Raw genomic sequence first — 71,373 nt, forward strand, 5'->3', positions numbered from 1 at the left:
CAACATGGCATGACATCTTTACCATCGTTCTCTTGTTGTGTTCCTTCAACCGAGTCTCCTTTGCTTCCAATAACGAAACTGATAGGCTTGCGTTGCTGGTGTTCAAGTCAGGAATAACTGAAGATCCTTTTGGGGTGTTCAGCTCATGGAACGACAGCATCGACTTCTGCCGGTGGTCTGGTGTTACATGTGGTCACCGGCACCGCAACCGAGTAACGGTATTGGACCTAAATTCACAGAAGCTCTCGGTGTAACAGCCCGAATTTCGACGTAAATTCCGGGATCAATAAAATTGACATTATTTCGCATTTCATTTTGGTAAGTCTCGCCCAGAGCTGATCACTCTAGGGATACTAACCAGTGGGGTATGGCTAACTGGGAAAACGGTACGTGGACCAGGGACCCGATCGTGAATCGAGCACCGATCACGAGAAATGATGAGGGAATATTTTGGGCCAACGTGGGCCGATCTCAGGAAAAGTGACAGATTTGGTTTGGCCAAGGCCAACGATGTACAATCGGATCGCAGGTGATTCTGCACGATCGAAAGTGCACGTGGCCAACCAGTCCTGAACTGGAACCGAACGATCGCGATCTCTGGGACTAGTGATAATTTCTCATTCTCTCGATGATCGGGGCCGTCATGACTCGGATAACCCTAGGTTGATACGCGTAACCCCTAAACAGCCGCCCGTTAGTGAGAGACCCTGAAATTAGAAATTTAGCGAGTTTTGGTCACGAGATTGGACCCAGATTTCTGTACCGATTTTCGAGGACTTGTACAGCTATTTTCACGATTCGGACATCATATTATACTGGCCACACACGTTTGGAGTTAGTCCGGTCGAAAAATGGAATTTCGACCCGGAAGTAAAAAATGACGATTTTGCCCCTCGGGACACCTACGTTGATTCTGAGGCCGTCTGAGGTTATTTTTCGCGGCCGATGTCATTTTAGGGTGGCCACGCGCATTTAGAGTTGTTTCGGTCAAAAATTGGAATTTTGGCTCGGAAGTGAAAAATAATATTATTTTATTCCTTAGGACTTTGCAGTCGATTTTCGAGGGCTTAAGAGGCTATTTTCGCGATTCCGACGCCATATTATGTTGGCCACACCCATTTGGGGTTGGTATAGCCAAAAATTGGAATTTCGCCCCGAGACCGGAAAAATGACCATTTTGCCCCTAGCCTATTTTTTGGTCCGAATTTTTGGGAAAATATTTGGGATAATTAAAGTTAATTATCAGCTGAATTATTGGCCCTATTTACCACTTTGCCCCTCAATTATTTGGATAAGATCAACCGAAACCGTTGGATTAAGGGCATTTTGGTCAAATCTCCCGGATCGGCGACACGTGGCGCCCTTGGCCCACCATATTTGACCAGCTTGGACCAGATTCTCTCTCCTCCTCTCTCATTCGGCCAGCTTCCTCCACCGATCAGCCCTCCTCCTCCGTTCTCTCTCTCCCTTGGTCGTTCACGTCGGAGCTTGCCGGACCGCCGCCGTGTCGCCGCCGTTCGCCAGAGCTGCTGGTCGCCGGCGCCGTCCACGTGTCCCCGACCCCACCAGCACCCCCATCCCGTCCGTTTTCTCTCTCTCTCTCTCTTCCTTGTTTTCTCTCTCTCGGCCATTGGAACGCCGGAGCTTCGCCGGACCGCCGTCCCGTCGCCGTCCAGCCGAGCTGCTGCCGCCGTGACCCTTCAGCCGTCCGTACGTCGCCGTACTTACGCGTCCGTACGGCCGTCCGTACGCCGCCGTCCGTACGTCGCTGCTGGAACGCCGCCACCGGTTCCACCGTTCACCGGTGATCGGCCGCCGTTCCTCGTCGTCGTGGTCTAGGATTAAGTGAGTGTACCTCCTAAACCGGATTAGGACTGATAGTGCGTTTTCTAGACTGGTTTGGGTATTATTAGTGAATGCTGAGAGAAATTAAGGAACCGGATGATGAAATTTGTGACTGGAATAATATCAATGATTTAATGTGTTAGTGCGAGCTGGTTGAGAATTAGGTGACTGGACTGCCAGGTATGCCCGGGTTGGCTGAATTATGATTATTGTGCCCAATTTTGGGAAATTGAATAATGACATGTCGTGTGCTCGGGTGGCCGACTCATGTGGAGTGTGACTGGCCAATTGACGGCTTGATCAAATTATTGAACTGTACATTGTGCATTGGGCCGCACGGTATTAATTGGCCAAGTGAGCACATTGTTGTGGCATAAATTTGACTGGTTGTCTACAGTATGTTTGATGCTCATGGTGCATTGTGTTGCATTTCATGGCCACGCATTGTGTATGCCGAGAATGAGGCATGTGAGGAAATTGTGCGAGAATGCGTGCCTGTCATGAGCATGCGATCACCTAAAATACCCTGAAGCGTATTACGCGGGGTTCAGATAAAATTGGCAGTGTGCCGTGTGATCACATATTGGCCTCGGGTCATGCCGTCCTCATGCACTTTGTAGCAGGACGATGCCCGGTATATCCGGAAGAAGACCATCCTCATGCACTTTGTAGCAGGCTCTAGTTCGTAAGGAGATCGGTGTTGCGCCTCATGCACTTTGTAGCAGGCTAGAGACACTGGGCCGATGGCGTTTTTACGTTGGCCATGGAGTGTTGTGAGCCTTCGGGCCGTGGTTTTTGGATCAGTTATTAATTAAAAATGGGCTGTATGCCAGGGTGTAGTGTGAGCCATAATGAACAGGGCATAATGATGACATTTACATGCATAAGAGTGCATGGGCTAATGTGCGAGTGTGCGAGACTCGGTGTTTGGCATGCGAATCAAATATTAATGAGCATGAACATGCGTGTGGCGTACGTGTGACCAGTGTGTTCGCGTATGTGCCGTGAGCATTTTTATGAACTGCCTAACCTGCAGGGTCAATTGTATGATCGATCTGGGCTCGAGGGCCTAGGTCATTGTTTGTATTTTGCATTGTTTTGCTGGTCAGGAGAATGCATGTTAGCCTAGTCTAGGTTTATGGGTTATACTCGCTGAGATTCGTCTCACGGTTGTTATAACCCAACATTTCAGACCCCCAGCCCTGAGTATGCCGAGACAGCCACCTCTTTTTGGGATCCCCACTCAGATCCATTCGACTACGAGAGTATACCCAGCTGGGAATGGGGAATCGTATGTAAGATATCATTCCGTAGTATTCGTGAATGTGGGTGAGTATTTTTATCAGACGCAAGAATATGTAACCTGGTGCCTGAAGGACGCAGACGGAAACATCAGGCGACCCCTCCGTACATTTGACGTTCCGGTAGACATAGGCAGGGTGATGATACCCCAGATGGCTGATGGCAAGGTTGTGGATCCCCCACCCGCAGACGAACCTGTGGCCATGGACCAGGAGCCAGGGGTATGGTACGAGGATCCCGAGCCAATGGCCGAGGAGGTTGAACAGGAGCCGGAGCCCATGGATCAAGACCCGGATGAGGACGGAGAGGTTGCTGAGCTAGGATCTGATGAGGAGGTAGTGTCCGAGGAGGAGTTAGATCTGTATTTGGACCTGGAGCTTGAGATAGACTCAGAGGATGAGTGGGCTGCAGCGCAGGAGATGGAGTCCGAGGAGTCTGAGCCCCCTGAGAGTTCTTCAGGGGAGTCGTCGGGTGATTCTTCGGAGTCCTCAGACCCTGATTGGGAGCCTTAGAGCAGGCCAGAGTTAGTAGGGAGGACTGTCCCTTTTTGACTGTAGTTCTCCTTATAGGTTTAGTCAGACTCACCCTAGCCACCTACCTTTTTGACCTAGTGGCTGTTGACTGTTGGTGCTGCTCGCTTTTGTTGTATAAATGGATATTGTATAAAAGTTCTCTATAGTAATATAAAATGTACATATTATCAGAATCGATGGATTGTAGTCGGGCTATCCGTTGTCTCTTATAGCTATTGTCAGGGTTGTTTATTTAATTGCTTCCGCTTGTGCTTGTTCTCTGTTGGGCGTGGGTCGGCGACGCTTCCTGGGACGTCGCACCATAATCGACCAAGGTAGGGATGTTAGCGCTTCGTAGGGTACGGGGCGTGACACTCGGGATCAATCTCCCCTCACATTGGGAACCTCAGCTTCTTGAGGGAGTCATGGCTTCAAAAAAATAGTTTTGACCATGAAATCCCTCCGCAAATTGGACGGCTGCACTGCTTACGTTTCTTAGAATCGTCCAATAACTATCTGGCAGGGGATATACCCAAGAACATAACAGGTTGCACAAACCTTATTGGCATTGGGTTGCAGAGTAACCGACTGACTGGACAAGTTCCTAGAGAGCGCGGTAGGCTGTTGAAGCTTCAGCGTCTCGTTTTAATGGTGAACAATTTGTCAGGAAGCATACCTCCAAGCATTGGCAACTTATCATCACTCGAGGATCTTTATCTCACTTATAACTACTTAAGTGGGAGCATTCCTGGGGCTCTTGGCCAACTAGCCAAACCAGACACTTACTTTGGGATTCAACATGCTTTCCGGTACACTTCTTGCTTCCCTCTTCAACTTGTCTTCATTGACTCAATTTGACGTATCCTGTAACCAAATACATGGAAGTTTTCTTGCAACCATAGGCCTCACTCTCTCATCTCTCGAATATTTTAACGTCGTCTCGAACCAATTTGATGGATCAATCCCATTCTCGATCTCTAATGCAACAAACCTACGCATACTTCCCCTGGAGGACAACAATCTTTCCGGGAACATACCTTCTCTTGAAAATCTACATAATCTTGAATGGTTTTCCATTCGCTCCAATCATCTCGGAAGTGGGGGTTCCCACGACTTGAGCTTCCTTTGCTCCTTAACAAATGCCACTAGCTTAAAAGAGTTGAATGTCATGGAAAACTGACTGGGTGGATCACTGCCTCAGTGCACTGGCAATTTCTCCATTACTCTCGCAGCATTGGGAGTGAGCGAGAATGCTATAACCGGTGAGATCCCCAGAGAAATTGGGAATCTTGTGAACTTAGAAAAGTTGTAAGTGGATGGCAACAGTCTTTCAGGTACAATCCCATTTGACCTGAAAAATCTTCGAAATCTTACGTATTTGAATCTCTCGGACAACAAGTTGTCCGGGGTAATTCCATCCTTTTTGCACAATCTAAGCAAATTGATTTATCTGTATCTTGCTGGGAATAACTTTCAAGGGCGCATTCCTTCGCATCTAGATAAGCGTCAAAGATTGATGTCGCTTGATCTTTCTAGTAACAATCTCAGCGGTTCCGTAATCCCGGTGGTCACAAGTCTCTTCTTTTTGAACTTACCCCACAACCTTCTGACTGGGGCCCTTCCCAAGGAAATAGGAGAAATGAAGAACTTAAATTATATGGACTTGTCAGGTAACATGTTAGATGGTGAGATACCAAGCAGTCTGGGAAATTGCGATGTACTCGTACTATTAAGATTGCAGGACAACCTCTTCGAAGGGTCCATTCCTCAATCCATTAGTTCATTAAGAGGCATCAAAGTACTTGATCTTTCATGCAATAATTTATCTGGTGGGATTCCAAGGTTCTTCGAGGCATTTGATTTGGAATATGCAAATTTTTCTTTTAACAATTTTGAGGGCTCTCTACCCACTGAAGGAGTCTTTCAGAATGCTAGTGCCGCATTTGTCATAGGAAACGAGATGCTCTGTGGAGGAATTCCTGAATTTCATCTCCCTGAGTGCATCTCCGGAAACTCCAAGAGCAAGCGGCTAGTCCATATACTGATACTTTCCATCTCTATCCCTTTTGGGCTTCTGGGAATAGCTCTTCTTCTTGCTTTTTTGTACTCATGTTGGTTGAAGGAGAAAAAAAAAGAGCCTATTTCGAGCCCCGTAGGTGGTACATGGCAGAATCTATCTTATGGAATTCTCCTTAAAGCAACAAATGGATTTTCTTCAACTAATTTGATTGGTATCGGTAGTTTTGGGTCTGTTTACAAGGGTACACTCGAGAATGGAACGGTTGTCGCTGTGAAAGTGCTGAATTTAACGCGCCGTGATGCATTGAAGAGTTTCATGGCTGAATGCAAGGCTCTAAAGCACATTAGACACCGGAATCTTTTGAAAATATTATCAGTATGCTCAAGCATTGATTATTACGGTAATGAGTTTAAGCTTTAGTCTACAAGTTCATGGTTAATGGCAGCCTTGAAGAGTGGTTGCACTGCCATCAAGAACCAACTGAAGCAGATGGGCCTTCAAAAACTTTGAGCCTCCTCCGTAGGATAAAGATTGCCTTCGACATTGCTTCTGCACTGGATTATCTTCACAATCACTGTCACAGCCAAATTATTCATTGTGATCTAAAGCCAAGCAATGTTCTCTTGGATGATGAGATGGATGGACATGTCGGTGACTTTGGATTGGCGAAGATCGTCCTTGAAAATACACCTGACACCAACTCAAAGATAAGCTCAGCTGGTCTAAGAGGAATGGTTGGTTATGCTGCTCCAGGTAAAGCCCCCTTGTCCTTCCCCCCTCGCAAAGAATCTTACACTTCATAATGATACAGTGGACACTATTTTCTGTTACGACTAATTTGAAATTTGGACGAAGTGTAGAATATGGGATGGGAAGTGTGGTTTCTAGAGAAGGCGATGTCTATAGTTATGGCGTGCTCTTGCTAGAGATGTTCACCGGAATCAGTCCCACGGATGAGATCTTCAAAGAAAATTTGAACCTTCGCAATTTTGTTGAGGAAGCTGTTGGTTTTTTAGTTGAGAGAGGAAAGACAACAGACTTGAGAAAAACGTATGGAAGGAAAGACAACTTTTATAACTTCAGCAAACATTACAATTTAAAGGAAGGAAAAATAACCAACCACTAACAACATGGCCCTACAAATAAGCCACTATCAACAGCACTAATAAAAATAGCTTAACCGCTTCCTAAAGACTAGGACAACCATTTAACAAACTGAAATAACAAAAACATATGCTGTACGTGGACATGTTTCAGTCCTGAAGCATATTCCTAACACTCCTCCTTGCTTTAGGAGCTGCAAACACCAATTTTCTGCTTCAGAAACTCGAACTTGCTGATTGGAAGAGGCTTTGTAAATAGATCTGCCAGCTGATCTTCAGACTTGCAATAAACCAAAGTCACAGATTCTTCTTTTTTGCACTTCTCTCAGAAAGAATAGCTTGATGTTGAAATGCTTAGTTTTCCCATGAAACACAGGATTGTGGGAAATAGCAATGGTAGCTTGGTTGTCAACAAATATCTTAGTACTTTCTTTCTGCTCAAGATTGAGATCCATTAGAATTTTCCTCAGCCACAAGGCTTGATTAACAGAAGCTGTTGCAGCAACAAACTCTGCTTCAGCAGTGGATTGAGCCACGGTTTCTTGCTTCTTTGAGCTCCAAGAGAAAACACCAGATCCAAGAACAAAACAGTAGCCTGAAGTGCTTCTCATATCATCAATGGAACCTCCCCAATCACTATCAGAAAAACCAACCAGCTTGAACTCATTGCTTTTCGTGAATTTGACACCAAAATCACTTGTCCCTTTAACATATCGAATCACTCTCTTGGCAGCCTTGAGATGCAATTCACTTGCGCAATGCATAAATCTGGACAAAATACTTACAACATTCAAAATGTCGGCCTTGTTCTTTTGAGATACATTAAGCAACCTATCAAACTCCCGAAATATCCCTCATCAACTTTATCCGCACCATCTTCTTTGCATAGCTTCTCCTTTTGATTCATAGGAGTGCTTACTTCCTTGCATTCTTCAAGCTTAAACTTCTTTAAGATCTCCTTCGCATACTTCTTCTGGCAGATGAAAACCTCATGCTCAGCTTGCTTAATTTCCATTCCAAGAAAGAATGACATTAAGCCGAGATCTGTCATCTCAAAGACCTTCATCATTTCATGTTTAAACTCCTCAACCAGCTTTGCATCATTTCCTATCAGCAAAAGATCATCAACATAAAGAGAAACTATGAGGATATCATTGCTTAGACGTTTGACATAAAGAGTGGCCTCGACATGCTTTTTCAAAGCCTAAGCTCAGCAAATGGTCATCAATTTTGCTGTACCAAGCTCTTGGAGCTTGCTTCAAACCGTAAAGAGCTTTCTTGAGAAGAAACACCTTGTCCTCCTCTCCTTTCTTCTCAAATCCTTCAGGCTGTTCAACATAAATTTCTTCCCGCAAAACACCATTTAGAAATGCTGATTTTACATCAAGTTGATATACTCTCCAATTCATTTGAGCAGCTACAAAGAAGCAGAATTCTTATGGTGTCCAATCGAGCAACCGGTGCAAAGGTATCCGAGTAGTCCACGCCAAAAACTTGAGCATAGCCCTTTACCACAAGTCTTGCCTTGTGTTTGTTGATAGAGCCATCAGCATTGAGCTTGGTTCTGAACACCCACTTGACTCCAATTACTTTTCTATCTTGAGGCCTTTTCACTGGAATCCATGTATTGTTCTTCTCTATCATGGACAGCTCCTCCTTCATTGCAGCTATCCACCTTTGATCATTTCTTGCTTCTTCATAATCTGCGGTTCACACACAGCAATGTTGCATCTTTGATAAATGTCGGAGAGCAACCTAGTTCCTCTCACGGGGACATTATCTACTATTTCATTTTGTCTTTCTTCATCTTCTTCAGTGCTTGAACCAAAGAGCTTGAATTTTGGCTCTACCACGATCTGACTTTTCTTCTTTGCATCATCCCAGTTCCACTCTTCATCCTCCACGAAGTAGACATCCCTGTTAACTATAATATTTCCAGTTTGTGGCTGGAAAATTTTATAGGCCTTGCTGACTGTACTATAGCCTATAAAAATACCCAGTAAAGCTTTTCTATCTAGCTTGTCACGCTTACTCTGTGGAATATGAGTAAAGCACAAGCAACCAAAAACTTTAAGATATTTCAGAGTTGGTTTGTAACCATACCATGCCTCATATGGTGTCTGATCTTTCATTGCCTTTGTGGGAAGTCTGTTTTGAAGAAACACAGCCGTACTTGCTGCCTCTGCCCAAAACTTCTTTGGCAAATTCTTCTCATGTAGCATGCATCTTGACATTTCCATGATGTACCTATTTCTCCTCTCACTAACTCCATTTTGGAGGAGTGTAAGGGGTCAAGCGATGCTCAATGCCCGCATCTTCACAAAACTTGTTGAATTGTACCGAAGTGTACTCCTTCCCATTATCGATCTAACAATCTGAATTTTGCAGCCACTCTCATTCTCTACTCTTGCCTTGAACTTCCAAAAACTTGAGCCACTTCGATTTGAACTTCAAAAGAAAATCCAACACATTCGTGAAATCATCAATAAAGGCAATATAATAGAGACTACCCTTTAGAGAAGGTGTTCTTTGAGGGCCCGAGACATCTCGTGTGGATCGCCTGCAGCTTCCTTGAAGCTCGCCGCTTGACTTTGAGAATGGTTTTCTATTGAGCTTGCCGAATTGACATGCCTTGCAGCTTGAAATCTGATTTTCAAATTCGGAAGACCTTCTACCATTGTATTGGATTTCATTTGCAGATCCCGTGGTGGTGGTAATGCCCGAGTCTCTTGTGCCAAATCTCGGTGACATTCTCCTTAATTGAGAAGGCTGCCGCTCCTCCTCCAATGGATTTAGAGCAAAACTTTTGCCTTTCATTCTTACTTTAAAGATTTCTTGGTTGGTTGCATCTCTAATTAGGCAAAAATTGTCTTCGAAAGCAACTTTAAACCCTTTTCCAATTAATCGACCAACACTCAACAAGTTTTGTTGAATTTTAGGAACAAAAAGAACATCAGGAATGAACTTTGTACCGAACAAGAAGTTATTGCAACGTTCCCTTGCCTTTAATCGAAATATAGTCGCCATTCCCAATTCTCACTTTGGTGATAGTGGTAGGCCTCAAATCTCTCGAAAAGCTTCTTATCATTGGTCATATGATTGGTGCAGCATCGTCAATCAGCCAGCTCTCACTTGCTTCACTCTCGCAAAACACGTGGCTACAAAAAGTTGATCCTCCTCCTCTTGATCAACAAGTTTAGCCTCTTCTCCTTTGTGGATTTTTGTTTTTGCATATGATGGCTTCATGTCCAGTTTGATTGCATTTTCTGCATTTTGCATCAGTCTTCTCCAACATTTGAAAGGTGGATGACCTTTTTCCCGCAATGTTGACAGGAGGATAGTTCCCTTTCACTCCAGCTTTCTTATCTCGGCCTTGTTTTTGCTGCCCGATGTTGAACCTTCGCCGTTGCTTGAGTCTTCTTGCTTTTTCGCCATCTAAATTTGCCATCATTTTGATGCTTGGCTAATAAGGCTCCTTCAACAACTCCCTCTTGCCTCATTACACGCCTTTGCTCTTGTGCTTGCGGTGGCACTTAAGAGTTCCCGGTGTGATCGCGGACAAGTCCTTCGTGTTTTCGAAGGTGGTTATTGTAGCCTCAAACCTTTCGGCAAGTGTCACAAGAATTTTTCGACAATTCTTGAGTCCGTCAATGAAGAACCCAGAATCGAACTCGATTGGCTATCCCGAGAAGTCCTGTTAGCATACTCCTTTATGGTCTCGTTTCCTTCATTTTCTCGCATCTCAAAATCACGGATTAGATTCAACACCTCAATTCCACGAATTTTCTCATCTCCTTCATACTGACTTGAGAAAATCCCATATCTCCTTTGCCGTCTTGAGAGACATAATTCGAGAAAAATGGTGGCTGAAATCGCGGCAAACAAGCAAGCTTTGGCCTTTGACTTCTTTGTCTTCTTCTCCTTATGAGCTTTGATATGAGCCATGGTTGGATTGGCAGGAAGTGCAGGGATTTCATAATCTTCTTCCACTGCTTCCCAAAGATCCAAAGCATCCAGGTATGTCTCCATGCGTACTGCCCATATCTGGTAGTTATCTCCATCGAATACTGGTGGAGCAATTGAAGAGAGACCAGCTTCGGCGTCCATGGCTTGTCAAACTCACACAGGTCCCTTAAGAAGAGAGCTTTGATACCAATTGTTGGTTTTTAGTTGAGAGAGGAAAGACAACAGACTTGAGAAAACGTATGGAAGGAAAGACAACTTTTATAACTTCAGCAAACATTACAATTTAAAGGAAGGAAAAATAACCAACCACTAACAACATGGCCCTACAAATAAGCCACTATCAACAGCACTAATAAAAATAGCTTAACCGCTTCCTAAAGACTAGGACAACCATTTAACAAACTGAAATAACAAAAACATATGCTGTACGTGGACATGTTTCAGTCCTGAAGCATATTCCTAACAGAAGCTTTGCCCGCACGAGTTCTAGAAATTACCGATCCCATTCTACTTCAGGGAAGAGAGAACTATGCAGGCCATAGCAGAGACAACACAGTTCAAGAGTGTCTGGTAATGTTGTATGGAATTGGAATTGGCTGCTCGGTTGGAGTACCCAGAGAGAGAATGAGCATCAAAGAAGCTGGAACTCAACTATGCTTGATTAGGGACAAACTTCATGCAGCTGGTTTACAAGGATAGGTAATATACAAAAGCAATAACATTTCTAAAAATTATCACCTTGGCAGACTGAAACGAAAAGCATACAGAGGTGTGCCTGCACACTCAAGCATAGGGACTGAGTAACATTCCTTTCTAGTCTATACTAGGAAAGATCAATACATATTCTCAGGTATACGTGGAGGACTAAATTCAATTTTCTGGTGGTGCGAAGATAGAGGTAAAGGCTTCACCATTCAGAACCAAATGCACTGGAGACCACATGAAGAAATTCTCACCATCACAAGGCATTGAAACAGCTGACTAGGAACCACATATGTTACATTTTACGTGTACCTCTGCACTTGCACTAGAACAGTCATGCTTATAGGGCTGCGTGGTTCACTAAAAGAATTGGCTTCTGACCAGATTCCCTGAATTTGTAGTTAAATTTTACATTTTTTTTTCCAGGTTTTAAGAATCAATGGTTTTTGCATTTTCCATAGGGTCATTCCACTCTGCTGGACGCCAGAGGAGTGGATTGGTGGAAGTATGCGGCGGTGGTGCTACGTGCAAAGCAAAAGCTTTTGAGAGTGGAGGTCCAACAGATCCAAAGCTTATCAGCAAATTATAGTTGTAATCCATATGGAAGGAAAGACTGCTCCTCTTTCAGCCGTAATTAAACTCCTCTATGTTTTGTTTCTCGAATGAGAATGAATTCATGCTTGTTTATTTCCAATTGCCATGATTTGGTTTCCAGTACAACTTAGCAAACAGTATGAGATATGAAGATGAATAGGCTGCTCAAAATGAATTAGCATATGTGCTCTTGATACATATGACTATCAAATAAAGGTCTTTTTAATATGCAAGTCATCAGCTTTCATTCTCCATCAGAATAGGAGACCAAACTGCCTGAACTACTCTTGTAGATCTGTTTAGCACAAATCCAGCTACGTAGTGTCATTACACATATTAGGCAGACCACGGACAGCACTTGATACCGACGAACAAATGCACATGAACCATCGACCAAATCAAAAGACATTAGGCCATAAGAGAAATTAGAGTTACACGAACACCACCTCACAAATCACTAAAAACAACCATTCCCAATGTACAAGCACCAGATTAACGCAAGTATACCGAAATTGATCTCGCTTGCACAAAGCTCACTGCCTGTTGTGGTCACAATCGACCGACGATCAGGCGATAGAAGTAACAGTTTCCAGGCACGAGCATCTGACTGAAACAGGAGAGTTCGAAGGCGTACTGCTTGTTGAGGATGTCCTCGGCCCCGTTCACAGTGAGGCAGGAGGCCACCAGGATGATGCCCTCGGACGGAAGGCGCAGGTGACGATGGCGGAGTCCTTGAACTGGAAGAAGAGCTTGCCTTGCTTGAGGGACGAACCAGTACCGGCACCACGTCTTGGTGTACTCGCCTTCACTTTCTACTTTAAATAGATACATCAACGGCATATCACCCATTAAAAGACGGTGGTGTCCTTACCGTTTCCATTTGGAGTGAAAAGCCATGAATTTTAAGTTGAACAAAATCGAAACATGAAATTATAGAATAATCAAATTGAGGCAAGACACTTCCAGAAAGTTATCATTAACCTAGTTATTTCTCCGCTGAATACTACCTCTAGGATACATGCATGCCTCATAAGAATACGATCATGCACTTCGAAGCACTCTTCAACCATGAATTTGAATCCATGAAATCATACATAAAAATGGTATAATCTTGGAGGAGAAGAAGAAGAGGAAGAGGGACACAAGGAGCAATAACAATCATCCTGACTTTTTTCCGATCCTTGGATCTATCTATAGATCCAGCAGAATGAATGAAAGAGTCCATTTGTGAAGAATACTTTGGGGTACCTCTCTTGCCCCCCCTCCTTTTTCTTTACGAGCAATATTATTAGGCATACTAAATAGTATATCAAGATTGAGACACTCACAATTATAATATGTCGTGCGATGTGAATGGATGTTTCGATGACTGGGCTTGGAAAATGAGAGAGTGGATTTGTTTGTCATCCGATATGATGATATTATCATCTAATAAATCAATCTTTGTACACTTTCTCGGTATACATAGTACATCTTTTATGGCCTAAAATGCAACTAATCCTTTCAAAAATTTCAAAATCGACAAATAGTTGGGATTCAGTCAAGAGCCATGATATCTAGTAGACACAAGTAATCTTGACTGACTTGGGTGTGATCAGAGGGCCAGAACAATGGAGACACAGAAGAGTGAAAAACAAAAAGGGAGCCTTTTTAACACTTCTTTTCCTTCCTCTCCAGAAAATACTTGTATAACTATAAACATAAAAAAAAATAGAGAGAAGAAATTTTATTATATGTATTTATTTATATAGAATCGTTAACTGAATGTCTTTTCTTAAGTTAGTAGAGATCTGTTATGGCAGTGTCGAAGATTTTGGAGCTCTATTGTGACCTTTTCAGTGATCACAGACTAGAGAAATTGTTTTGTTTTAAAAGATATGTGACAAGTGCAAAATGAAGTTACTTCATCTTAGAATCTGGAATTTGGGGAAAAAAAATCAGATCTGGGACAATTAATTATGTAAACTTCTCATTCGTATCTTGTATACTTTTATCAATTGCAGATTTGAACCTTGCTCCCTCCATACTGAATATCACACATTACGAGTGTGGTACATCCATTCTCTTATAATTTAGCCTTCACATACCATAAGATATGTTTCTTAGGTTGTCCGCTAATTGTCACTTAACTAGATGAATTGTGGGTAAAGAATTGTATTTGGATTTGCATATTTGGTCAACTGTTCATCTCTTTAGTTGGCAAATTCGACCTGCAAGTACCAATTTAATATCTAGACAACCAGCTTCCTCTCCTGGGTCTAACACTTCGGGGGCAGGAATTCGCGTGCCCTCACCATCAGGGGGTCCAGGATCAAGACCGGCAACGCCTATTAGGCCTACACTAACAACATCCTCTAGAGCCTCGAGACCTTCGACACCAACCTCTCAACCGACCTTGTCTTCAACTAAATCAACAGTGCCAGTCAAGCCCTCTGTTGTCGCTACTAAGCCTGCTGCAGGTACTTCGACCAAGCCTGCAGTTTCAACTGCAAAGCAACAAGTTCCTGCCATATCTCCGACTCCATCATGGTCAACAGCGAGATCTTCAACGCCAACTGCCTGTCCCATTGTTAACCCACCAAAACTGGCATCAAGGGCAGCAACACCAACTCGCCGACCATTTACAACGTCAACTGGTCCCACTGTATCTGGCCCTCCCACCAAAGCAGCGTCCTCTACTATTGCAAAATCTGCTTCAACAACGTCAAGAAATACAGTGTCATCACGTCGAACTTCCCTACCAGTGAAATCAATACTATGGGGTAAGTTTTGGTGTTAATGTGCTAGTGTGTATGGTGTGGGGCAAGACGACTCGGCAAAGGATAACAAAGGAACAAGGTACGGGAATTTTTATTAAATAGTTTGTATTTACGAAGGGAAAAAAGGGGAGGGAGGAGGAGCCCTGTTTTTGGTTGTTCTGCTATGTTCATGAAGGAGCACCATCCAAAGAGAGGGTGCAGGGCTAATGAGAGAGAGAAGATTATATTTTGTGCAAAAATTCCATCTTGGCGAGTTGGCCCCACGGCTCCATGTGGCTCCACGTGGCGCTTCATGAGTAGTCCGGGATCATGCTGACGTGGAGGTCCCGGACCACCTAATGTTTTCTTTCGCAACGGTTGAGAAAGCGCCCTGCCAATGGTGTCTTTTATACAAGTGGAATCTCTGTTCCTGCATTGAGTCGTGGGCATCCTAAAATGAATGACAATATGAGGCCTGTTTTGATTGGCACTAAAATGTTGGATAGGGTAATAAACATGAGGAAATTAGTGCAACCCAAGCAAGACAATAAACATTCTCCTCACAGTAACATGTTCGGAAAGTCGGCTTCTTCCCGACAGCTCAGGCTTTGGGCAAACACTATCCAATAGATCCTTGGATATGGCTGTAGGGCATATCGTATGGTCCTTTTTCTTCTTTCGCATAACGCTGTATTAGTTTATTATTTATACTGCTTGACATGGCAACTGTATCAGGATTGAAGATTCTCTCTCTCTCTCTCTCTCTCTCTCTCTCTCTATGTCTAATGTTGTTTGCCTACTTAGAGCAATGTTTAGATTGATATTATCTTATGATGTGATTTTACTTCAACTAAATCCTGGACATAAGGCGAAGCATTCCTGGGAATTTGCGACCATCGATGACGTATATCCCTGCTTCACTGTCACGCCCCGAACCCCACGGTACGCAACATCCCTACCTTGGTCGATTATGGTGCGACGTCCCAGGAAGCGTCGCCGACCCAACACCCAAACAGAGAACAAGCACAAGCGGAAGCAAATAAATAGATAACACCCTGACAATAAAGTTATGAGCCAAGGATAGCCAGACCACAACCATCACAGCTTAAAATATATACACTTTATATATTACTAACGAAAGTTGTTTTTATAATATTTACATATACAAACCAGACTTATAAAGATCAAACCAAGAACAGTTACTGCTTAACAAAAAGAGGGCTAGATGGCTGGGGTAAGTCTACTGAACCTACAGGGAGGACTACTATAAAAAAGGAACAGCCTCCACTACTAACACTCCACCCTGCACTACGGCTCCCAGACCGGATCTGAGGACTCTGTGGGATCATCTGACGACTCCTCGGAAGCATCCTCACTAGACCCTGACTCCTCTGACTCCATGACCTGGGCTGCTGCTCGCTCGTCCTCCGAATCCATCTCTAGCTCATGATCTAAATACCATCCTAACTCCTCCTCTGAACCTATCTCCACGTCCGATCCTAGTTCAGCTACTTCTCCATCCTGCTCCGGGTCTAACTCCATGGCCTCCGGTTCGACTTCGTCCTGCTGGTCTAGGGGCTCTGGATCGGCATATATTACCTCGGGCTCTGCGTCCTCCTTGTCCATAGCGACATGTCCGTCTACGGTCTCGTCCTGGAAGCTCCAATCGGGTGTAGGTGGAGGGTCTAGAATCTCACCATCCGCCATCTGCGGGATCATCACATCGATCTCATCCAAAGGAACATCAAAAGTCCTGAGAGGGAGTCCAGTCACTCCATCGGCTCCCCTATAGCACCAGGCTACGTACTCCTCGGTATGATAGTATGACTCTCCCACATTCACAAACAGTACTGAGTAATATCTCACATAGGCTGCTCCATCCCCGCAGGGGTGTACACTCGAAGACCGCTGAATCAAGTGCGGTATCCCAAAAAGAGGTGACGGTCTCGGCATCCTTACAGCTGAGGGTCTGAAAAGAGTGGGTTTATACAACAATGAGACGAATCTCAGCGAGTATAACCCCTAAACCTAGGCTAGGCTAACATGCATTCTCCTGACAGACAAACAGGCAAAACAACACATAACAGATGCAAATCAATTAACTTAGGCTCTCAGGCCCAGATCGAATGTACCACTGACTCTGCAGGTTAGGCATTTCATTATAATATTCACGGCACATACGCGAGCACACCAGTCACACGTACGTCATACGCATGATCATACTCATTAATGTTTGATTCGCATGCCAATCACCGAGTCTTGCACACTCGCGCACTAGCCCATGCACTCTTATGCATGTAAATGTCATCATCATGCCATGTTTCATACAGCTCATTTTTAGTTTGAAACCGACCCGAAGGCCACGGCCCGAAGGCTTACAACACTCCATGGCCAGCGTAAAAACGCTCCAGGCCCAGTGTCTTTAGCCTGCTACAAAGTGCATGAGGCGCAACACCGATCTCCTTACGAACCAAAGCCTGCTACAAAGTGCATGAGGATGGTCGTCTTCCGGACGTACCGGGCATCGTCCTGCTACAAAGTGCATGAGGACGGCACGACCCGAAGGCCAATAGGTGATCACACGGCACACTGCCAATTATTATCTGGACCCCGCGTAAAACGCAGCAGGGTATAATTAGGTGCTCACATGCTCATGGCAGACACGCATTCTCGCACAATTCCATCACACGCCCCATTCTCGGCATACACAATGTGTGGCCATGCAATGCCGTAAATGCAACATGAGCATCACAGATCTCACTCAAGTACTCAATCAATCAATGTCACCATAACGTACTCAACTTAGGTCATCAAATAACCAATCACACTCCGCACAATTTAGCCACACGAACACGCGACATGGTATTTCCCAATTTACTATAATTGAGCACAACATTCGATAAATCAATCAACCCGGGCATACCAGGCAATTCAGCCAATCAATTCTCAATTAAGCCATGCCAGTCCAATAATCCACTAATGGACAGTCACTATCACAGCCACTCCGAGGCCAATAATCATCCTCAATTAAATCACATTAATCCACCAATATTATTCCAGTACAAATCCCCACCACTCGGTTCACTGATTTCTCTCAATAATCACTAACCATATCCAAACCAGTCCAGAAAACGCACTTTCAGTCCTAATCCGGATTTAGGAGGTACACTCACTTAATCCAACTTCACGACGACGAGGAACGACGGCCGATCACCGGTGAACGGTGGAACCGGCGGCGGCGTTCCCACGGCGGCGACGGCGGCGGCGGCTCACGGCGGTACGGACGGGGTCCTTTGGCCGAACCGTACGGCGGCGATCCAAGACGGCTCGGGCGAAGGGGATGGTGAGTCGGCGGAGGGAAAGTAGTTTGGTGAGGGTGACGGTGGCGGTCGGTCGGCGGCAACGACACCGGCGGCGCATGGCGCGGTTTCCCGGCGAGCTCGGCAGACGGCGGTTCGGCGGTGATCCTCACGTCGAACGTGGATGGGAGAGAGAGAAAAAGGTGGGACGGGATGGTGGTGAGGCTAGGCGGCGCCAGCTACCAGCAGCTTCGGCGAACGTCGGCTCCGGTGACGGCGGCTTGCTCCGGCGTCCTTGGCCAAGAAAGAGAGAGAGTCGGCGGGAGGAGGGGGGAAACGATCGTGGAGGAGGAGGAAGTGGCCGGTGGACATGAAGAGAGAGAGTTAAAGGGTCAAAGTTGGTCAAAGGTTGGGGCTAGTGGGATCCACTTGTCTAAAATCCACCTAATGTGACCAAAATGCCCCTCATCCAAGGGCTCTCATTCAATCTCATCCAATAATGCATGGGCAAGATGGTCAATTGGTGCAATAATTGATGTTTATCCAAATTTAATTAATACCTTAATTTAATCCCCAAAATTCGGAACCAAAAATGGCCTAGGGGCAAAACGGTCATTTTTCCGGTCCCGGGTCGAAATTCCATTTTTTGCCCGTACCAACCCCAAATGAGCGTGGCCAACATAATATGGCATCGGAATCGCGAAAATAGTCGCACAAGCCCTCGAAAATCGACACCGAAGTCCGGGTCCAATTTCGTGACCAAAACTCGCTAAATTTTCAATTTCAGGGTCTCTCACTAACGGGCAGCTGTTTAGGGGTTACGCGTATCGACCTAGGGTTATCCGAGTCATGACGGTCCCGATCATTGAGAAAATGAGAAATTATCACTAGTCCCAGAGGTCGCGATCGTTCGGTTCCAGTTCAGGACTGGTTGGCCAGGTGCACTTTCGGTCGTGCAGAATCACCTGCGATCCGATTGTACATCGTTGGCCTTGGCCAAACCAAATCCGTCACTTTTCCTAATATCGGCTCACGTCGGCCCAAAATATTCCCTCATCATTTCTCGTGATCGGTGTTTGATTCACGATTTAGGTCCCTGGTTCACGTACCGTTTTCCCAATTAGCCATACCCCATTGGTTAGTATCCCTAGAGTGATCAGCTCTGGGCGAGACTTACTAAAATGAAATGCGAAATAATGTCAATTTTATTAATTCCGGAATTACATCGAAATTCAGGCTGTTACATTCACCCTTGTACAGCGTGAGATCCGAGCCTACAAGAAGTAGGACACTTAGCGAATCAGACTTTCCACTTGCGACAAGCAGCAGCGCCAGCTCTGAAGTGAGATGGGATCAACATCGGTCTCCTATGCATGGAAGGAAATGGACTGGATGATGATATCACCAGTGAGGGGGATGGTCATTCGCCTATTTGTGGCTGCTGATTGTAAGTAGATACAGTGATGAAGTTGTAGTCATCCATTGTTTTGAATTGAAACTGCAGGATCAAGTACTCTGTTTTTCTTCCTTTCCTTTTTATAACCAGTATTTGTTAGACTATTTATACATTAACGCACATATTTCGTCCATCAATTTAAACTTTCAAAACAATTGACAATGGTCCCATAAAATTTTTACATGTTATCAAAGCGGGAGGTGCTGTAAAAAACCAACATTAACATTCGCATTGATTTGTTCTATTTGGTCAAAGCCTTAAATTTATAGACATGTGTCGAGAAGGGCAATGCGAAATTTTACGATCGTGCGAATATTATTTTTCTCCATCGGAAGAATTTATGATGACTAAGGTGCACCAACAGCAGTTGATTTCCTTTGTGAACTTCCTAATATGGAAAATTCAATGCATGATATTCCGATATGTGTATGTAACTATGAATTGCTGATACAATCTTGTCCCCAAGGTCGATTATCAGGATTTTAGTTAAAAGAGGCCATGTCATTTTCTTGCAAGGAAGAGTGAGATCATCGAATTGGCCAAGGGCCAAGGTAGCATTAATAACCTTGTCCAATGGAAGAAAAAGGTCAAGCTTTCACATAGACCTTGATCACTTGCCTTCTAATTTTTCCATATGTGCTTCCCTTTCGTTTCCGAGTGTTTGAGAAATTTGATATCGACTATATGACCCCGTCTCTAAAACATGCAACTTCCTTAATGCTAACAAATGAAGCTGAGTTCCAAAGTTCTTTCAATGTTAGACGAAGGGTGTGTTTGTTTAAGTGAAAGAATTTTTCGCCAATTAGTTTTCCGGACTTTCACATGTTTGGGTTGCTGAAAATTGTCGGTCAACAAAAAACCATTTACGGTCAAAGAAAACATACATGCTTAAAGTTAGGAAAATGAATTCTCTAACCTGAAAATGGGAAATTAAATAGTTTCTTGAAAAACGATTTCTCGAAAAGCATTTTTCTTTATCACGAATTTTTCCCTAAAACAAATACACCCTAATTAATTTGACACCGTGCTCTCATAATTTCTAAGACAAGTGATCGTGCAGGGGACGGCAAGAGAACTAGTCAGTGTTCCATTAATGGTCTTGCCTATATTCCTACGTATGGTCGGGGGTAAAAAGATGAATCATCATGCAATACGAAGACTAAGAATGTTTAATTTCCTGAACCACGATCTTTCGACCATCATGACACCAGGTGGCCGATGTCCCTATGAAGGAAAGTATAGCCTTTCTTCCCTTAGAAATATTTCTAGCCGGATTGTCTTTTTTCTACATTCTTTTCCTCCTTTTTCTTAATGGCCCTTTACTTTTATGATGACCCAACAGAAGTCTAGCAAAGCGAATAAAATAATCAACCAAACAGAAAGAGAGCACTCCATTTTTCCCGATTGTATGTTGAAACAGCACTCGCAGGATAAGGAATCCACGCAGAAAAGAATGTGGTGGTGTTTTTCATCTCTCTAATCATTCAAAAGAAAATTGGTTCAAGCGAGGGTTCAGTGGTGGACTTGAATGTGGTGATATGATTAAAAGATAAGAAGAATGTTATGTCGTGTGTTATGTGGTATTGAAGATATGTTTGAATATTAAGTCGACGAAGAAGATAATTGTTGTGTACTTTAGAGTAGTGATAGGACTCTTTGTTTAATTTAAGAAAAGTTATCGATTTTCCATTTTCAATTTCCAAAATCGATTTGTTAGGTAAGAATTCTCATAACTTGTTTTCATTGAATCCACTAGAAAGTGTTTTATCATTTTTAGCTTGACTTTCTGAAAACTTTGGAAACAATTCTTTAGTTGTTTTCAAACCAAAACACGGGGTAGTAGTGGTGGACTCGAGTCAATCTGCCACTAATCTTTCTACTTTATGCAAACTATAGCACGCTCCTTCCGTAATAATTTTCATTTTTCTTGGTGTGGAACATCAATTTCAGTCGATGTCTGTTTCATTAGCTTTTTATTTTAATTCTGCCGTAGAGAGAAGCCTAAGACGAATGCTACATCTTTCTTGTTTTTCAGTTTCTTCAATGCGCTACCTATCTTGCAGAATAACCAACCATAGAGGTAATCAATCAGTCTGAGTACTTAGCACCCAACTTGTCCACTCACTTATGCCAAGTGGATGCAGATAAATGACTTTTGAATCCAAAACAAGAGTCTCTCTCCAAAATCCTCACCCTCTATAAATCTCTTGTAAATGAGGTGGCTCAACCACACCTGAATTACTCATCCCATCTCTCATCCGTTCTTATTCTCCCTGCTTTGAGTCATGGAACTCGTAGGCTTTAGTTTTGCAAAGTTACCATTTCATCGCTTCGTTATTTCAATTGCGATTGCATTGTGCTTTGTTCAAGTCTCCTCGGCATCAAATGAAACTGACATATCCGCATTGCTTGCATTCAAAGCTGGGATAACTGAGGACCCTCTCGGGGTGCTTAGCTCCTGGAACAACACAGTCAACCTTTGCCAATGGTACGGTGTTACATGCAGTCGCCGGCACCATAACAGAGTCACCGTGTTGGACCTCAATTCCCAAAAAATCTCTGGGTCCATCTCCCCTCACATTGGCAATCTCAGCTTTTTAAAGGAATTGTCTCTCTATAATAATAGCTTTTGCCACGAAATCCCTCCTCAAATCGGGCAGCTGCACCGTCTTCGTCTCTTACAGCTACACAATAATTCATTGGCTGGTGAAATTCTCAAGAATATATCAGGTTGCTTTAACCTCCGTCGTGTCAGATTGTCTGGAAACCAATTAAGTGGAAAAGTTCCTCCAGAGATACGTTCTTTGGTGAAGCTGCAGAGTCTTCGTTTAACACGAAACTATCTAACGGGAAGCATCCCTTCTTCCATTGGGAACTTATCATCGTTGGAGGATCTTCATCTTCGAGAAAATTACTTAGGCGGGAGTCTTCCTCAGGCTCTAGGCCAACTGACCAAACTAACAACACTTGCTTCGGGAGGAAACCGGTTGTCAGGTACTGTTCCGCCTTGCCTCTACAACTTATCTTCATTGGTAACAATTGACCTAGGAACTAACCAAATCCACGGAAGTCTTCCCTCTACAATGGGCTTCGGTCTCCCCAACTTGGAATTTTTCAGCATCTACGGTAACCAGTTTGTTGGATCAATCCCTCTATCGACACCTAGTAATGCCACAAACCTAAACACACTTCAATTGGGACACAACAAACTCTCGGGGAACGTACCTTCTTTAGAAAGTTTGCGAAACCTTCAACGGGTGAGCACTGACGCTAACCACCTTGGAAGTGGGGGATCTGGTGACTTGAGCTTCCTTTGCTCATTGACCAATGCCACTAGCTTAACCTACTTGAGTATTGTAGATAACATATTCGGTGGGCGGTTGCCGGAATGCATTGGTAATTTCTCCATTACTATCACAGTATTGGCATTGGGCATAAATCCTATTATTGGTGAGATTCCTAGAGCAATCAGCAATCTTGTGAACTTGGAAGTCTTATGGATGAGTCACAATATTCTTTCAGGTGTTATCCCGTTTGAGGTGGGAAATCTTCAGAATCTAACATATCTGAGTCTCTCTAATAACAATCTATCAGGTGTAATTCCATCCTCTTTGCAAAACAAGAAATTGATCAGATTATATCTTGAAGGGAATCGCCTACACGGGCACATTCCTTCACAAATAGATAAGTGTCAAAGTCTGATGGAGCTGGATCTTTCTAACAATAATCTCATTGGTTCCATATTCCCAGTAGTTAAAACTCTCATCTATTTGAACTTGTCTCATAACCATTTGAATGGGGCCATCCCAGTGGAAGTAGGACAAATGGACCATTTAAATACTTTGGACATTTCATGCAATATGTTCGGTGGTGAAATTCCGAGCACTCTAGTCAATTGCGATGGACTGGGAGCACTAGTAATGAAGGATAACCACTTCCAAGGATCCATTCCTCAATCAATTAGCTCATTAAGAAGCATTGAGTGATTGGATCTTTCCAATAACAATATGTCAGGTGAGATTCCGAAGTTCTTAGAGGCATTTCACTTCCTGGAAATTCTGAATTTATCCTATAACAATTTTGAAGGCATGTTACCAACCGAAGGAGTCTTCAAGAATGCGAGTGCCACTTTTATTGCTGGAAACAACAAGATATGTGGAGGAATTCCGGAATTTCGGCTCCCTAAATGCATCTCTAGAAGCTCCAAGGGCAAAGGGGAAGCTCGTAAATTGAAACTCTTGCTCTCTATTATTTTTGGGCTTCTAGGGGCGGTGCTTGTTCTGGTTTTTGTGTATGTATGTTGGTTGAAGAAAAAGAAAGCACAAGAACCAACTTCAAGTTTCATAGCTGATAGCTGGCAAAACTTATCTTATAGAACTCTCCTTGGAGCAACAGATGGGTTCTCTTCAACTAATTTGATCGGTGTTGGCAGTTTTGGATCTGTTTACAGGGGAATGCTCCAGGAGAATGGGACTAATGTTGCTGTGAAAGTGCTTAATTTAACGCGTCATGGTGCTTTGAAGAGCTTCAAAGCCGAATGCGAGGCTTTAAAGCGTATCAAACACCGTAATCTTTTGAAAGTACTATCAGTATGCTCAGGTACTGATTACAACGGAAATGACTTTAAGGCTTTGGTCTATGAGTTCATGGTCAATGGTAGCCTCGAAGAGTGGTTGCACTCTTCTCCAATACCAGCTGATGCAGATGAGCCTTCAAAAAATTTGAGTCTCATCCAAAGGATAAAGATTTCCATCGACATTGCTTTTGCATTGGACTATCTACATAACCAATGCCACAGCACCATAGTTCATTGTGATCTAAAGCCAAGCAATGTCCTTTTAGATGCTGAGATGGTTGGACATGTTGGTGACTTTGGATTGGCAAAGATCGTCCTTGAATCCACATCTTACATGAACACAAATATAAGTTCAATTGGTTTGAGAGGAACAGTTGGTTATGCTGCTCCAGGTATGGCCCCTTACATCCCCAACCCCCTCAAATGAAGAATTTGTTTATCCCAAAACTGTTGATGCATCTTTTCATAACAACACTCAAAACTTCATAATGAGATTGTGCACCAACTATTTTCTCATAGCTCAACCATTTGTGGTTATTTATAAGTGCAGAATATGGAATGGGAAGTGTGTTTTCTATTGAAGGCGATGTCTATAGTTTTGGCATCCTCTTACTAGAGATGTTCACAGGATTCAGTCCTACCGCTGAGATATTTAAAGAAAACTCGAACCTTCATAATTTCGTTAAGGAAGCTTTTCCTGAAAGAGTCCTAGAGATTATCGATCCCATTCTAGTTCAAGAAGTAGAGAGTGATGCATGCCAAAGCAGAAAGAGCACAATCCAAGATTGTCTGCTAATGGTCTATGGAATTGGGATCGCCTGCTCAGTTGCAGTCCCAGCAGAGCGAATGAGCATCATAGATGTAGCAGCTCAACTATGTTCAATTAGAGATAGACTTAACACTGCTGGCTTACAAGGATAGGTGATCCACCAAAGCAGTAAGTTTTCTAGTACCTCGTTCAAATGCCTGACTGAACCATTTATGTGTAGACAGCACGTTACTACTCGCATGTTTTTTTCAATCTAGATAAACTCAAGTTTCTGGTAATGGGAAGATGAAGCCATGGAGGTAACAGAGTCATCATGCAGAACCAAAGTGGGACAGATGCTATTCTAATGTATCGTGAAATTGGTCGTGAGGTTGGTGAATTCAGCTCTGATATAGACTATAAATAGTTTAGACCGTGAAGAGCAAAGGTTTGTTTCAATGTTCCTTTTGAAATGAAAGTTGGCGTGTGAGAAGAGAACAAAGTATTTGGAATGTTGCTGTTTTCTGTCAGAGCTACTGTATTTTTGGAAACTTGAAAAGAAAGGCGTACATGCAAGCCTGTATATGTTTCATAAAGCTATGCAAGCAAGTTCATTAATCCTTTTCTTCTTTTATGCTAGTTAAATAGTCTGATCCATTAATACGAGTAAACATCATGCTTGGACATCCCACGCCATGTCCACGTCTATAAAAAAGGACAACTACATGAGTTTTCCTGGATATTAGTGTGGACAATGCAAACTGGAGTCCTACATTACCTAAATGCTCCATTTGGGAGAGCAGATTACGTTATTCCATCGTCTCACCAAGCGGTTAGTAATGACTTTCAGAGACAAACAGAAATCTAGTTTTGAGTGAAACAGCTATCAGGCGCCCAAATAACTTGCAAGTAAAGATAGTAGTCACCGTCAATGTCGACGCTATCACTTTCATGAGGAAGACCAAACCATCATAATCAAGTTCAACAAATGGAGGAAATGAACATATTTTCTCTCAGTACTTGGAATTTTGAAGACATTTCAGTCCACTGCACGGACCAAAAAATTGAAAAGTCGACTGGTCGGGATACTACTCCTCGGCCATAGACAAGGAGAAGTAGGAAAACCACCACTATATCCATATGTCCACCGCTCATGATTTTTGTATTCATTTTAATATCTTGGAAACTTCATCTTAGAAAGCGTAGAGGTCTCTCTTCCAGATCTCATTCTCAATTTTTAATACCGCGGACCTAGACAACAGCCTTTCAGGGAACATACCTTCTCTTAAAAATCTACATAACCTTCAATGATTTTCAATTTGCTCCATTCTTAATAGAAGTGGGCGTTCCCATAACTTGAGCTTCCTTTGCTCCTTAAAAGAGTTGGATGTCATGGAAAATAGACTGGGTGGGTCACTGCCTCGGTGCATTGCAACTTCTCCATTACTCTCGCAGCGTTGGGAGTGAGCAAGAACGCTTTAATCTGTGAGATCCTGGGAGAACTTGGGATCTTGTGAGCTTAGAAAAGTTGTATGTGGATGTCAACACTCTTTCAGGCACAATCCCATTTGACTTGAAAAATCTGCAAAACGTTATGTATTTGAATCTCTCAAACCACAGTCTATCCGGGTTAATTCCATCCTTTTGCAAATTCTAAGCAAATTGATTTATCTGTATCTTGATGGGATCAAGGGCGCATTCGTCTGCATCTAGATAACTTGATCTCTCTAGTAGCAATCTTAGTAATTCCACGTTCCCGTTAGACACAAGTCTCTTCTATTTGAACTATCCCCCAACCATCTTCCCACGGACGTAGGAGAGATGAAGAACTTAGGTTATATGGACACATCAGGAAACATTCAGTCAGCGGTGAAAGTTTAAAGTGCTTCGCTAACAGTGTACTCACTAATTTTGCCAACTCTATACCCACGTATGTTGTGGAACCTTGCTGATTTTGCCAACTGTATACTCACGTATGTTGTGGAACCTTGCTGTATAATATGGATGAAACTAAACTGCGAATTACTGTTGTTGTTTTGGATGGCAGGGAATAGTGAATCAGCTGTATGATGTCATTTATGAATTTAATTTTTCACTCCCACCAGACTATGCCTTGGTGATAAGAGATCTAGGATCACTAGAAGGGACCGCGAAACTTTTAGACCCTGAATTTAAAGTTGTTGAGAGTGCTTAAACCTTTTGTCATTGGGAGGCTTCTGGCATACCCTAATCCTGATATGAGAAGAATTTTGCGGCAACTTGTCATTCGGAATGATGGATCTATAAGGTGGAATCGGTTAGAGCGACTGGTGGGCCATTTTGCCTTGTCCCTTTTTTTATCTTGCAAGATCAATTTAGGACATGATTGCATACTGTTGGAAATGTATACTGCTTCTCCAGTTGCATCCGAATGTGAAATTTTTCTATGGTATTTGTATCGCTTGATGTATCTTTTATTGGGAATGTAAGGACCCCGGGGGTTACTACTGTGTAATATTGTCCGACTTTAAAACGTGTTACACAGAGTAGAGAACCCAAGCCTTATCAATTAGTCCAGGACTCCCCCTCTCGGTAATGTGGGATGAGAGACATGCGCTTAGCCTCGTCCTGCGCACGTCCAGGATAGTGGTGCAGCCTCCCTTGCCATCCTGTGCTCGCCACCTAGGGTCTGGGTCGTCACATTCTCCACCCCTTACAGGCACAACGCCCTCGTTGTAGCCTCACACTTGTCCGGAGTCGGCTCTGATACCACTTGTAAGGACCCCGGGGCTACCATTATGTAATATTATCCGCTTTGAACCCACTGACCCTCACGGCTTTAAAACGCGTTACACAAAGTAGAGAACCCCAAGCCTTATCAACTAGTACAGGACTCGCCCTCGGCGATGTGGAACAAGAGATATGCGCTTAGCCTCGCCCCGCGCACGTCTAGGGTAGAGGCGCAGCCTCCCCTGCCATCCCTCATCCTACGCCCACCGCCTAGGGTCTGGGTCATCACAGATAAAATGAATCCTTGGACCTACATGCTGGCCGGGCTGCTGTCGCTTATTCTCGTAGTTACTATAGTGAGAAGCACATTGTTGCATTCTTTGCCGCTTTTATAAATTCGCCTCTATTTGCAATTTTATGATCAATTTGGAACCTGAAATATCACCTGTAACTGAATGTTCGCCTGGTGAATCGGTTTTAGTTTCTGAGGCAATATGCTGCATACCGTCTGTCATGTACAAGATATATTTGAAGCTGTTTGGGTCAATTATATACGCCTTGATTCTTTCATCTTGTGTCATTGCTTGTAGGAATTTTCGCCTGCATAAATTGCTAATTACTGCCCAACCTTGCTGAAATATGAATGCCTCTTTCTCTTGTTTCAGATTGTAGCAATATCTGAACAGGCATCCAAGTCTGCGGGGGACTCCAAGAGCCCCGGAGAAAGCTCAAACCCTCTGGGCTGGAAATCTTTCGACATGCGTGCTGTTGTTGCTGCTACTGAGGATCTTTTGCTATTCATTCTGCCTGAAAAGCGCCTGAGGGTGCGCATTTCCTCCTTTGGGACATAATTAATGTAACAGCCCGAATTTCGATGTAATTCTGGGATCAATAAAATTGACATTATTTCGCATTTTATTTTAGTAAGTCTCGCCCAGAGCTGATCACTCTCGGGATACTAACCAATGGGGTATGGCTAACTAGGAAATGGTACGTGGACTAGGGATCCGATTGCGAATCGGACATCGATCACGAGAAATGATGAGAGAATATTTTGGGCCAACGTGGGCCGATCTCAGGAAAAGTGACGGATTTGGTTTGGCCAAGGCCAACGATGTACAATCGGATCGCAAGTGATTCTGCACGACCGAAAGTGCACGTGGCCAACCAGCCCTGAACTGGAACCGAACGATCGCGACCTCTGGGACTAATGATAATTTCTCATTCTCTCGATGATTGGGACCGTCATGACTCGGATAACACTAGGTCGATACGCGTAAACCCTAAACAGCCGCCCGTTAGTGAGAGACCCTGAAATTGGAAATTTAGCGAGTTTTGGTCACGAGATTGGATCCGGATTTGGGTACCGAATTTCGAGGACTTGTACAGCTATTTTCACGATTCTGATGTCATATTATGCTGGCCACACACCTTTGGGGATAGTACGGTCGAAAAATGGAATTTCGACCCGGAAGTCAAAAATGACGATTTTGCCCCTCGGGACACCGACGTTGATTCTGAGACCGTCTGAGGTTATTTTTCGCGGCCGATGTCATTTTAGAGTGGCCACGCGCATTTAGAGTTGTTTCAGTCAAAAATTGGAATTTTGGCTCGGAAGTGAAAAATAATATTATTTTATTCCCAGAACTTTGCAGTCGATTTTCGAGGGCTTAAGAGGCTATTTTCGCGATTCCGACGCCATATTATGTTGGCCACACCCATTAGGGGTTGATATAGCCAAAAATTGGAATTTCGCCCCGGGACTGGAAAAATAATCGTTTTTCCCCTGGGCCGTTTTCGGGTCCGAATTTTTGGGAAATTATTTGGGATAATTATTAAGGGTCTTCGGCTGCATTATTGGCCTTAATTACCCTTTTACCCCTCAATTTTTGGATAGAGACGAACGAGGACCGTCGGATTAGGGGTATTTTGGTCAAAACTCTCGGATCGGCAACACGTGGCGCCCTTGACCCACCCTATTTGACTGGATTGACCCCCTCTCTCTCTCCTCCTCCTCCTCATTTTCGGCCAGAACCCCCACCGATCAGCCTCCTCCGCCCGTTTCCTCCTTCTCCGGCCGTTCTCTCGGTTGCCGTCCGTACGCCGGAGCACCGCCGGAGCCGCCGTTCGCCAGAGCTGCTGGACGCCGGGTCGCCTAGCCTCGCCCTCAGCCTCCCCGTTCTCTCTCTCCCTCGTCCCCGCTCTCTCTCTCTCCCTAGTATTCCGTCCGGCCAAAGGAACGCCGGAGCTTCGCCGTCGCCGCGCCGGAGCCCGATCGGCTGAGCTGCTGCCGCCGCGACCCCCAGCCCGTCTGTACGTCGCCGTCCGTACAGTGTCTGTACGGTCCGTACAGTGACCGTACGGGTGTCCGTACGCCGTCCGCCGGGAACGCCGCCGCCGGTTTCACTGTTCATCGGTGATCGGCCGCCGTTCCTCGTCGTCGTGGTCCAGAACCCGGATTAGGACTGATAGTGCATTTTCTGGACTGGGTTGAGGATTATCGGTGTACATGGGGAGAAATTAGTGAGTCGAACAATGGTAATGGCGACAAGAATAATATTAGTGATTTATTGGGGTGGCGCGGACTAGTCGAGAATTAGGTGACTGGACTGCCGGGTATGCCAGGGCTGACTGACTTGTTGATTGTTGTGCCCATTTATTGGGGAATTGAATAATGCCATGTCGTGTGCTCGTGTGGTCGACTCGTGCGGAGTGTGATCGGCCATTTGATGGCTTGAGTGGGTTATGGAATTACACATTGTGAATTTGGGCCGCACGGTATTAATAGGCCAAGTAAGCACGTGGCTTGTGAATTAGTCACTGTGAAATGACTTTGATTGAACTGTGTGCCTGTGCCTATGTTATGTGGATGCTCATGTTGCATTTCATGGCACGCGTTATGAATGCCGAGAATGAGGCTTGTGATGAAATTGTGTGAGACTGCGTGCCTGTCATGAGCATGTGATCACCTAAAACGCCCTGATGCGTGTTACGCGGGGTTTAGATAATAACTGGATGTGTGTATGTGTGATCACATTTCGCCCTGATGCGTGTTACGCGGGGTGTGCCGTCCTCATGCACTTTGAAGCAGGACGATGCCCGGTTAGTCAGGAAGACGACCATCCTGATGCGTTTTACGCGGGCTCTGGTTCGTGAGGAGATCAGTGTTGCGCCTCATGCACTTTGAAGCAGGCTAGACGCACCGGGCCGGGAATTGTGTTGACTTGAGTCGTAATAATTATTAATAATTGAGACAGTGTGTAGAGTGAACCGAAATGGAAGCATGGCATGACATTGATATTGCATGCATAGAATACATGACCCGGTATGTGAGATGAATACTGTGAGCATGAGTATGCGTGTGGTGCATGTGGGACCATTGTATTCGCGCATGTGCCTTGGAAATTTTAATGAACTGCCTAACCTGCAGGGTAATTTTTATGTTCTATTTGGGCCGAGGGCCAAGTCATCGTTTGCGTACTATGTTGTTTTGCCTGTCAGGAGAATGCATATTAGCCTAGCCTAGGTTTAGGGGTTATACTCATTGAGATTCGTCTCACGGTTGTAATAACCCACCTTTTCAGACCCCCAGCCGTAAGGATGCCGAATTCACCGCTTTTTGGAATACCTATACAGATACATCAGTATACAAGTACATACTCCGCAGAAAATGGGGAATCGTACGTAAGATACCGATCCATGGTGTTTGTAAACGTGGGTGAATATTTTCATCAGACTCAAGAGTATGTGGCTTGGTGCTTGAGGGATGCCGAACCTAACCTCGGGCAACCCCTTAAGACTTTTGATGCGCCAGTTGTTCAGGATGGATGGATGAAACCCATATATGCGGATGGCGAGTTGATCAATCCTCAGGATGTCTACGATGTAGATGGCATTGATGAGCCTATGGATGGGGAGCCACAGGAGCCACAGGTGATAGCTGAAGACCTAAACCAAGCTGCCGAGGAAGAAGACGAACTGGAGGACATGGATCTAGATTCTGATGAGGACTATGGGGAAGTGGCAGAGGCAGGATCGGATGTAGAGATAGGACCCGATGATGAGTTAGGGCTTTATCTTGACCCGAGCTTTGAATCGGATCGAAGACGAAGAGCAAAGCAACGGATATGGATTCCGAAGAGTCCGAGCCTCAAGAGGGACCAGCAGGGGAGTCCTCAGAATCATCGGATCCGGATTGGGAGCCCTAGCTTAGGTCCCAACTCGTTTTAGGGAAGCTAGTACCTTTTTGACTGCGATCTTCCCCGTAGTTGACCCCACCTTTCCTCAGCCATAGTACCTTTTTGATCTGGTGGCTGCTAGAAGTTGTTGTTTTCGTTTAAATCTTTTGATGTGTATATAGTACGTTGTAAGCAGGGAATTTCAGTGAGTAATGAAATGTACATTCCTGTTTGTATGATGTTTTATCTGTGGTCTCATGTGTTTATCTGTACGGGTGTATATACATATTTTTATATACGTGGTTTCTGCTTGTGTCTGTTCTCTGATTGGGTTTGGGTCGGCGACGCATCCTGGGAGCGTTGCATCATAACCGGCCAAGGCGGGGATGTTGCGTGCCGTGGGGATCGGGGCGTGACATTCCCTTTTTGAATTGGTATCAGAGTAAGGTCAGCTCGATCCAATTTGGTCGAAGTCTGGAGTGACAAGGAACGATGAGACCATGGGTAGCCAGTAGGGTGTCCTTGTGTGCTACGTGTATCTCCTGACAGTTGTGTTTAATTGGGTGTTTATGGATACGATTTGTAAAGTACAGGTGCGGCAGGACCCGAGGTGAGTATGCGAACTCCTTGGGTGATGTGTTGATTGGCTCTTGTTAGGCCGCATGCTGGTTGTTTGATTGTTGTTCTGATACCTGCCTGGGACTTAGACTGGGATAGATTGGTTTAAGTCTTTAATTCCTTAATGGAATTATAGCAGGTAATGGAATAGCTGAGTTGTGAGGATGAGTAGAAGAAAGGGTAAGGAACCCCAGGGTCAGCCTAGTTCAGAAGGCCAAGAGGCCCGAGACCGCCGACTAGAGGACATTATTCAAACTCCAAGCAGGAGAAGCGGAAAGGAGCCCCAAGCCCAGGCTAGCGAGGGAGCCCGTGAGGCTAGAGATCCAAGATTTGATGATGTGATGAATACCCTACGGAAGATAGGGCGAGTTATGGGATTGCAAGCGCAAGAAAGGGCTGCAGCTTATGCGCAGGCTGCTGAGGCTGCTCCGATTGCTGGTAATGAAGGGAATCAGGCCCATCAAGGACAGGCTCAACCAGCAGGGGTTAGGCAGATGCCCCATTTAGTAGAACAATTTATAAAGTTGAAGCCGCCTAAATTTCATGGTCGCGGTGACCCCGAGACTGCGCCAAGGTGGGTGGAAGAGCTGGAGAAAACAGTTAAGGTTCTGGGGTGCACCGATGAAGAGAAGGTAGCGTTGGCGGTTTATCAACTTCAAGATGGTGCCAATGACTGGTGGAATGCCTCGGAAGGCAGAGTATTTCCGGAAGGGACGGCCCCGACTTAGGCAGTATTTGTTGAGAATTTCTATGAAAAGTATTTCTCGAAAAATGCTCAGGAAAAGAAACTAATGGAATTTATGCGTTTGCGTCAGGATCAGATGACTGTTGACCAGTATGAAGCAGAGTTCGCAAGGTTGGCAAAGTTCGCGCCGACTATGGTAGAAAACCCACGGGATAGAGCTCGAAGATTCCGGGATGGATTGAAGCCGGATCTTCGGAGTCTAATTTTGTCTCATGATATCAAAGATTATAGGGAGATGCATAGGCGGGCTCAGATTATGGAGTGGGATCAGCAAGAAAGGGCAGCCGTTTCGGGATCGCGGTTTGCCCAAAATAGAGATAATCGCCGTTTGGGAAAGAGACCTATGACTGGGAATAGGCGGTTTGTCCCACCGGCCAGGCGGAATCTTGGGAAACCGAGCCCCCAACTGAGTAGATATGGGGCATGTTTTAAGTGCGGGAGTATGGAGCATCAGATTTGCAGTTGCCCGCAGATGCAGCCCTCAGGACCACCCAGATTACCGCCATCGCGCATTGGAAATCAAGCCAGACCTCCCCCACCGGCTAATCAAGGGCGACCGCCAGCTCAAGGAAGGGTCTATGCCATGGCGCGCAAGGAAGCTGAGAATGCGCCGGACGTGGTCACAGGTACGATTTCCTTATGTGATCATGCCGCTTATTCATTGTTTGATCCGGGGGCGACCCATTCCTTTATTTCCGAGCAGTTTGTTAAGTTGGTTGGTATAGAACCAGTGTTGCTTGAGAATGTGCTTTGCGTGTCGACGCCTGTGAATGATAAAATGCTAGTCTCTTTTGAATGTCCCAACTGTAAGATTGTGATTGGGGATAGAGAAGAGAGTATCGACTTGGCAGTATTGGCCATGTTCGATTTTGATGTGATCATTGGAATGGACTGGTTAGTCCGACAGAAAGCTGTATTGGATTGCAGCGATAGGACGATCCAATTTAATCCGGATGGATGTCCTAGTTTTGTGTTCCAGGGAAACCGAGGAGGAACCTCGATCCCTTGGATTTCCTCGTTTGAGGTGAGCAAGTTGTTGGATGATGGGTGTGAAGGATATCTGGTAAATGTTGTGGATCCGACAAAGGCGGAACCTAAGTTGGAGGATATACCCGTAGTATGCGATTTCCCCGAGGTGTTTCCTCAGGAATTGCCGGATTTACCGCCTGAGCGAGAGGTGGAGTTTGTGATTGAATTGGCCCCTGGGACGGAGCCGATTTCGAAAGCCCCATATCGGATGTCCTTATCGGAATTGAAGGAGTTGAAAGTGCAAATTCAGGAATTGCTGGACAAGGGTTTCATTCACCCTAGTGCTTCTTCATGGGGAGCGTCAGTCCTATTTGTAAGAAAGAAAGATGGAACTCTGAGGTTGTGCATAGATTACCGGTAGTTGAACCAAGTGACAGTGAAGAACAAGTATCCCCTGCCGAGGATTGATGATTTGTTCGATCAGCTGCAAGGAGCCTCAGTATTTTCCAAGATAGATTTGAGGACTGGGTATCATCAGCTGAGGATCAGGAAAGAGGATATTCCTAAGACTGCTTTTAGGACCAGATACGGGCATTATGAGTTTTCAGTTATGCCCTTTGGACTAACGAACGCCCCAGCTGCTTTCATGGATTTAATGAATCGGGTGTTCAAAGAATTCCTGGACCAGTTGTGATAGTCTTCATTGATGATATTCTAGTGTACTCTAAGAGCCCTGAAGAGCATGAAGTACACTTGGCAGAAGTGCTATGGACTTTAAGAGAACACAAGCTGTACGCCAAGTTCAGCAAATGCAAATTTTGGTTAAACAAAGTGGCGTTTCTTGGGTATATAGTTTCCGGAGATGGGATTTCTGTTGACCCAGCTAAGATTGAGGCAATAATGAAGTGGCCTAGGCCGACCTCAGTAACATAAATTCGAAGCTTCTTAGGATTAGCTAGCTATTATCGACGTTTTGTAGAAGGATTCTCGTCGATAGCCATGCCATTGACGCGATTGTTGAAGAAGGAATCTAAGTTCGTATGGGATGACAAATGTGAGAGAAGCTTCCAAGAGCTGAAGCACAGGTTAACAACAGCTCCCGTGTTGACCATTCCATCTGGACCAGGAGGATTTGAAGTCTATAGTGATGCGTCACTAAGAGGACTTGGTTGTGTCCTGATGCGCATGGAAAAGTGGTAGCGTATGCGTCGCGCCAGTTGAGGCCCCATGAGATGAATTACCCGATGCATGACTTGGAATTGGCCGCGATCGTATTCGCTCTCAAAATCTGGAGGCATTATTTGTGTAGAGAGAAATTCCAGATTTATACCGATCATCAAAGCCTCAAGTACCTATTTTCGCAAAAAGAGTTGAATATGAGGCAGCGCCGATGGATGGAGCTTTTAAAGGACTATGATTGTGACATTTTGTATCACCCTGGTAAGGTGAATCGAGTCGCTGATGCCTTAAGTCGCAAGTCTAGTATGGCGCACCTAATGGTCAAGGAGTGGACATTATTGGAAAGGCTCGGAGATTCGAGTTCAAGTTCGAAGTGAGCCGGATGTCCGGTCACGCTAGTTGCATTACGAATTGAGCCGGAAATTCAAACTAGAATCAAGGAACTGCAGTCTACGGACTAGGAGATCCAAAAGATTGTCGGATTGGATACCGCTAAGAGGAAGTTAGATTTCCAAGTGAGTGAAAATGGAATCTTGAAGTTCCGGGGAAGAATGTGTGTGCCTGATGACGCAGAGCTCAAGGAAGAAATTTTATCAGAAGCTCACAGGAGCAATTATAGTGTCCACCCAGGCAGCACGAAAATGTATCAGAATTTGCGGCAACATTATTGGTGGAATGGAATGAAGGCTGATGTGGCTAAGCATGTGGCTAAGTGTTTGACGTGCCAACAAGTGAAGGCACAGCACTGTAAGCCTGGAGAACTGCTGAAACTATTAGAGATCCCAGAGTGGAAATGGGAGCACATCACGATGGATTTCGTGACGGGATTGCCGCGAAGCCAAAAAGGGCATGATTCAATATGGGTCATAGTGGATCGTTCAACTAAGTCAGCGCACTTTCTGGCAGTGCGAAAGGATTTTGAGCTGGAAAGATATGCAGAATTATATGTGCGGCAAATAGTAGGTCTTCATGGAGTACCAGTGACGATCACATCGGATCGTGATCCAAGGTTCACAGCCAATTTCTGGAAAAGTCTGCAAGTGGCCTTAGGCACCAAGTTGCAATTTAGTACGGCCTATCATCCGCAGACAGATGGTCAGTCGGAAAGAACGATTCAGACTCTTGAGGATATGCTGAGAGCCTGTGTATTGGACTTCCAAGGCAAATGGGAAGAGCAGTTGCATTTAGTGGAATTTGCCTATAATAACAGCTACCAACAGAGTATTCAAATGGCGCCGTTCGAAGCCTTATACGGCAGAGCTTGTAGAACGCCATTATGTTGGGACGAAGTTGGTGAGCGAAGTATAACAGGCCCAGAGTTAGTACAGCAGACGGTGGAGGCTGTCGAGATCATCCGAGATAGACTGAGAACAGCGCAGAGTCGCCAAAAGAGTTACGCCGATCGGAGACGACGACCCTTAGAGTTTCAGGTGGGAGATCATGTGTTTCTCAAGGTGTCGCCAATGAAAGGATTATCCCGATTCGGCAAGAAAGGAAAACTCAGTCCAAGGTACGTCGGGCCATTTGAGATATTGGAAAAGATTGGTGATATGGCTTATCGACTTGCCTTGCCTCCCAATCTATCCCAAGTGCATAATGTTTTTCACGTGTCAATGTTAAGGAAATATGAACCAGATCCGACTCACGTTTTGAGGTATGAGGAGATAGACGTGGACGACAAAGTGTCGTACGTGGAAAGACCAGTCAGGATCGAAGATAGAAAAGATCGTGTGCTGAGAAATAAGACGATCCCAATGGTCAAGGTTGTTTGGGAGCATCATGGAACGGAAGGTGCCACTTGGGAAAGCGAAGAAGCTATGAGACGTCAGCACCCCCAGTTGTTTGAGTAGATAAGGGTAGATTGCAAATTTCGAGGATGAAATTTTTTGTAAGGGGGGAAGAGTTGTAACAGCCCGAATTTCGATGTAATTCTGGGATCAATAAAATTGACATTATTTCGCATTTCATTTTAGTAAGTCTCGCCCAGAGCTGATCACTCTCGGGATATTAACCAATGGGGTATGGCTAACTAGGAAACGGTACGTGGACCAGGGATCCGATCGCGAATCGGACATCGATCACGAGAAATGATGAGAGAATATTTTGGGCCAACGTGGGCCGATCTCAGGAAAAGTGACGGATTTGGTTTGGCTAAGGCCAACTGTCACGCCCCGAACCTTACGGACACGCAACATCCCGCTATGGTCGTTATGATGCGACGACCCAGGACTCGTCGCCAACCCTTTTCTTTTTATCTTTGAATTACGCAAGCGGAAACGATAACCAACACAACAATCCCCAGACAATAATCAAATCAGGGATAGCAGAGGAAAACCAGACATAACAAAAGCCATTTTTAATATTCACTTGATTAACGCCTGGGAACATACTTACAAGCCCACTCCGGGCGTTTTCACGAAAAGCCAGCAAAAGACAAAGGTTAGGGTTAATCTACTCCACCAACAAGTCGAACTCCAAAAACCAGCTTCCGAACACCCTGAACCAATTGGGTGCATCAACGTGCTAACGGCCTGAAAAGTGGTTAACAACAACAAATGAGACGAAAGTCTCAATAAGTTAATAGCCTAAGCCCCGCTTAGGAGGCCAACTCGCACGGGGGTCCCTAACCAGGCAATACAGCATCATCAGCACATCATTAAACAATCACAGGCATCCTTACCTCGCCTTGAGACATTCGTTGATGAAATGCATATGTCGCAAACTCGAAGCATCTAAATCATTTACTCATGCATCAATGCATCACAAGCGTGCGTGTCCCGATTATAAGATAGAATCCACTTGGACACGTCCCATACCATGCCTAGCAGTTTCTACCACATAATCAGGCACTATGCATCACACGTATTCTAGTTATTACGCCCCCTCGGGGCCACCACACATCAAGCGATACGCAGCAAGATGGCGGTCTACCGGTAAAAACCGGGCTCCGTCCCGCCCCGTCGGGCACGGCTACGTCAAACGATCTACAGTAAGACGGCATTCCAATACGGCAACATCAAACGATCTACAGTAAGATGGTATCCCGTAAGGAGCATCGAGTCCGGCCTCGGGCCGCGACAAGGCATCCGGGGTATCGGCACTCCAGATAATCCCCAGGCATCCGATAAATCGGGCATCGTCAAGCGATACACAGCAAGACGGGTCCAACGTGTGACCACACGAGCACACAAGCATTCCGATCAATTATTATCTTCTCAATTAGCCCATGCATACATGAATCGTGCTCTCCTCGATGTCATACAATAATACCAAATGGCCACACATGCCAACAGTCAATCAATTCTTGCAATCTTCGATTTCAAACACGAATATCAACCACAAAGTATCACTAACATTACTTGGCATAACAGAATAAAATAATTTAATTCCAAAAGTCTCATAAATTTTCCACAGAAACTTTCGATCAAACAATTTGCCATAAAATCAATTTAATACGACAATACGCGGCAAAATCGCCAACATTCAAGCTAGAAATCATAATTTGAAATTATAAATTTTCCGAAATAACAATAAATTAAATTCGGAATTAATTAATTACTAATATCCGAAAATAATTTAATTTTTCAAAATGTCAAAATATTTCCTCGAATCGAAATCATTCAAATCATTTCCTAAATACGCCAACTTATACGGCGAAAACCAACATTGGTATCACAATTTGACGCTAGAAATTTTCCGAAAATAATAACATTTAATTTTCGGAAATTAATTATTTAATAATAAAATAATAATATTTAATTCGGAATTAATTTATTAACTAATAAAATAATATTTAAATTCCGAAAATAATAACATTTCATATAATAATCAATAACAATAAACTAATCAATAACTTATACCCTAAACACAATTAATTAACCACTAACCCACAATTAACACAAACTAAACATAAATTAAACTACCCTAAGCAAGTTTAACGCCCTAAACACGGGATTAGGGGTTAACTTACTCGGCTAACGCCGGCGACGACGCGAGGACGACGGCGGTGACGAGGACGGTCCGCGGTGTCCTCGGAATGCTCCGGTGAGCGGTGAACGGGCGTGGCGAGGGGAGACAGTTGCTTGTGGTGGCCGGGCGGGTAGTTCAAGGGTGAACGGCGGGCGATGGTGGTGTCCGGCAGCTGGGACAACGGCGGTGGCCGGCAGTGGACGGACGGTGGTGGGCCGGCGGGAGGTGCGGCTCGCGCCCGGCCGGAACTGAGCCGGCGACAGCGACTACGGGGAGTGGCGGTGGTGCGGCTCGGCCGGAGGAGCTAGGGTGGCGGTGGCTCGCGCGGGAAGGCGGCGCGCGGCGAGCGGCCGGGTTCCGGCAAGGGAGGGCGGTCTGGTCGGTGAGCAGCACGAAGGAGCAGAAGCACGAACCAGAAGTGGAACCAGCGAAGAAGAAGAAGAAGAGAAGAAAAGAAAAGAAGAAAAAGAAAAAGAAGAAGAGGAGAGAGAGAGAGTTAGTGGGGGCTAGTGGGTGTCAGACGCAAAGGGGGGGGGGGGGGGACCGACGTGTAAAAGGGAAGGGAGAGAGAGAGAGGAAAAGTCAACATCGCACTCAAGTGCGATCCAACGGTCCTTGATCAAATTAAAAAACGATCCAACGGTCCACGAAAATTCCTATTAATAATATAGGAAAAGGGCCAAAAGATATTAATAAAAATATACTACGAGGGAAGTTTACTAGTCCAAATCTGCACCCGGTCAAAATTTTACTTTTCGCATATCCCGGGTAATATCGAGGCTGGCCACAATAATATTGACACCGTCCAATTAAATTCGTCCCGTAACTCCGAGAAATTCAACACCAAAGTTTGGGCTCTAAATAACGGCCAAATTCGATCAAGTGCGATTCTAGCGAAATCTCAATTTTAAAATCAATAACCGGGAGTGATCAGTTCCCGAGCGAGATTTTACTATAAGCACACCGACGAATTACACGTTTTATAAATCCCAAAAATGGCCCGAAATTCAGAATGTCACACCAACGATGTACAATCGGATCGCAGGTGATTCTGCACGACCGAAAGTGCACGTGGCCAACCAGCCCTGAACTGGAACCGAACGATCACGACCTCTGGGACTAATGATAATTTCTCATTCTCTCGATGATTGGGACCGTCATGACTCGGATAACACTAGGTCGATACGCGTAAACCCTAAACAGCCGCCCGTTAGTGAGAGACCCTGAAATTGAAAATTTAGCGAGTTTTGGTCACGAGATTGATCCCGGATTTAGGTACCGATTTTCGAGGACTTGTACAGCTATTTTCACGATTCTGACGTCATATTACGCTGGCCACACACCTTTGGGGATAGTACGGTCGAAAAATGGAATTTCGACCCGGAAGTGAAAAATGACGATTTTGCCCCTCGGGACACCGACGTTGATTCTGAGGCCGTCTGAGGTTATTTTTCGCGGCCGATGTCATTTTAGGGTGGCCACGCGCATTTAGAGTTATTTCAGTAAAAAATTGGAATTTTGGCTCGGAAGTGAAAAATAATATTATTTTATTCCCAGAACTTTGCAGTCGATTTTCGAGGGCTTAAGAGGCTATTTTCGCGATTCCGACGCCATATTATGTTGGCCACACCCATTTGGGGTTGATATAGCCAAAAATTGGAATTTCGCCTCGGGATTGGAAAAATAACCGTTTTGCCCCTTGGCCGTTTTCGGGTCCGAATTTTTGGGAAATTATTTGGGATAATTATTAAGGGTCTTCAGCTGCATTATTGGCCTTAATTACCCTTTTACCCCTCAATTTTTGGATAGAGACGAACGAGGATCGTCGGATTAGGGGTATTGTGGTCAAAACTCTCGGATCGGCGACACGTGGCGCCCTTGGCCCACCTTATTTGACCGGATTGACCCCCTCTCTCTCTCCTCCTCCTCATTTTTTGCCAGAACCCCCACCGATCAACCTCTTCCGCCCGTTTCCTCCTCCTCCGGCCGTTCTCCTCTCGGTTGCCGTCCGTACGCCGGAGCACCGCCGGAGCCGCCATTTGCCAGAGTTGCTGGAAGCCGGCGTCGCCTAGCCTTGCCCTCAGCCTCCCCGTTCTCTCTCTCCCTCGTCCCCGCTCTCTCTCTCTCCCTAGTATTCCGTCCGACCAAAGGAACGCCGGAGCTTCGCCGCCGCCGTGCCAGAGCCCGATTGGCCGAGCTGCTGCCGCTGCGACCCCCAGTCCGTCCGTACGTCGCCGTACGTCGCCATCCGTACAGTGTCCGTACGGTCCGTACAGTGACCGTACGCCGGGAACGCCACTGCCGGTTTCACTGTTCATCGGTGATCGACCGCCGTTCCTCGTCGTCGTGGTCCAGAATTTAAGTGAGTATAATTCCTAAATCCGGATTAGGACTGATAGTGCATTTTCTGGACTGGGTTGAGGATTATCGGTGTACATTGGGAGAAATTAGTGAGTCGAACAATGGTAATGGCGACAAGAATAATATTAGTGATTTATTGGGGTGGCGCGGACTAGTCGAGAATTAGGTGACTGGACTGCCGGGTATGCCCGGGCTGACTGACTTGTTGATTGTTGTGCCCATTTATTAGGGAATTGAATAATGCCATGTCGTGTGCTCGTGTGGCCGACTCGTGCGGAGTGTGATTGGCCATTTGATGGCTTGAGTGGGTTATGGAATTACACATTGTGAATTTGGGCCGCACGGTATTAATAGGCCAAGTAAGCACGTGGCTTGTGAATTAGGCACTGTGAAATGACTTTGATTGAACTGTGTGCTTGTGCCTATGTTATGTGGATGCTCATGTTGCATTTCATGGCACGCGTTATGAATGTCGAGAATGAGGCTTGTGATGAAATTGTGTGAGACTGCGTGCCTGTCATGAGCATGTGATCACCTAAAACGCCCTGATGCGTGTTACGCGGGGTTCAGATAATAACTGGATGTGTTTATGTGTGATCACATTTCGCCCTGATGCGTGTTACGCGGGGTGTGCCGTCCTCATGCACTTTGAAGAAGGACGATGCCCGGTTAGTCCGGAAGACGACCATCCTGATGCGTTTTACGCGGGCTCTGGTTCGTGAGGAGATCAGTGTTGCGCCTCATGCACTTTGAAGCAGGCAAGAGACACTGGGCCAGATCGGTGTTGCGCCTCATGCACTTTGAAGCAGGCTAGACGCACCGGGCCGGGAATTGTGTTGACTCGAGTCGTAATAATTATTAATAATTGAGACAGTGTGTAGAGTGAACCGAAATGGAAGCATGGCATGACATTGACATTGCATGCATAGAATACATGACCCGGTATGTGAGATGAATACTGTGAGCATGAGTATGCGTGTGGTGCACGTGGGACCATTGTATTCGCGCATGTGCCTTGGAAATTTTAATGAACTGCCTAACTTGCAGGGTAATTTTTATGTTCTATTTGGGCCGAGGGCCAAGTCATCGTTTGCGTACTATGTTGTTTTGCCTGTCGGGAGAATGCATGTTAGCCTTGCCTAGGTTTAGGGGTTATACTCATTGAGATTCGTCTCACGGTTGTAATAACCCACCTTTTCAGACCCCCAGCCGTAAGGATGCCGAATCCACCGCTTTTTGGAATACCTATACAGATACATCAGTATACAACTACATACCCCGCAGGAAATGGAGAATCGTATGTAAGAGACCGATCCATGGTGTTTGTAAACGTGAGTGAATATTTTCATTAGACTCAGGAGTATGTGGCTTGGTGCTTGAGGGATGCCGATGGGAACCTCGGGCAACCCCTTAGGACTTTTGATGCGCCAGTTGGTCAGGATAGATGGATGGATGGAACCCATATATGCGGATGGCGAGGTGATCAATCCTCAGGATGTCTACGATGTAGATGGCGTTGATGAGCCTATGGATGGGGAGCCACAGGAGCCACAGGTGATAGCTGAAGACCTAAACCAAGTTGCCGAGGAAGAAGACGAACTGGAGGACATGGATCTAGATTCTGATGAGGACCATGGGGAAGTAGCAGAGGTAGGATCGGATGTAGAGATAGGACTCGATGATGAGTTAGGGCTTTATCTTTACCCAGAGTTTGAACCGGATACTGAAGACGAAGAGGCAGCAGCAACGGATATGGATTCCGAAGAGTCCGAGCCTCAAGAGGGACCAGCAGGGGAGTCCTCAGAATCATCGGATCCGGATTGGGAGCCCTAGCTTAGGTCCCAACTCGTTTTAGGGAAGCTAGTACCTTTTTGACTGCAATCTTCCCTGTAGTTGACCCCACCTTTCCTCAGCCATGGTACATTTTTGATCTGGTGGCTGCTAGAAGTTGTTGTTTTCGTTTAAATCTTTTGATCTGTATAAAGTACGTTGTAAGCAGGGGATTTCAGTGAGTAATGAAATGTACATTCCTGTTTGTATGATGTTTTATCTGTGGTCTCATGTGTTTATCTGTACGGGTGTATATATATATATTTTTATATACGTGGTTTTCGCTTGTGTCTGTTCTCTGATTGGGTTTGGGTCGGCGACGCATCCTGGGAGCATTGCACCATAACCGGCCAAGGCGGGGATGTTGCGTGCCGTGGGGTTCGGGGCGTGACAATTAAAGCAGCAGATACCTTTCTACTGAATCAAGTAGTAGGTTGCACATCATCATATGAGAAGGTTGAAGCTGTACGAAACTCAGACTCGGAGGTCTGTGAAAAGTGTTTCGGTGTTTGGGAGAGAGAGAGAAAAGAGAGAGAACAAGTGAGTATGATCTTCATGAGAAGGGGCTTACCTATTCTTGATTTCTGTAATTGCAGGCTCAGGCTATGCTTGCAAGGGTAGCTCTTGGATTCCTATCTATCGGTCAGGCAGTGAATATGGCCCCAGAAGTGTGGTCGGACTTGTTTCTTTGAATGGTATTGAAGCCAGAGTTTCGTACATTCATTTCAGACATGCTATCTACTTTATTTATTCATTCAAGTCATAAAGCACCAGAGACTTACTGGATTTGTATATCTCGACTGATTCATAAAGTGGCAGACAACCATCGTTGAGTTAATAGAATGAAACAAGCTTTGGTTCCCTCAATCTTCATCATTTAGCTATTACCTGTACTAGAGTGGAATTGTATTTGGTTCTGGAATAACTATGACCTTGTACCACACTAGTCTACTTTCATACAGTGATTAAAGTAGATAAATTACCTGAAAGAAGCCTCTAATTGGTTGCCTAGGCCACATTTTCATGCATGAAACAAGCTAAACATGCGTGTGCATATGCCAGGTATCCTGTGTTCTTTGAGGAGTTGTTTCGGATGCAATAACAGAAAATGCGATTATAAATAAGTCTCGTCATTACCTCTAGCACAAACCAGTAATGAGAAATGGCTGTGGCAGGGGATGGACCGTGCTGCCACTAAGCTAAGTTCAAGCTTCTCCCAAAAAAGTAAAAAAAAAAGGCAAAACTTAGCCAAGTTCAAACAGAAGAATACAGAAGAAGATTTCGAATGTGTGTGAGAGACAGAGGACTCGGATAAATATAATGATGTTTTGTCGGCAAGGCAATCACACTGTTACGAACAACGAGCGAACAAAAGATTGTCGTCATTGTCCTCCGCATGAACAAAAAAGAAAAATGTACTAAAATGCAAAGGGTGAAGTATTGTGCAGATTTGACAAAAAAGAAGAAGGTATTGTGCTGGAAGCAAGACTACTACACTTGGCAGCTCAACGCTTGCAGAGTTTCAGCAAGGATAGAAAAACGGGGGCTCATGTTGCCTTCCTCTGCAATTGGAAGAGGCAAGCGAATGATGTTTCTTGAGCTCGAGTCTGAGCCTCTTTATAATGCCGAATGACAATGTCATGCTGCCAAGTCCGTGTTTATCACGGTCAGAATAATAGAAAAGGCCAAGGTGGTGTGCATACTTTCTGCCTTGCTCTCCAAGGCATTCAAATTATTCTATCTGAGAGTCAGATGACGCGCATGCATTTGTTGGGACAAAACACTAAAAATATGGGGAAAAAGAAAACGATTTGAAAACTCCGCGAGACTTGGGAGGATGAAATATTTGACCATCCAGCCAGTGAAAGAGAAGTTTGAATAGCTTAAGGACAAAGTTGCCCTTAAAATAGTACACATTTGTTTTAAACCAAGAACTAGTCATGATTGGGACTTAAGAGGACTCTTTCCTGGCCATTTGACCCGCTAGTTCAGAGGCATCAGGATTCAGACATGCTTTGCCAAGGGTCGCCATAAGGACTTGGGCAAAATTGAGCCCACAATCTTCCACAAAATGAAATGTATAGGCTTCTCTGACCAAAAAAGGAAAAAAGAATAAAAAAAGAAATGTATAGGCTTCGAGTGAGTCTTGAGTTTTCAGTTGATATTGTCATCAAACACAACAAGAGGATAGGCATTTGTACTTGAGTTAGGTCAATAGGGAATTCCATTTATCTTGCCAAATGATTTCCCTTTTCTTATAACACAATACGGTGTCATTAATGAAATTCACAAGGTTTTCGCTTAGAAGTGAAGATGCCGCGTTCCACATTTTTAACACGCGGAGTTCTGTCATGCTATCTTAGTATCCACTGCGTTCCAATGCTCCATGATGCATTCCCTTTTGGAATGTTGTTAAAAATCCCATAGACACATGAGCTTGTGAAACAATAGCAATAATGCGCACGGTTATTTGTATCCTTAATCTCATCAACGCGATTAACTCGTGAACTACTTAACATGCCAAGGCATTACATCAGATTCTCGGGTGTAATTTGCAACAACATTTATAGTCACGGCGGTTAAATCTACTCATCACCTCTGTCCTTCCTGTGTATGGACGCACTGCTGACTATAGTGCAAATAATTTTACTTGAAAGAAAACAGTTTGGAATCACCAATCCTTTTTCCACCTCCATGTCTTTGTTGAAGATAAAACTAAGGATCTGCACAAAGAAGAGCACGCAGGACACCTCCAACTGGAAAGTTTTGTCAATTTTAGCTAATACAGGTGATTGAGAAAACCGAAACATGTCGATCGGCTTCAACCGCGAACCAATATAGGAGTATTCAATAGATAGTTGCTCCAGGTCTTTTGGATGAATTAATAAGTAAATGCAAAATGTACTGAAACCCAATTCAAACATGTTCTTGCTCATTTTCTTGAGGAACTCTAAAACGAAAAGTGCAGAATTCTTAAGTTAGTTTAAGAAAGAATACTCAAACATAAGAAAGTTATTATTTGAGTCATCGAGAGGACTACATATGGGGCAATGGGAACATGGATCAAGATGGAGCCCCTGTAATATGGCAGCAACAGCTGTTTGTGTCGATGCATCCGCCGTTAATGCTTTGCCCATACTTCTCGACGCAGGTTTCCACACACTTCTGCTTCGAGCAGTTCGGGACACTAATGGTGGGGTACTCACATTTCTGTGCCTCCCCTATCCTCACCCCTGCAATTTTTTAAAGCATTTGTACATTGATGAAATGACATATGGTAGTAGACAAAAGCGCAAGGAACATTCCCAGAAAGAAATAAGGAAAGATGATCATATACCCACATGAGAATACCAGCAAAGCAACTGTGAGGACAGAGAGGAGAGTAAAACAAGGCACGGTCTTCATCTTCATCTTCAAGGGTTGGTTCGTGAGAGTACTGAGTCTTGATGCATATCTATACTCGTGAGGCATTCCTTACAAGACTGTAACTCTGGATTCTCCAAGGTGGCACCGTGTATGTCATGAAATCCGTGACTCCTCCATGTATAACGGAAGCGCATTTAGCGGCAGATTATCACGTCACTATCTGTAATGGCACGAGAACTGTCAAGTTCTTTTGGGCTGAATAACGAGGATCGTTGCCTAGGCCTATGAAACTGCCAAAGATGCTTCTGACAGAAGCAGCTGCTGCTTCACACAATAGTTTCATTCTTGATGATATCCTCGTTTGCAACCGAAAAGAGATGGGCTTGAGCATTCAGTGTGATCTTAGGCCGATAAAGAGCGAGACCTTCAAAGTACACGCCGCTTGATCCTCGTTCCGAGGCAACGCTACTTGTTTGATCGAGGAATGGCGTGAAAAGATTCGTTTTTGCATGAGATAAACTCAGACCAGAAGAACACATTGCAGAGTACTCGTGATCAAATCCCCAAACTTTGGCTAAACATTATTGCGTGCGATGCATCCCATCATGTATCCTTCAGTTAATTCAAAATAAAAGTTTCGCCCTATTACCCATCTCCGGAAAACTATGGACATCCGATGCGCTACAAAACGGGACACCCGAGATGAAATATTTTTATTTACGATGACTCACCTTAGTTTATGACTCTTCGTCATAACATTGATATCTTTTTCTTATGACAATTTAGGAAGGTTTATGATGGGTTGTTGAAACTAAGCATTGACACCTAAATTTTTTGCTCTAAAGTCATTATTGCATATTTTGAGAAACTGGAATCTATTTCATATAAATATAATTTTAGTCGTGCATCTCATTTCGTGTTTCAATATTCGAGCAGAACCCGCATGCACAAAGTTGAGTTTAAGGTGTATTTCAGTCATTATCTTAAGTCTTGGAGGGCATATTAGACAATTTTAAGTATAAAGGGTATTTTGCTCATTTCGAGTCAAGGGGTACCTGGGTAATTTTCATAAAGAATGATCTATAGCCCAGCCTCGGGTGTGGACCAACCGGGCCAAGCTCGATTGCTGGCCTTGCCAACAAGGGCACAATGAGGCCATGGGCCCGTCCATGACGAGGGCATGGCCCGACCACGTCTAGGCCATGGTTAGATGTGGGCGTAACCATAATCTGGTTAGCGAGAAGATCATCCTGCCGATGCTATACAGCAGCAATGGCTGCCGTTCGACCCGGTCAAGGAGAAAGGTGGCGACGAGGATGAACACTGTCTTTACGAAATTGACTGCCATGTTTGCGAGGAGATTTTTGTCAAGGGAGGTGATGCTGGCCTTCTCGAAACTGCGGGGCTATAGAGTAGTATGATGTCGATGCTGGAGGCCTGTTGGATGAAGTAGATCCCAACCGTGCAAATGAGCATGTGGCGAATGGACGGGATTAGGTGGAGAAGGAGATCCTGCAACACGCCCTCCCTGGTGTTCTGCTTGGTTTTCTGTTCCTCCTTCTTCATATAGATGTAGTAGAAACTCAATGTAACTTTCATTTTCGCCAATCGACATCCAACGGTGGTCATTTTGGTTTAGTGGACACAAAATTTAAAAATTTTGGTTAAAATTTGTGCCGTTTGACAAAAATGAAAGTCATAGGGGGTTCCTGCTACGTCTATACGAAAAATGAGGAGAAGAACACCAAACAGAGCGCTTTTGTTTCTTATGCCTCTTTTCCTTTCTTGGCTAAGTGACACCGTGTTTTCACGTATTATTAGTCATTTTTTAGTACACACTCAATCCCCATTATTTAGGTCTTGGCGAGGGAGGCACACAGGAAAAAAGCAAATTGTTTTTCTTACGAGACGAGTTACCAAGGCTTATGGAGATCCGTCCTAACCAAGAACAAAATGCCGTAAAACCAAATTATTTTTCTTATGATGATTTACAAAGATTTATGATGATCTGTTGTAACCAAGGATATGTCGTAATATTAATTTTTTGCTTGCAACGATTTGCAAAGATTTGTGACGGTGTATCGTTACTATGAGTAAATCGTCGTAAAATTAAAATTCCATTTCTTGTGAAGATTTACAAATGTTTATGTTAGTCCCTCGTAACCTTGAACAAAACATCTTACAATTGAATTCTTTTTCCTAACTTATAAATTAAATTACTACAAAGGTTTTTGAAGGTCCATTGTACCAAGAGCAACATAACATAAAAATCGAAACTTTTTTCTTATAACGGTTTGTAATGTTGCGATTTTTCATACTCATGAACAATAGAAAATATAAAATAACGAACTTGTTATGGTGTCACAATATTTGTGTCAATAAGTAATAACAAGTGAAAACGAATATAGCTAATATAGATTAAATAGGTCGACTTAGATTAGCTCATTAATTGGGTCGACATAACACATCTGATAAAAAAAATTAGGTTAGACGATATCGATTTCAAATTATACGAGTTGAAGTTTAAGACGGTCCATGTATCAATCATTTCAAACGCATTGAGGATGGTTATAACACCGATGTCGAAATATTAATCCACGGCACAAGAAATTTTGGTATGTGTGTACGACATTGTACGGAGTACCAAGTGAAGCTGCTCCTACGTCGTGCTTTGGAACAGTAGCCCTGTCCTCGTCAATTACGAAGCTGCCTCCCCCCTCCCCCCCCCCCCCAATCCGTGAGTTATGACGCCGCTTTCTTCTCTCTTTTCGAAGATAAAAGCGGTTTCGAGTCGCCGCGCGAGGCGGACAAACCTACTGCAGATGTCTTAACACGTGGCTTCGGACAACCTGTCATAATCCGATAAGCTCCGACACGGGTCCCCTCTCCTCTCCTCTCACATCTGGATAAGGGGGGGGGGGGCACCGCGCAGTGTGGCCGGCGGCGACATCTCGCCGGCCACCACCGCCGGAGGAGAACATGAGTGGGGCGAATATGTGCGATCCATCCATCGACTTGTCTGCTTTATTCTCCCACTCAAAACTGAATAAATGTCTCGTTGCGCCAAAAGGGTCGCTCCCACTAATCTTTAGCTTTCCTTCGCCTGCTTTGGTTCTGCTTTTTTTCCTTTTCTTTCCTTTCACTTTTTCAATCTAGGAGCAACGGAAACGATTCCTCATCTTTAATTTGCATTTTGATCAACTGGGTTATTCGGTGCACGCAAGGTCTTAGCTGAGAAATTGATTAGTAGGTCTGATGGTGGTGGTTCCAGGCTTGGCGGTGATTGATCGATTATCTGGAAATGAAGAGAACCCGTTCTCATCTCTGTGACACCTAAAAAATAGGGAGTAACTGTCGATGCCACTCCTCCACTACTTTAGTGCGTACAACCACCCCTCTACTTCTTTGGGAACGTGTGAAGGAGAGAGAGACAGAGAGGGAACAGTTAAGAGTTAACGTGCTCTTGGTTATTTCTCTGTTTTTTCTCTACGTTCTGGGTGAAATAGAACTTGGGGGTCTGGGTTATCTCTTGTAAGGGAATCTTGGGTGTGCGATATCTCGTGATTGTGAGAGTTGTGCGAGAAAAGATTCACGGTTGAGAGTGCGACCCACTGTTTGGTGTTTGTCGGGTTGAGGGGTGTGCGTTGTAATTTCTCCTGTTATACAAGTGAGTTCCGTGTGCTTGCCCCGTGGATGTAGACAGACTTATCTGTCGAACCACGTAAATTTGTGATCTCCTCTTTATTTTGCTGCACTTGTTTTGCTTATCACTTCGTGCAACGTACGTACCGATTACGTGAGGTGAATTAGCGCAACAATTGGTATCAGAGCCGACGGTTCGAGAAGCCTGTGCTGCACGTGATCGACGTCAACGTACGTGTTTCAGCTTTGTGCGATGGCTGCATCAACTTCTACAAAGTTCGAGGTGCCAAAATTCAACGGATCCAACTATCCATTGTGGAAGCTGAAAATGCAAGCGGTGCTGGTGAAAGATGGTTGTGCAGTTGCTCTTGCCGGTAAAGACGAAAAGCCGATAGAGATAAAAGATGAGGATTTTGCACAGAAAGATCAAATGGCAATGGCGGATCTACTTTTGGCGTTAGATGATTCTGTCCTCTTCAATGTCTCTGAAGAAACCACCGCCAAAGGCTTATGGGAGAAATTGAAGAATCTCTACGAAGGGAAAACAATGTCAAACAAAATTTTTCTTCGTCGGCAATTATACAGTTTAAAGATGAAGGAAGGGTCCTCTTTCCAAGAGCACCTGAACAGGTTCAACACCCTATTGAGCAAATTGATTTCCATCGGCGTCAAAATCGAGGACGACGAGAAGGTAACACTTCTTCTATGTTCGATGCACGATACATGGGATTCCTTGATCATGAGTCTCGATCTTGGAGCGGATCTTGACATGGATTCAACTATAGCTACGTTTTTGACGGAAGAGTCTCGTAGAAAAACTCTCGAGAGCACTTCGGTAATGCTATGATGGCAGAGGAAGATCCATGGACAAAGGTTTCAGTGGGAGAAAGAAGTCAAGGTCCATGTCAAAGAGGCGAACTTTGGGTCCTTGTTGGAAATGTGGACAAAAGGGTCACATGCGTAAAGATTGTAAATCCAAGGAGAATCAACAAAATCGCAAATCTGATTCCCAAAATGCATCAACATCAACAAATTCCCAAGGAAACATCGTTGAAAATGCAGACTTACCTGAAGATGGCGAGGTGATGACTGCAGTTCCAATAAAGAGCGTGCAACATCAATGGATTTTGGATTCGGGCGCTTCTTTCCATATGACACCACATAGAGACTGGTTCCATACGTATCAGTTATGTGATGGAGGTACGGTATACATGGGCAATGATAACTCATGTCAAATCGTGGGGATTGGAGATGTTCGTGTTACCATGCTTGATGGCATCACGCGTACAATATCTGGTGTACGGCATGTACCGGATATGCGGAAAAGTCTCTGTCATTTGGGAAAGTTTGATGAAAATGGCTATAAAATTATTCTGGAAAAGGGACGAGCTAAGATCGTCAAAGGAGCACTTATCGTGGCGAAAGGAGAATTAATAGGCGGTTTATACAGGCTAATTGGAGAGACCATAGTCAGTGAAGCAATAGTTGCAAATGCTGTGACAGAGTCGGCAACTATCTGGCACAGGCGTTTGGGACACATGAGCATGCAAGGACTGAAGGTACTTCTTGATCGCGGTCTTCTTCCTGGTTTAAAGACTATTAATTTAGAATTTTGTGAAGATTGCCAGTTTGGAAAGTTTCATAGAACTCCCTTTCGTCGTTCCACAGCAAGAAGTCAGAATATTTTAGACTTGATACATTCTGACATTTGGGAGTCTCCTGATGAGTCTTTGGGTGGTGCCAAGTACTTTATTTCATTTATCGATGATTTTTCCAGAAAAGTTTGGGTTTACATCCTTAAAAGGAAAAGTGATGCTTTTGCTTCTTTCAAGAAATTTAAAGCGTTGGTAGAAAATCAGAAAGGAACAAAAATAAGGTGTTTCAGAACCGATAATGGAGGAGAATATATGCTGCAAGAGTTCTTAGATTTTTGCAGCGAGCATGGCATTCAAAGACATTTCACGGTCCCCAGAACTCCACAACAAAATGGAGTGGCCGAGCGTATGAATCGTACGCTAATGGATCGTACTCGAAGTATGTTGAGCTGTGCTGGTATGAAGCAGAGTTTTTGGGCTGAAGCTGTATGTACGGCATGTTACATAGTGAATCGTTCCCCAACAAGCGCTCTTAATGGACAGATTCGAGAAGAGATATGGTCCGGAAAAACTGTTGACTATTCTTTCCTCCGTACTTTTGGTTGTGATACTTATATGTGGGTTCCTAAAGAGCAAAGGACAAAGCTTGAAGCGAGGTCCAGAAAGTGTATTTTTCTTGGCTATGCAGAAGGTGTAAAGGGGTACAGATTGTGGGATCCTACTACCCACAAAGTCGTTATTAGCCGAGATGTCGTCTTCAATGAAGATTCGTTGCAAAAAGACAAAGAAACGCCAAATGCTGACTTGTCACAAATATTTGAACTTGAATCATCAAAAGAAGTTCAAAATCAATTTGAAGAACATTTGACTGATATCGATGAAGCTAGTGGAGATGAAGGCGATAGAGAGCATACGAGAAGGCGGTAGTGAAACTCGGGCGACCAAGGACCTCATAGGAGGACTACTAGACCTCCGGTTTGGCTAAATGATTATGTGACAACTTTCGCTTGCATAAGCGAAGAGGAGAGCCTTGTACATATCAAGAAGCTTGTGAGTCCAAGTAATGCTCCTCAATGGAGGGCATCTATGGAGGAGGAAATGGAGGCTTTACACAAAAACAAAACCTGGGATCTTGTCAAGTTACCTGAAGGACGAAAGGCTATCGGTTCCAAGTGGGTCTACAAGTTGAAAAGAGACAATAACGGAAATATTGAACGATATAAATCTCGTTTAGTGGTGAAAGGTTATGCTCAGAAATCAGGTATCGATTTTAATGAAATTTTTCTCCAGTTGTTCGTCTAACTACTATTAAATCTTGTGTTGAGTGTGGCAAGTGTGCTTGACTTAGAGCTTGAGCAGTTGGATGTAAAAACAGCCTTTTTGCATGGAAATCTTGATGAAGAAATTTTTATGACTCAACCTGAAGGCTTTATTGAAGAGAACAAGAAGAGTTTGGTTTGTCGACTGAACAAATCGCTTTATGGCTTGAAGCAGGCGCCAAGATGCTGGTACAAGTGATTTGATTCTTTCATTATGAGTTTGGGGTTCAAAAGATGTGAAGCAGACCATTGTGCCTATGTTCGCAATCATGGTAATGGTGGCTTTATAATCTTGTTGTTGTATGTTGACGACATGATAGTTGCGGGTACTTCGAAAGAAGGTATTGCATACCTCAAAGCTCGTTTGGCTAGGGAATTCGATATGAAAGATCTGGGAGCCGTAAACCGAATTCTTGGGATGACCGTACTCAGAGATCGTGAAAATAGGAAGATCTGGATAACTCAAAAGAGCTATGTGGAAAAGGTTCTGCGACGCTTCAATATGCAGAACGCCAAACCAGTTAATACCCCACTTCTTATTGGTTGTAAACTGTCTTCTGAACAGAGTCCTAGCACAGAAGCAGAGAAGACAGAGATGGCTCGAGTACCGTATGCGTCGGCAGTAGGGAGTCTTATGTTTGCCATGGTCTGCACCAGACCAGACATTGCGCAAGCAGTGGGAGCAGTCAGCAAGTACATGGCAAACCCGGGTCGAGATCATTGGACTGTGGTGAAATGGATCCTTCGGTACTTGAAGGGTACCTCTGATATGGCTATTCATTATAGTAGCCAAAATTTACAGTTGGTTGGATTTGTGGATGCAGATTTTGCGGGAGATCGTGATAGACGAAGATCTACCACTGGGTACTGTTTCTCTTTAGCTAGTGGAGCAATTAGTTGGATGTCTAAGTTACAATCTGTGGTGGCATTATCTACTACAGAGGCTGAATACATCGCAGCAACAGATGCTTGTAAAGAAGGCATTTGGTTGAAGAGATTGCTTGATGAGCTAAGAATCAAACAGAAAGTCATCACTATTCATTGTGATAGTCAGAGTGCATTACATTTGGCCGTTAATCCAATGTTTCACTCTCATACGAAACACATTGATGTCAGGTACCATTTTATTCGTGATGTAGTGGAAGATGGAGTTATCTCTTTGCAGAAAATTCACACCAACGACAACGTATCGAGATGTCTTGACGAAGCCTATTGCGAGAGAGAAGTTTTTATGGTGCGAGAACTTCTCTTGGGCTTGTAGTTATCACTTGATTGGTGATGGTTGGGCAAATCGGAGCTGTGAAGCCTATTCGAGAATAGTCTTCAAGTGGGAGAATGTGACACCTAAAAAATAGGGAGTAACTGTCGATGCCACTCCTCCACTACTTTAGTGCGTACAACCACCCCTCTACTTCTTTGGGAACGTGTGAAGGAGAGAGAGACAGAGAGGGAACAATTAAGAGTTAATGTGCTTTGGATTTTATTCCTCGATTTTTTTCTCTACGTTCTGGGTAAAATAGAACTTGGGGGTCTGGGTTATCTCTTGTAAGGGAATCTTGGGTGTGCAGTATCTCTGTGATTGTGAGAGTTGTACTGAGAAAAGATTCACGGTTGAGAGTGCGACCCACTGTTTGGTGTTTGTCGGGTTGAGGGGTGTGCGTTGTAATTTCTCCTGTTATACAAGTGAGTTCCGTGTGCTTGCCCCGTGGATGTAGACAGACTTATCTGTCGAACCACGTAAATTTGTGATCTCCTCTTTATTTTGCTGCACTTGTTTTGCTTATCACTTCGTGCAACGTACGTACCGATTACGTGAGGTGAATTAGCGCAACAATCTCAATTCCTCTCCAAAAATGATTTACATTTCCCGATTAGCCATGAAAAGGGAAGAAAAGGGGGAAAAAGAAAGAAAGAAAGAAAGAAAGAAAGAAGAAGGCCTCAAAGCCAAAATCGAAACAAAACTTGGTTTTTCTCGCTCTCGCCACACGCAATCACAGACTGCTTGCTAATCCTGTTGCTGGGTTTGATCCTCTGCTGCTTCTCTGTTTTCTTCAGCAGCTGCTGAATTATGACCATGACCAACGTGACCTCCAACGTCATCGTTGTTGATGTCAGTAGTCTCCTTGGTCTTGTCGCAATTCTCTTCCTTCTCCTTCTTCGCATCGAAGCTCTCCCCATCGTCGCCATTGCTCTTGCCTTGGGAATCGCCGATAGAAGGGCCTCTGCTGCACATCGGCGTGGCGAGGTAGGTGGGCTTCTCGTCGCCGGCCATGATCACCACTATCTTCTCATCGTACACCTTCACGGCCTTGTCGTACCCTTCTCCCTCGACCGTCTTTGCTTCGCCCCCGTTCTCTTCGTCTCCCTGGGCGTCGCTCGAACTGCCGGAGATCCTCCAGTAGGAACAGGCCAGGATCAAGAGAGCGAAGCCTATGAGCCCCAGCATCGCCGCCAGGCCTCCGAACAGGTACGGCACAGGGTAGTGCCACGGAGACCGCTGCGATGCCGTCGGCACAACAGGCCGGGTCGTGACCGTCGCCGTCGACAGGGGTGCGTACGTTGTGTCCGCGAGGGTTCTCATCTCTCTTGCGTTCTTCGTCCTTTTTTCCGGTTTAAAGTTTTGATTTTGCAGTGGGTGTGAGGTAGGAGAAGAAGAGGAGGTAAGGAACTTGAACTTGGAGGAATGCAGGGTGCCAACTGTGTGCCCCTGTATATGTAGTGGGGGAGGAGAGAGAGAGAGAGAGAGAGAGAGAGAGAGAGAGAGAGAGAGGCAGTGACAATGTCATGCTGCCAAGTCCGTGCTTATCACGGTCAGAATAATGGAAAAGGTCAAGGTGGTGTGCATACTTTCTGCCTTGCTCTCCAAGGCTTTCAAATTATTCTATCTGAGAGTCAGATGACGCGCATGCATTTGTTGGGACAAAACACTAAAAATATGGGGAAAAAGGAAAACTCCGCGAGACTTGCGAGGATGAAATATTTGATCATCCAGCCAGTGAAAGAGAAGTTTGAATAGCTCAAGGACAAAGTTGCCCTTAAAATAGTACACATTTGTTTTAAACCAAGAACTAGTCATGATTAGGACTTAAGAGGACTCTTTCCTGGCCATTTGACCCGCTAGTTCAGAGGCATCAGGATTCAGACATGCTTTGCCAAGGGTCGCCATAAGGGCTTGGGCAAAATTGAGCCCACAATCTTCCACAAAATGAAATGTATAGGCTTCTCTGACCAAAAAAAGAAAAAAGAATAAAAAAAGAAATGTATAGGCTTCGAGTGAGTCTTGAGTTTTCAGTTGATATTGTCATCAAACACAACAAGAGGATAGGCATTTGTACTTGAGTTAGGTCAATAGGGAATTCCATTTATCTTGCCGAATGATTTCCCTTTTCTTATAACACAATACGGTGTCATTAATGAAATTCACAAGGTTTTCGCTTAGAAGTGAAGATGCCGCGTTCCACATTTTTAACACGCGGAGTTCTGTCATGCTATCTTAGTATCCACTGCGTTCCAATGCTCCATGATGCATTCCCTTTTGGAATGTTGTTAAAAATCCCATAAACACATGAGCTTGTGAAACAATAGCAATAATGCGCACGGTTATTTGTATCCTCAATCTCATCAACGCGATTAACTCGTGAACTACTTAACATGCCAAGGCATTACATCAGATTCTCGGGTGTAATTTGCAACAACATTTATAGTCACGGCGGTTAAATCTACTCATCACCACTGTCCTTCCTGTGTATGGACGCACTGCTGACTATAGTGCAAATAATTTACTTGAAAGAAAAACAGTTTGGAATCACCAATCCTTTTTCCATCTCCATGTCTTTGTTGAAGATAAAACTAAGGATCTGCACAAAGAAGAGCACGCAGGACACCTCCGACTGGAAAGTTTTGTCAATTTTAGCTAATACAGGTGATTGAGAAAACTGAAACATGTCGATCGGCTTCAACCGCGAACCAATACAGGAGTATTCAATAGATAGTTGCTCCAGGTCTTTTGGATGAATTAATAAGTAAATGCAAAATGTACTGAAACCCAATTCAAACATGTTCTTGCTCATTTTCTTGAGGAACTCTAAAACGAAAAGTGCAGAATTCTTAAGTTAGTTTAAGAAAGAATACTCAAACTTAAGAAAGTTATTATTTGAGTCATCGAGAGGACTACATATGGGGCAATGGGAACATGGATCAAGATGGAGCCCCTGTAATATGGCAGCAACAGCTGTTTGTGTCGATGCATCCGCCGTTAATGCTTTGCCCATACTTCTCGACGCAGATTTCCACACACTTCTGTGCTTCGAGCTGTTCGGGACACTAATGGAGGGGTACTCACATTTCTGTGCCTCCCCTATCCTCACCCCTGCAATTTTTTTAAGCATTTGTACATTGATGAAATGACATACTACCACAAATTCTAAATTATGTCATTTATGATACATTTATTTCAAATTTTTTTTGTGACACCAAAAATCCTAAATTATGCACTTTGCGACACATTTATCCCAAACTTTTTTTTCCGGCCAAAAGTACTGTTCATCATTTCTCCGAGGAAAAAGTGCACTGTTCATCATCTTCAAAGCTCGGCCGGAGCTCGTCGTTGAACGTGTTCGCTGAGTTCATCGCCGACCCGACCACCACCGGCCCCATCGTCGCCTTCCGCGCCGCCGGCCTCCGCCCCGACGCCTCCCTCCTCTCCATGGAAGCCCGGGAAGGGCTGCGCGAGGGCAACCCTCGCCCTCGGCAAGGCCTTCCTCGGCGGCCAATGGGCGAGGCCGGCCCTCGCCCACAAAATACTGTCTCATATCTATGAGCAACCCCCTCCGTCTCTCTCCCGTCCAGAAAGCTGCAATCTTTTCTCTTCCTTGTTATAGAACCCTCAATTGAAGCCGTCCGACTGACCCGTCTCGCGTCGCGTCTCGACTTCGATCCAAGAGGGCTACTTTCTTCTTTCCGAGAATAGATCATTGCATGGCTGTTGTTGGGCAAACTGTTTCAGAGGCCGCGTCAAGCTTTCGATGCGGCAGAGAGTCAGAGACGCTCCTTCTGAGCAGAAGCTGAGTCTTCTGTCGGGCGGCGAGGGACGGCCTCGCCCATGGCCGGTGAGGGTGGCCTCGCCCAGGGCGAGGGTTGTCACACCCCAAAACCTATCATGATGAGGGGTGACACGGCCGTCCTTCCACCCGAAGGACGCAGCCTCAAACCACAAGGAATCCAACTCCCAAAATAGTCTCAACGACATCGCTCTCGCTCTATTGGCTACTAACCAAGGAACCTGAAAGATTAGAAAAAGAGAGGGGTGAGCAACTACAGCTCAGTAAGTAGTGCGTATCTCTTCTAAGCAGATCGAGCAACCACTATGCATACATAAAGCAATACCAAAAACTCATAATTTAAAATCCACAATATCATATACATATCATATCAAATATGAGTTATTTTTCCTTTTCATAAAACTTGATACAAACCAAAAAAAAAATACTCATTTGATACACCATCACAATTCAATCATCAATGGTCAAGTCCATTGATTAATCTCGTCAAATCACACGTCAATCGTCTATTCCATTGACTAATCTCATTATAAAAGGCCTCGTTCGGGGTAGAGGCACAGCCGCACTGCCATCCCTCAACCCGACCCGATATTATCCTTTTTGAGCCGCAGTCGCACTGCCATCGCTCTCAAGGATTTGCCCTGGCACAGCAGAAAACACATCGATGGTCTATCCATCGACCAATCTATTGCTCAATATCAAACCATGATCACGCATCTCGCCCCGTGATAAGGCGACCAAGATTCCCCCCTTGGCAAGGTCTCCACCTACTATAAGCCGGTGGCTCGGCCCACAAGAATATCCTAGACTAGTATGCGCATACCCACAAGCCCCACATTGGGCTCACAGTGATATTGAGCACCAACACAAACTGACCACAATACTCTTCACAATTCACAAAGCCAATCCAGAATAAATATCACATTTTGGTTTTACAAACCACAGCATTTAATCTTCACAATACATTTCACATGGCATTTCTCAAGCTCTTTCAGAACCCTTCATAAACCAGTTCGTAAAACAGTTCATATATATAACTTTCTCAATACCTTTCATAATTCGTTTCTCAAATCATTCTCAAATGCAAAATGGTAGTAATTGCTCGATCTTCATTTTTTATGCACAAAGCATGCTTATTAACTCATACAATACTCAAATCTTTATCACTTCCAAGACATGAGTTTATAAATTCATAGAAGAGATAGCAGCACTCACCTGGAATCTCCAAAAATCAAGCAATGACGCTCATTCGAATCGACGATCTCGTAATCCTAATAATTAAACAAGAATCGACGTTAAAACCAACTAAAATGCTACGATAACTACGAAACGGCTAAACGACGCTTAAACGTTAATAGGACAACTCAAAGGCGCCCACAAATTGCTCATCCAAAGCGATTATCCAAACCGTCCGCAATGCGGAGCTTGAGCGCGAAACTTGGTTGCGCCATAACTTTCTCCACTAAACTCCGTTCCAAGCGAGCTTATAGTCAAAAGAAAGCTCATTTATAGCACTACAAGAACCCCAACTTTGCCGTCCCAAAATCGAGCCTAAAACCGACGAAAATCGGCCTAAAAGCCGCTGTTCGCGCACTGTTCACCTTGTGCGGCCGACTTCGAAAATTCATATCCGGCAAACCAAAAGTCTAAATTGAGTTCCGTAAAATCTCATGGCCTCACAGCACCCTAAACTACCAATTCTATATATATTCACAGCTCAACGATTCAAAAATCGGATTTCGCCGCTCGAATAACACAACTCCGAAATTCGTCCCGAACGAACCATACTACAAAATAGCTACTCGACAGACCCCACCACTCTACAACACCATAAACCATCATTCCACACAAAATCGCAGCTTAATAACTCCTCGATCGAGCCTCGCAATTCAAAATCGATATTCCTTTAAATTTGTGCCCTAATTTCCGAAATCAATTCAATTAGACGAACAATTGGCTCGAATACTTACCAGGCGTTGCAATTCGTAGTTGATTCGGCTAGTTGGAGTGTCCGGGTCGGCTATGCGTGTCAATTTCGCTCTCCTCTCTTCTTTCCCTCTTTCCTTCTTCACGGTCGTGCGTCTTCTCCTGCGCTTCATTTGTTGAAGCAGAAATAAATTGGCTGGGCTTGGGCTTTTAAGAGACATGGCTGGGTTTTTATGGGCCCAAGTATTACAAGGGTCGCCTAGAGCAGGCGAGGCCGTCCTCGCCTGTTGCCGGCTAGGCGACCCTCGCCCAGATCTAGCGAGGGCCGGCCTTGGCCATGGCCGGCCAGGACGGCCTCGCCCAGGGCGAGGGTCGGCCTCGGCCATGGCCGGCGAGGACGGCTTGGCCTAGGGCGAGGGTCGCCCTCGCGCAGCCCTTCCTGGGCCGCCATGGAGAGGAGGAAGGCATCGGGGCGGAGGCCGGCAGCGCGGAAGGAGACGGTGGGGCTGGTGGTGGTCGGGTCGGCGATGAACCCGGCGAATGCGTTCCATGGACAAGCTCCGGCCGAGCTTCGAAGACAATGAACAATAACGAACAGTACAATTTTTTCACAGAAAAGATGATGAATAGTGATTTTGGCAAGAAAAAATTTCTTGAGGTAAAAGTGTCACAGAATGTATAATTTGGATTTTTTGTGAAGATGAAGATGAAGAGCGTGCCTTGTTTTACTCTCCTCTCTGTCCTCACAGTTGCTTTGCTGGTATTCTCATATGGGTATATGATCATCTTTCCTTATTTCTTTCTGCGAATGTTCCTTGCGCTTTTGTCTACTACCATTTTTTTTTTTGGGTTAATACCACCAAAAATTCCAAACTATGTCAGCTGTAACATATTTACCTCAAACGTACAAAAAAAAAATTTGGGGTAAATATGTCACATATTTACCATTTCTGGAAATGTTCCTTGCTTTGCTGTAACTCTGCATATCTATACTCGAGAGGCATTCCTTACAAGACTGTAACTCTGGATCTCCAAGGTGGCACCGTGTATGTCATGAAATCCATGACCCCTCCATGTATAACAGAAGCGCATTTAGCGGCAGATTATCACGTCACAATCTGGCACGAGAACTGTCAAGTTCTTTTGGGCTGAATAACGAGGATCGTTGCCTAGGCCTATGAAACTGCCAAAGATGCTTCTGACAGAAGGAGCTGCTGCTTCACACAATAGTTTCATTCTTGATGATATCCTCGTTTGCAACCGAAAAGAGATGGGCTTGAGCATTCAGTATGATCTTAGGCCGATAAAGAGCGAGACCTTCAAAGTACACGCCACTTGATCCTCGTTCCGAGGCAACGCTACTTGTTTGATCGAGGAATGGCGTGAAAAGATTCGTTTTTGCATGAGATAAACTCAGACCAGAAGAACACATTGCAGAGTACTCGTGATCAAATCCCCAAACTTTGGCTAAACATTGTTGCGTGCGATGCATCCCATCATGTATCCTTCAGTTAATTCAAAATAAAAGTTTCGCCCTATTACCCATCTCCGGAAAACTATGGACATCCGATGCGCTACAAAACGGGACACCCGAGATGAAATATTTTTATTTACGATGACTCACCTCAGTTTATGACTCTTTGTCATAACATTGATATCTTTTTCTTATGACAATTTAGGAAGGTTTATGATGGGTTGTTGAAACTAAGCATTGACACCTAAATTTTTTGCTCTAAAGTCATTATTGCATATTTTGAGAAACTGGAATCTATTTCATATAAATATATTTTTAGTCGTGCATCTCATTTCGTGTTTCAACATTCGAGTAGAATCCGTGTCACGCCCTGGACCCCAACGGGCTCGCGACACCCCTTCAACGGTCGTATTGAACGCGACGTCCCAGGATGCGTCGCCGACCCCAAACGAAACACCCAACGATAAAGGCAAACGGAAGCGAATTTAAAACAGCCCAGACAATAAAATATGACAAAAGGGATAGCACAAAACAATAATTGCAAATACACAACATCAAAAGGGAACAATGGTTGGATATCCTACTTCGCTATACAAAGGAGGGGCACATAAAATATAGGGTAACTTGACCCGTCCTCCACTCCCGAGGTACCCTGGTGGCGTCTCCAATCAATCACGGTCGCGGATCTGAAAGTGGTTATATAATAACCGTGAGAACGAGTCTCAATAAGCAACACCCTAAACCCTACAAAGGCCAATGCGTACCCAGACAAGTCGTACAAACAATCTAACCAACAACTTAACGAGCTCACAACAATGTACTTACCTTTGCCATCAGAACGCGTACTAACTCTGCACGTTAGTCAAATCGCGACAAGACAATAATACTAACTCAATAACATATCACAATCAATCAAACGCCAACCACACTGGCACTCAATCAATCCCACCAATTCAATCACACATTCAATCAACCAGTTCAATCAGTTCAATCAATTCAATCACACTCAACTCGCATGCGTGGTCGAACAACTTTCCACGACCTCCCAGGTCCTTTCACACTGCCCGCGCCACTGCGCCTCAGGCCCAATCTCACAGCCCGCGCTACTGTGCCTCAGGCTCAGCCCTCAGGTCAAGCCGGGCTCGGTCCCGCGTAACCATGCCTCAGGACATTTTTCCTCTTCCAATGACCCGCGTAACCTGTGCCTCAGGTCTGGTCATGCCTTTCTCGCCACACCCGCGTAACCACGCCTCAGGTTGGCAGCCCTCCGATCAATCCGGGCTTTTTTCATGCACATGCACTACAACACAATTCGCCATTCTCACAAGTCATACCAATCAAACTCAAGGCATGCTCACCACAATATTCCACCAACCCGACCTTCAAGTCGGTCACATTCAGCTATCAATTCCACTCACAAACGCCACGATAAGCCAATCATTGACCCACCAGCAATAGCCACAAATATGCACTCACAATCATCCCAATTCCAAATCACAAGCTCACGATTCCGACATTCAAGCCGGTCACAATCACACGTCAATTTTCCCCACATACGCCACTACAATACGGATATTTAACCCACCATAATTAACCACTAATTAAGCCCCACAATTATCACAATTTAATTTAACAAATACGCACATACGAATATTGACCATAATCCACGCTTAGCCCTTAAACCGGTACTAATCACGTCCTAAACAAGTCTAAAAATACCCATAGTCCTAAATAAGGATTAGGAGGTCACTTACTTCAATTTGGCCAGGGAAAAACTCGCGCGGGCTCAAAACGGGCCGGATGAACAGTAACAACGAGGGCACGACGGGCGCGGGGCTCGGCCACGGCTCGGCACACGACCATGGCCCGGGACAGTCCGGCCACGGCCTGGGCAAGCTCGGGCTGGTTGGGCAGCGGCTAGGTGAGCTCGGCCACGGCCCGGGACGCTCGGGCGACGGCGACAACAACGGCGGTTCGGCTGTCCCGGCGAGTACGGCGGCTGCAAGTGGCTGAGCAAGGTTGCTGGGGGCTGGGTGGTGGCGGACGGAGCAGCGGCGGCAGCCGGAACGGCGGCGCGCAGCGGCTAGATGAGGCGGCATCGAGGAAGAGAAAAACAGGGGAGACGTCGGGGAGGAAGGAAAAAGCAGGGGAAAGGGGGGGCTGGTGGCGGCCAAGGGGCAGCTGGGCGGCGGAGGTGACTGAGAGGAAAGACTGGGGGACAGAGGCAGAGCGGCGGCGGCCGGAATGGCGGCACGCGGCGGCGGCGAAGTTTGGAGCCCGAACAAGGGAAAGCACCGGGGAAGAGAGAAACAGGGGAAGAGGAGGTCGCGTGGCGGCCGGAGGCGGCACAGCGGCGTCTCGGGTGGCCGGCGACGGAGGATAGGCCGGCGTACGGGCATTCCCAGCGGCACGCCGGCCCGCGGCGGATGCAGCGCCGGCAAGCTTTGCTCGCGTGCAACGCAGCGGGGCCGGCGGCGAGCGGCAGGCGAGGCCGGTGGCGGCGGTCGTGGGCGACGAGCGGCGGCGCGTGTCACGCCTCGTAGCCCATTGGAACGCAACATCCCGTCACGGTCGATTATGGTGCGATGCTCCCAGGAAGAATCGCCGACCCAACGCCCAATCAGAGATCAAACACATGCGGAAGCACGTATATAAATATATATATATATATACACCCTGACAATAAAACACATGAGACCAAGGTAGTACAATAAGCAAACTGCACCTCTGAAAATATGTATACTAGTATTACCATAGGAAACTTTTTACAAAATTCATTTATACAACAGCTGAGAAAACACACACAGCACCACTCGGTCAAAAGGGTCGGCGTATATCACTTCGGGCTCCTCGGCTTCCTCGACCATGGCTGCGAGTCCGTCTCCACAAGGGTGCACACTAGATGACCGCTGGATGAATTGCGGTATACCAAAAAGAGGCGCTCTCCTCGACATCCTACGGCTGGGGGTCTGAAATGTTTCGGTTTACACAACCGTGAGACGAATCTCAGCGAGTATAACCCCCTAAACCTAGGTTAGGCTAACATGCAATCTCCTGGCCGACAGACAAAATAATACACAATCAATGATCTAGGCCCTTGGGCCCAGACCGTTCATCACGCTAACCCTGCAGGTTAGGCATTTTATATTACCACGATAATCACGGCACAGGCGCAATCATACTCAATCACACGTGCGCCATACTCATGCTCATGCTCATTAGTGTCTGCCTCACACACAAATCACCGGCACGCACCTCAGCCATATACACTGGCACACATTTGCCATGCTTATGAATCAGCTCAAACGATGCACGTTGGCACAATGCTCATTTTTATATATTATCAATCGACCCGAAGGTTACGACCCGAAGGCCAACAACACTTCACGGCCCGCGCCAAAGCGCTCATGGCCCGGTGTCTCTAGCCCGCGTAAAACGCATCAGGCGCAACACCGATCTCCTCACGAACCAGAGCCCGCGTAAAACGCATCAGGTTGGCCGTCTTCCGGACGAACCGGGCATCGTCCCGCGTAAACGCCTCAAGACGGCACGACCCGAAGGCCATGACCCGAAGGCCTTAAGTGATCACACGACACACTGCCAATTTTATCGGAGCCCCACGTAATGCATTTGGGCATAATTTAATTAAGTGATCACACGCTCATGGCAGGCACGCATTCTCGCACAATTTATCACATGCCTCACTCTCGGCATTCACAATGCGTGACCATGCAATGCAGTATAATGCACCACGAGCAACAACCAATCTAGGCACCCAGTCAAATTCATGCCATCAATTGGCCAATCACACTCCGCATTGATCGGCCACTCGGTCACACGACATGGCATTATACAATTTCCCAATAATTGGGCACAGAAATCAACCAGTCATTCAGCCCGGGCACACCCGGCAGTCTAATCACATAATCACCAACTAATCCGAATTAGCCCAATAATTATATCTAATAATCCCACTAATTTTCTTGGATTTATACCACCAATTGATCCTCAATCCAGTTCGGATTATACACCAATACTACCTAAGCCAGTCCAGAATACACGGATAATATCTAAGCCAGTCCAGAAAAACGCACTATCAGTCCTAATCTGGGTTTAGGAAATATACTCACTTAATTTCTGGACCACGGCGACGGGGAACGGCGGGCGATCACTGATGAACAGTGAAACCGGCGGCGGAATTCCCGGGGCGCGTACTGTTCAAGCGGTACTGTTCACGGCGGTACGGACCTGTACGGACGGGCATGAACGGTGGCTGGCGAGACGGTGGTGACGGCCGCGGCGGGCCATACGGACTGCTACAGTGCCAACCGTACGGACACTGTACGCCCGCCGATGAACAGCGACGCTCTGGCGGGCCGGGACGGCGGGTGGTGACGGAACAGCGATCGAAGCTCCGCGAAGCTCCCCCGGCCCTATTTGCCGGACGGAAAGAGAGAAAAAGAGGGAGAAAGAGAGAGAAAGGGAAAGAGAAAGGGGTCGGACCGGGGCAAGACTGAGGCTGGGGGCTGTGGTGGTCGACGGGAAGGCACGGTGGCCGGCGGCGGTGCTCCGGTGGCCGGCGGCGGTGCTCCGGTGGCCGGCGGTGTGCTCCGGTGAAGCTTGGCCAAAAGAGAAAATGAGAGAAAGAGAGAGAAATCTGAAGAGGGGCTGCTGTTCTGGGCTGTTCTGGCCGTGAGGGAGGGTGAGGAGAGAGAAAAACAGTCCAACTTGGTCAAATAAATCAGCCCACAAGTGCCACGTGTCGCCGATCCGCGAGGAATGACCAAAACGCCCCTAATCTAACGGTTCTAAAGAGAGGCTTAAATAATTGAGAGGCAATTGGGTCTTTCGGTCCAATAATGCAGCTGATAACCACAGTTACTTATCCCAAAAATTTCCCAAAAAATTCGGACCAAAAATTAGCTCAGGGACAAAACCGTCATTTTTCCGGTCCCGGGGCGAAATTCCAAGTTTTGCACATACGTGTTCCATATGTGCGTGGCCAACATAATATGGCGTCGGAATCGTAAAATTCACTTTCTAAGCCATCGAAAATCGACTGCGAAGTTCCGGGAATAAAATAATATTATTTTTTCAATTTTTGTCGAAATTCCAATTTTTGGTCAGAACCGCTCCAAATACGCGTGGCCACCCCAAAATGACATCGGCCTCGAAAAATAACTTCAAATGGGCTCAAAATCCAACCTCGGTGCCCACAGGGGCAAAACAGTAATTTCTGAGTTTCGGGTCGAAATTCCATTTTTCGATCGTACTTACCCCAAACATGTGTGGCCAGCATAATATGACGTCAGAATTGTGAAAATAATCTTTTAAGCCTTCAAAAATCGACACTGAAATTCGGGTCCAATTTCGTGACCAAAACTCGCTAGATTTCAAATTTTAAAGCCTCTGACTAACAGGCGGCTGTTTAGGGTTTACGCGTATCGACCTAGGGTTATTCGAGTCATGACGGTCTCGATTACTCAGAGAATGAGAGAAATTATCGCTAGTTCCAGAGGTCGTAATCGTTCGGCTCAAGTTCGGAACTGGTTGGCCACGTGCACTCTCGGACTTGAGGAATCACCCGCGATCCGATTGTACATCGTTGGCCTTGGCCAAACCAAATCCGTCACTTTTCCTAAGATCGGCCCACATTGGCCCAAAATATTCCCTCGTCATTTCCCGCGATCGGTATCCGATTCGTGATCGGGTCCCTGGTCCACGTACCATTTTCCTAATTAGCCATACCCTTTTGGTTAGTATCCCTAGAGTGATCAGCTCTGGGTGAGACTTGCTAAAATGAAATGCGAAATATTATCAGTTTTATTGATTCCGAAATTACATTGAAATTCAGGCTGTTACAGCGCGGCTCGGTCGGGCGACGGCGGCGCGAGGCGAACGGCGGACGGTGGCTGGGCTGGTCCTGGTGAGTAGCAAGCAGGAGGCCAGAGCAGTCGCGGCCGGAAGAGAAGACCCACGGAGAAGAAGAAGAAGAGAGGAAGAAAAGAAAAGAAGAAGAAAGATAGAAAAGGAAGAGAGAGAGAGGAGTGGATGGGTCTGACAAGGGGGGGACAGACGTGCGAAGGGGGGGAAAGTGACCGGAGAGAGAGAAAGAGAGAGAGAGAAAAATAAATAAACATTCAAATAATAATTGCGATCTGATGGCCTATATTTAAAACCGAAAGCGATCTATCGGTCCAAATTAATCCTAGAATATAATAAGGGACAAAGGCCAAATTAATTAAATCAAACTACCTCGAGGGAGGTCTACTAGTCCAAATCTGCACCCAGTCAAAAATCCACTTTTCACATATCCCGGGCAATATCGAGGCTGGCCACAATAATATCGACACCGTCCAATTAAATTCATCCCGAAACTCCGAGAAATTCGACACCAAAGTTTGGGCTCTAATTAACGGCAAAAATTCGATCGAATGCGATTCTAGCGAAATCTCAAATTTAAAACAATAACCGGGAGTGATCAGTTCCCGGGCGAGATTTTACTATAAGCACATTGACGAATTACACGTTTTATAAATCCCAAAAATGGGCCGAAATTCGGAATGTCACAACTCTTCCTTCCTTACAAAAATTTCGTCCTCGAAATTTACAATCTAACCCAGCTATTCAAACAAATGGGGGTATTGGTGTCGCATCAACTCCTCACTTTCCCATGTCGCACCTTCGGTCCTGTGGTGCTCCCAAATCACCTTGACCATTGGAATTGTCTTGTTCCGCAACACTCTCTCCATTCTGTCCTCGATCCGAACCGGCTTTTCCACGTACGACACTTTGTCATCCACGTCTATTTCCTCGTAATTCAGTACGTGGGTCGAGTCCGGTTCATACTTCCTTAGCATAGACACGTGGAACACATTGTGAATATGAGATAAATTTGGCGGTAGTGCGAGACGGTAGGCCAGAGTACCGATCCTCTCTAAAACCTCGAATGGACCCACATACCTCGGGCTCAATTTTCCTTTCTTGCCAAACCGTGACAATCCTCTCATCGGCGATACTTTGAGGAAAACGTGGTCCCTTACTTAAAATTCCAAAGGCCTACGTCTCCGGTCTGCATAATTCTTTTGGCGATTTTGAGCAGTTTTAAGTCTGTCCCGAATAACTTTGACTGTCTCGACTAACTGCTGAACTAACTCTGGACCCGTGATGCTCCTCTCACCCACTTCGTCCCAACACACCGGTGTTCTGCAAGCTCTGCCATACAGCGCTTCAAACGGGGTCATTCCGATACTCTGTTGATAGCTATTGTTGTAGGCAAATTCAACCAAATGGAACTGTTCCTCCCAACTACCTTTAAAATCCAATACACATGCCCGTAGCATATCTTCTAAGGTCTGAATTGTCCTTTCAGACTGGCCATCCGTTTGGGGGTGATAGGCTGTGCTAAACTGTAACTTTGTCCCTAACGCCGTATGAAGACTTTTCCAAAAAGCGGCAGTGAATTTGGGATCACGGTCCGAGGTAATCGTCACTGGCACTCCGTGCAAACGGACTATTTGTCGCACGTAAATCTCGGCATACCTTTCTAAAGCGAAGTCCTTTCGCATTGGCAAGAAATGTGCTGACTTTGTCAACCGATCAACTATCACCCAAATCGAATTATGGCCCCTTTGACTCCTCGGTAATCCCATGACAAAGTCCATCGTGATGTGTTCCCACTTCCATTCAGGGATTTCTAATGGTTGCAACATTCCACCCGGCTTACAGTGTTGCGCCTTCACTTGTTGGCATGTTAAGCACTTGGCCACATGCTTGGCTATCTCCACTTTCATATCGTTCCACCAATAATGTTGTCGCAAGTTCTGATACATTTTCGTACTACCCGGGTGAATACTATAATTACTACGGTGTGCTTCAAACAAAATCTCTCCCTTGAGTTCTGCATCACCGGGTACACACAACCGTCCGCGGAACTTCAGAATCCCATCCTCGGATACCTGAAAGTCCGATTTCCTTTTTGTGACCTCCATACTCAGAATCTTTTGAATCTATAGGTCCGTTGATTGTAAGGCCTTGATCCTAGTCTGAATTTTCGGCTCAATCCTTAATGCGGCAAGCAGACTTGAGACCCGACTCACCTCAAGCTTAAATTTCGAATCCCGAACTTCCTCCAACAGAGTCCATTCCTTGACCATCATATGCGCGATGCTCGATTTCCGGTTCAGTGCATCCGCTACTCTGTTAGCCTTTCCGAGATGATACATAATCTCGCAGTCGTAGTCTTTAAGGAGTTCCATCCAACGGCGTTGTCTCATATTTAATTCCTTTTGGGAGAACAAATACCTTAAACTTTGATGGTCAGTATAAATCTGAAATTTCTCCCCACACAAGTAGTGTCTCCAAATTTTAAGGGCGAAAATAATCGCAGCCAATTCCAAATCATGAGTCGGATAATTTAGCTCGTGTGTTCTCAATTGTAGCGATGCGTATGCCACTACTCTTCCGTGTTGCATCAGCACGCATCCCAATCCTCTTAGCGACGCATCACTATAAATCTCATATCCTCCCGAACCTGACGGGATTGTCAACACTGGCGCGGTTGTCAACCTCTGTTTTAGCTTCTGAAAACTCCTTTCGCACTTATCTGTCCATTCAAACCTCGTCTCTTTCTTTAGTAACCGCGTCATTGGCATCGCTAATGCCGAAAACCCTTCCACGAAGCGTCTGTAATAACCTGCTAAACCCAAGAAGCTCCGAACCTCGGTAACTGTTGTCGGCCTTGGCCAATTCACAACGGCTTCAATCTTCACCGGGTCCACTGCAATTCCTTCTCCGGATACCACATGTCCTAAGAATGCCACTTGATGAAGCCAGAATGCACACTTGCTGAACTTAGCGTAGAGTGCGTGTTCCCTTAAAGTCCGTAGAACCCTTTTCCAAATGTAACTCATGCTTAGCGGGACTCTTCGAGTATACCAGGATATCATCTATAAACACAATTACAAACTGATCCAGAAATTCCTTGAACACCCAATTCATTAAATCCATAAAGGCTGCAGGGGCATTCGTCAGTCCAAAAGGCATCACCATGAACTCGTAGTGTCCATACCTCGTCCTAACTGCCGACTTCGACACGCCCTCCTTCTTGATCCTCAATTAGTGATAGCCAGTCCTCAAATCGATCTTAGAAAACACTGACGCCCCTTATAGCTGATCAAAAAGGTCATCAATCCTTGGCAACGGGTACTTATTCTTAATGGTCACCTGGTTCAGTTATCTGTAGTCAATGTATAGCCTCAATGATCCACCCTTTTTCCTCACGAATAATACTAGCGCTCCCCATGGAGACGCACTTGGGCGAATAAAGCCTTTATCCAATAACTCTTGCAATTGGACTTTCAATTCCTTCAATTTCGATAGTGACATCCTGTAGGGCACTTTCAATATCGGTTTTATCCCTAGGGTTAATTCAACCACAAACTCCACTTCTCTATCAGGTGGCAATCCCGGCAATTCCTGAGGAAAGACATCGGGAAAATTACACACCTCGGCTATGTCCCTTTAGCCTTGGTTCCTCAACCAACTAGTCAACCACAAAATAATTATCTTTA

At 45.1% G+C, this 71,373-nt stretch overlaps 7 protein-coding genes and 1 long non-coding RNA gene across 8 annotated transcripts; 6 read left to right on the forward strand and 2 right to left on the reverse strand.

Annotated features, from left to right (window-relative positions):
* Window positions 1-3,299: 3,299 nt before the first annotated feature.
* LOC130136568 (probable LRR receptor-like serine/threonine-protein kinase At3g47570) lies at window positions 3,300-6,099 on the forward strand. The gene is made up of 3 exons (XM_056306613.1): window positions 3,300-3,618; window positions 4,183-4,468; window positions 4,986-6,099. The coding sequence occupies exons 1-3, from the start codon at window positions 3,300-3,302 to the stop codon at window positions 6,097-6,099; spliced, it is 1,719 nt and encodes a 572-aa protein (XP_056162588.1).
* LOC130136569 (probable LRR receptor-like serine/threonine-protein kinase At3g47570) lies at window positions 4,118-6,805 on the forward strand. Its single transcript, XM_056306614.1, has 2 exons — window positions 4,118-6,432; window positions 6,540-6,805. The coding sequence occupies exons 1-2, from the start codon at window positions 6,111-6,113 to the stop codon at window positions 6,803-6,805; spliced, it is 588 nt and encodes a 195-aa protein (XP_056162589.1). The 5' UTR covers window positions 4,118-6,110.
* Window positions 6,806-10,397: 3,592 nt separating this feature from the next.
* Window positions 10,398-10,889, reverse strand: LOC130136570 (uncharacterized). Its single transcript, XM_056306615.1, has one exon. The coding sequence runs from the start codon at window positions 10,887-10,889 to the stop codon at window positions 10,398-10,400; it is 492 nt and encodes a 163-aa protein (XP_056162590.1).
* A 2,950-nt stretch (window positions 10,890-13,839) lies between these two features.
* On the forward strand, window positions 13,840-19,526 carry LOC130136571 (uncharacterized). Its single transcript, XM_056306616.1, is given in 9 exon segments — window positions 13,840-13,904; window positions 14,048-14,095; window positions 14,241-14,806; window positions 14,852-14,882; window positions 15,166-15,372; window positions 15,374-15,438; window positions 15,641-15,704; window positions 19,318-19,426; window positions 19,428-19,526. Coding segments are annotated over 9 exon segments (1,254 nt in total).
* Window positions 19,527-21,822: 2,296 nt separating this feature from the next.
* On the forward strand, window positions 21,823-23,523 carry LOC130136572 (probable LRR receptor-like serine/threonine-protein kinase At3g47570). The gene has a single exon (XM_056306617.1). The coding sequence runs from the start codon at window positions 21,823-21,825 to the stop codon at window positions 23,521-23,523; it is 1,701 nt and encodes a 566-aa protein (XP_056162592.1).
* Window positions 23,520-24,540, forward strand: LOC130136573 (probable LRR receptor-like serine/threonine-protein kinase At3g47570). Its single transcript, XM_056306619.1, has one exon. It carries the CDS (start codon window positions 23,545-23,547, stop codon window positions 24,538-24,540), a length of 996 nt encoding a protein of 331 aa, XP_056162594.1. The 5' UTR covers window positions 23,520-23,544.
* A 19,271-nt stretch (window positions 24,541-43,811) lies between these two features.
* LOC130136591 (uncharacterized) lies at window positions 43,812-44,274 on the forward strand. Its single transcript, XR_008815417.1, has 2 exons — window positions 43,812-43,905; window positions 44,016-44,274. It is a non-coding gene; the product is annotated as an uncharacterized LOC130136591 (long non-coding RNA).
* Window positions 44,275-55,307: 11,033 nt separating this feature from the next.
* On the reverse strand, window positions 55,308-56,047 carry LOC130136586 (protein GLUTAMINE DUMPER 5-like). The gene has a single exon (XM_056306671.1). It carries the CDS (start codon window positions 55,920-55,922, stop codon window positions 55,347-55,349), a length of 576 nt encoding a protein of 191 aa, XP_056162646.1. The 5' UTR covers window positions 55,923-56,047; the 3' UTR covers window positions 55,308-55,346.
* Window positions 56,048-71,373: the final 15,326 nt, after the last annotated feature.

This window comes from Syzygium oleosum, unplaced genomic scaffold, assembly GCF_021117445.2.
Source record: "Syzygium oleosum isolate NSW1041296 unplaced genomic scaffold, Sole_v2.1 Sole_v2.46, whole genome shotgun sequence".
Classification (NCBI taxonomy): Eukaryota; Viridiplantae; Streptophyta; class Magnoliopsida; order Myrtales; family Myrtaceae; genus Syzygium; species Syzygium oleosum.

Excerpts from the sequence above, each read along its gene's own strand:
- LOC130136568 (XM_056306613.1), top strand. The coding sequence starts at position 3,300 with ATGGCTGATGGCAAGGTTGTGGATCCCCCACCCGCAGACGAACCTGTG. Across the intron at positions 3,619-4,182 it reads TTCTTCAGGGGAGTCGTCGG|GGGATATACCCAAGAACATA; the intron begins GTGATTCTTCGG and ends ACTATCTGGCAG. Across the intron at positions 4,469-4,985 it reads GGGATTCAACATGCTTTCCG|TCTTTCAGGTACAATCCCAT; the intron begins GTACACTTCTTG and ends GGATGGCAACAG.
- LOC130136569 (XM_056306614.1), top strand. The coding sequence starts at position 6,111 with ATGGTTAATGGCAGCCTTGAAGAGTGGTTGCACTGCCATCAAGAACCA. Across the intron at positions 6,433-6,539 it reads GGTTGGTTATGCTGCTCCAG|AATATGGGATGGGAAGTGTG; the intron begins GTAAAGCCCCCT and ends GACGAAGTGTAG.
- LOC130136570 (XM_056306615.1), bottom strand. The coding sequence starts at position 10,889 with ATGGACGCCGAAGCTGGTCTCTCTTCAATTGCTCCACCAGTATTCGAT.
- LOC130136572 (XM_056306617.1), top strand. The coding sequence starts at position 21,823 with ATGGAACTCGTAGGCTTTAGTTTTGCAAAGTTACCATTTCATCGCTTC.
- LOC130136573 (XM_056306619.1), top strand. The coding sequence starts at position 23,545 with ATGTCAGGTGAGATTCCGAAGTTCTTAGAGGCATTTCACTTCCTGGAA.
- LOC130136586 (XM_056306671.1), bottom strand. The coding sequence starts at position 55,922 with ATGAGAACCCTCGCGGACACAACGTACGCACCCCTGTCGACGGCGACG.